This window comes from Gymnodraco acuticeps, unplaced genomic scaffold, assembly GCF_902827175.1.
Source record: "Gymnodraco acuticeps unplaced genomic scaffold, fGymAcu1.1, whole genome shotgun sequence".
NCBI lineage: Eukaryota > Metazoa > Chordata > Actinopteri > Perciformes > Bathydraconidae > Gymnodraco > Gymnodraco acuticeps.
Window position 1 is genome coordinate 204923 of NW_022991419.1, and position 72089 is coordinate 277011.

At 42.0% G+C, this 72089-nt stretch overlaps 2 protein-coding genes across 3 annotated transcripts; both read right to left on the bottom strand.

Annotated features, from left to right (window-relative positions):
- Positions 1-2592: 2592 nt before the first annotated feature.
- Positions 2593-22815, bottom strand: nt5c1aa (5'-nucleotidase, cytosolic IAa). 2 transcript variants are annotated; one of them, XM_034195814.1, is made up of 7 exons: positions 22270-22815; positions 17939-17983; positions 11807-11974; positions 11595-11724; positions 7542-7664; positions 4788-4972; positions 2593-3867 (listed from the first exon to the last, which is right to left on the bottom strand). In XM_034195814.1, exons 1-7 carry the CDS (start codon positions 22414-22416, stop codon positions 3511-3513), a joined length of 1155 nt encoding a protein of 384 aa, XP_034051705.1. In that variant the 5' UTR covers positions 22417-22815; the 3' UTR covers positions 2593-3510. The 2 variants fall into 2 exon arrangements, with proteins under 2 accessions (XP_034051705.1, XP_034051706.1); XM_034195815.1 differs by lacking the exon at positions 17939-17983.
- A 9524-nt stretch (positions 22816-32339) lies between these two features.
- On the bottom strand, positions 32340-54424 carry LOC117532466 (visinin-like protein 1). The gene is made up of 4 exons (XM_034195821.1): positions 54261-54424; positions 36652-36827; positions 34318-34533; positions 32340-33679 (listed from the first exon to the last, which is right to left on the bottom strand). Exons 2-4 carry the CDS (start codon positions 36811-36813, stop codon positions 33482-33484), a joined length of 576 nt encoding a protein of 191 aa, XP_034051712.1. The 5' UTR covers positions 36814-36827; positions 54261-54424; the 3' UTR covers positions 32340-33481.
- Between the last annotated feature and the right edge of the window lie 17665 nt (positions 54425-72089).

Sequence of the window (72089 nt, forward strand, 5' to 3'; positions counted from 1 at the left end):
GCATTTATCTACACCTTAGAGTCACAGTAAAGTCTAAACTGTCTCACTGATCTTTCTGAATCTTCAACCTTCAAAAACCCAGCCATTCTTCGTGCGAATGTCTGCCAAAAGACACATGATGTACACGATCTGCTTGTGGAATAAAAGTGTTGTGTTGTAACTTTCCCAAGCTTTGAGTTACTCAGAAAGCTCATGATGTGTAGTTAATCATTTCTAAATATAAACAATTGTTTTTTTCAGGAATTGCCAGCAGTGAAGTGGATTGACATTTCCAAAAGGTCACTGCTGCCATTTTGTCAATAAAAAACACATTATTGTTTGTCAATCAAGAATTAAAATTAAAGCTGTATATAAAACCAGCTTATGATTACAAGTTGGTTATTGATCGTCAGATAAGTTAAACAAGTTGAATTTAACAACATCAATCAATGCCACCTTAGCAGTGGCAAAGCCTGTACAGGAGAGGACAGTCAAATCAAGATGGCTGCTTTTGAAACATGTTATTGGTGATACTTCAGATGGTGAGTAAACACATCTATCTTCCTGCACACATCCTGTTATCCGTTTACACCAAATTAAAGGACAAATTGAACACTTTCTTACTCTTCTTTTTTACGTCTAGTGGAGAAATATGAGTGAGCAAAGCCATATTATTATACTGAATACTACATATCAAGCAGAGATATTAGGTATATTTAATACCAGAACTGTCATATTTCAGTCAACCTTAATCCGTGTACAATGGGCTTAGTCATCCTCAAGTGTTACTAGGCCAGTGGTTCTCAAACTTCTTTCAAAAGTCGGGCCCCCCCAACACAAATAGTCAGGCTCAGTGGCGGCGCCAGAGATTTATTTTGGGGGTTCTGTGGGGTAGTTTGACGTTTCATAGAGGGTGCTCAAACATTTAGGGTTTCCCATTTATGTACCGGGCGCTACAGAGGAACTTTCTACTGCAACACTCCCCACACACACACAGTGTACCCGTGACTGTTACAATGAAGGCTCGATAATCAGCTCACGGCATATAGGTGTAAGCAGGGGTCAAGTGCTATTTTTATAGGTGGTATGTGGACCTCACATAGGGGGGTCCGGGGGCAAGCTCCCCCGGGAAGATTTATTTCTAAATATTGAAGTTAAAAGCATCAATCTGGTGCACTTTGAGAGCAAAATGACGAGATCTATGGATACCTCTCTCAACACCCATTTGAAACAGAACTGGAAACAGATTTACTTTTTCTTTATGGATATTTTACAAATCACTCCCCTTTTAAACTTTATTATTTTTTTACTGTCATATAGTATTTCATAGCTGTTTTTCATTTATTCTCTTATTTTTAACTATAATGATCATATAAACATGTGCCTCGGAAATAATTGTTTACATCAAAACGTTTGAGACCCACTGATATAACTTAGACTAAAGTTAACTATCTAAACACTGAGAGAGTCCTTTAGTTCACTGAGTCTCTCAGTCTGACAGGAGAGGGCTCTCCTCCACTTTGTTGTTGAAAAAACTCCTTATATCCGTTAGCGTAGCTCGCTAGCACCAGACGCTAACAACAACGATCTCCGGTACCGGTGCGCTCTCTCTCTCGCTCACGCACGCACACAAAATGGCTCGTTCCACACGCACACAGAGCCGAGCTTTAATGAAACACAGAGACCCAGACGTAATAGTACTGTACTGTATCATATTATTTTCGAATCAATAATTCAAATTATGATTTTTTTGTTTTGTTTTTTTTAATGACCATTTTTCCTCCTGGTCTCTCGCGCCCCCCTGTCATGTCTCTGCGCCCCCCAGGGGGGCGTGCCCCCCACTTTGAGAACCACTGTACTAGGCTAAGATCAGCTTCAAAACCATTAACATTAGCATGCTAGCATAGTCAACTTTAGCATGCTAATTTAGTGCACAACTGCAGTTAAAGGGAATTCAGAGCTGGTGTGTCTGTTTGAAGGCACCCACTGAAACGTATGGCTGTCTAAATGTATAGACTGAGTAATAAAATACTACAATGCCTTCTGTAATTAAATACTTTTAACATGCTTAGAAGATAAACGTTAGCATGATGATGGTATTATGTACAACTGAGGCCTATGGGGAATTAGCCATTAGCTTAAAGGTGTTTTAGCATGAACTGACACTTTTGTGACCAATTCATGTGACCATGAAAATGTAGGGAATCACCACTAAATCATTGTCTTCGGATCCTCAATGCTTTTACTTCCATGTTATTGCAAACCATGTAACAGTTGTTGAGAATTTTCTAGAAAAAGTATTAGCTTACCACTCTGCCATTGGCTGAAAATAGTGTCTTCCTTGAAACTAAGGCATCAACTGAAACGTATGGCTTTCTATATGTATTTTTGGACCAACACGACATAGATAATATTGATTTCTTCAGTAATATACAAACAGACAATTTTACATTATTGTGAAGAAAAACCCAGTAACTACATATTATGACTCTTGTGCTATAGTACATTATCATCTGTACATTAAAATATCTCTGCATTGTGCTTCTGGTTCATGTGTTGCCAACATACACTGTAATCTAAAATGCTATACTTATGTAAATATGAAACCATTCCTTCTGTATTCACTGAGGAACCTTCTTTATAAAGAATATGACAGAAAATAACAGGTCAACACAGCATTTTGAAAGCACCTTCAAATGTACCATAATGCAAGATTTGACAAAACACTTCAATTTTGGGTAGATTGAGGCTTGAAATGTAAAGCTTAGGAACGCTAAGCAACTCTGGATCAAGACCTCTACTTGACCTGTCAACATATGTAAATACTATCAGCCTATTAAATATCTGTTATCAGTTATTATCAAATACTGTTATAATGTTCAGACAGGGCAAACTGCACCATCTTGTCTGAAAGTGATACATTTGCAGTTTTAAACGTGTTTTTAAAGTTGATAATTGAAACAACCCTCCTTGTAAGGTTAAGGAAAATGTAATATTACCATTAAAATAATTATGTTTTTTACTTGTGTGCATAAGTTACGTATGCGACGTAAGTGACACATACTTTTTTGCTTATCCTACTTAATATTTGACTTCCTTTCTTGCTTCAGTCAAAATTATTATGGCCACTAGAGGTCTCCGTCCAACAATTAAAATCTACCTGCAGTGATCCAGCTTACCAGTATATTATAACAGCCTACAGAGCCAACTAATAGGTAGAGTTGGGCCATACCACTTCAAATCAATACTTTAGGATTACAACTGATAATGGTCTATTAAATGACTGATATTATTTAAAGCAGTAGCATACAACCTGTATTTAATGTGATAGCATTTAGCTGAGACAGTTTACATTTTGATTAACCAAACTTACAATACAATGGCTACTATATGGAAATGATGCATTTCCACAAACAAGTTAATCTTTCCAAACTCTCTGGAAATCCTCATCTTCACTTTTATTCTTCAATAAGACATTTCTTCATTCTCTTGTTCTGTTTTTCTGGCTGGATGACGGTGAAGCCCTGCCGTCTATTTCCTCACACTGATGTTCTGTTTGGCGTTATGTTTCTGTGCAATGCCGTAGGGAACATGTGCAGCGACCGTGCCCATCTCAGCAGCTCCCTCCACGTGAAACATCTGATCGTCAAAGTAGATGTGAGGCCTGATCTTCTCCAGCATGGGGCCCTTCGGTGCTCCTGCCAGGAACAAGGCCTCGTCGATCTCCAACCCCCAGGCCCTGAGGGTCTTTAGCGCCCGGATCCCAGAACTGGCGGCGCTGCGTGCTGTGACCAAGTACGTTCGGATGGGACAGTCCAGGCGCTGGCCTTTAGCGTAAAACTTTTTCTGGAGCTTCCCAAGTGCTTCCAGGAAGCCTTTAAGGGGACCCTGCAACACAGAGGAAGGAAAGGAAAGGAACGATTATTTCACCCAACACTAACTAAAGGATAAGTTAAAAAAGAAAGTAGAAAGAAAGTGAGGTCAAAGAAAACTATTTCTGCTAAAAAGTTAGCAATGACTGAGAGTCAGAGCTAAGCATTTCAGATGTGTGTATCTCACACTGCACTGTAACTTTAATTAATGTAACATTGTTATTCATGTTTTATTATCTTAGCTTTTAAATGAGTGTTTTTAAATGCCATTTTATAATATGTTTGAATTGCCTTGTGTTGAAAGGTGCTATATAAATACACTTGTCTTGCCTTGCCTTACATACACTTCAATATCCTAGCTAAAAGTACATTTCCACAGGTTGACTGCAGTTGGTTGGATCAAACAGCTGACGCTCTGATTGGAGGACACTTATAAAAACCCCCTGTGCCAAAGTCACACTTAACATGTTGCACACTCATTGTTATTGAATTAGCACCAAGTACGCACCATTTGTTTTCAAGCCTGCACAGCTTAAAGCAATTGTAATAATTGCTGGCTGTTTGACTGAAGAGAGATGCACAAACTAACAGTCTGAATACCAATGACTTTTGAATGCATTTATCATATAATTTTGCATAATTTATTCATAGAATAACCAGGTGATAAAACTGGATTGTTAATTGAAAACATGATCTGCATAATCATTTACAGTTGAGTGGGTCTGCAAGGAAATAGCAATGTGAGGCTTCGATGGAGATAATTGTTTAAAGCTTTCTTTTTAATTACAAATGACAAAACAACATTCTTGGATAGAGTGAAATGCATCTGTACTGATTCTATCTATAATTAGTGTTATTTCATATTATTTATGAATGGTGTCTGCAGAGTATACTGTTCAAGAGGAAGTGTCCAAATAGACGTCCTGGGATACTTACATGATCCAGCAGCGTGTCCTCGTTGTCCCTCTCATGCTCGAAGAACTTGTCCAGCCCGTGAGCCTTGAAGATGCGTTCGGACTCATCGGAAAAGAGGACGGCGTCACCATCGAATGCCACCCTGAGCTGGGACTCTGACACCTCTGTGACCTTCTCCGACGTGAACATGGTGGCTGCTGCGATGCCTGAGCGAAAACACAGGAAGAGACGTTAATAAGAAAAGGATTACAAATATATTTTTGGAAAGAGTCCAAAAATGTTTACGTTGCAGCAGCATAAAAAGACAAGGCAATGTACAATAAGAGAATAATAAGAGAAATGAAAACACTAGAAATAAACAATCCAAAATATTTCTGAAATGGAAGTAAAATAAAGTAAAAAAATATACATGTGGAAATACAAATTTACAGTAACAAAATATAAGGATATTAGGCAAGGCAAGTTTATTTATATAGCACTTTTCAACACAAGGCAATTCAAAGTGCTTTACAAAAAATGAAAGACATTAAGAAAATGGCATCATTAAAAAGAAAAGCTAATAAAATAAACATTAAAAGAAAAAATACATGGATCAAAGTTACAGTGCAGTCTAAGATATGAATAGTTCAGGATATTATATATACAATAATTGGGCAAGGAATGGATTATACAATATTAAATTGAATATATATGTCAACTGTACAGTGGGAGTTTAAGTCAAGTTATCAAGAGACTTTATTTTTCTCAATTCATTAATTTCACTTCCATGCACTTTAATGCACTTTACCGTCCCGAATACTAGCCTGATTCACATTTAAATCTCAGTATAACATTTGCAGTGATGGTCAAATTAGGAAAAACATATTTCATTAGGGAATATAGGGAAGCTGAATGTCAGATTTGACATTGATTTTCTTGGTTTCTCCTCATAAATCACGACAAACAGCCTATTGTGTTATACATTTCAGTCTTATACTTAACATATATAATTGAAAGGAAACTTCAGTTTGTACTGTTTGAAATAAATATTATGTAGCACACCCAAATGTTAGCTAAATGAACTTTAAATAGATGAATAGATGCCTTGATTATGCTGTCTGGGTCATATTAAAAATAAGCATTTTTTGTGCTTTGTGTTCATCTCCTTGTTTCCTGCTAGCATTAGAACAAATCAAGTTACATCTGCAGTGTTACATAACAACACTCAGAACAAATATGACCTCAAGCGTACAGAGAGTATTAACAAATGTCTTTGTAGCTAATTAAGACCTTTCAAGTAGAATGTCAAGGACTCTTACTTTGCTTGAATTGTTAGTGTGTGTGTGTGTGTGTGTGTGTGTGTGTGTGTGCGTGCGTGCATGTGTGTGTGCGCGTGCGTGTGTGTGTGTGTGTGTGTGCTTCCCACAATTAGTGACATGAAGTGTGTAAGTCACATGCAGAATGTCCCTGAAGTAACCTTTGGAGGCACTCCAGTTAATTTCCCCTCAGCCCTCGACACACAGACACCAGAGTGAAAACAGTATGTTGTTTTTTATAGAAAATTAAATAAAAACACATATGTGGCAACGAGCTAAAACACATCCTGTCTTTTATTTGGTTTGCAACAGGTTTCCTCTTTCATTTGGAATTTGCGTCACAGTTTTTCCCCTTTTTCAACCATATCTGACTCTCCTCTGCATTTGCTCTTCACTTTTGACACTAATAATGTAGCATGAAATGTGCCGCACCGAACAAAATTAAACCCTCAGAAGCAGTTGTCACCCCAATCCGACAAATCACACATCAATGTATTCTGTTTCCAGCTCCTTGTCAGCAGAGAAAATTAACATTTTGTATTTCTTTGGCAGAGAGTGCTACGTGTTTTCAAAGATTGATTCAGAGCTACAGCCGGAGCAAATGATGTTTTACATCCTGTTGGTGTTCGCTTCAGTGTAAGTCATGATGTGCCATGACATGGAGGAAACCATCAAGGAAACACAAAGAGGGGAAGAAATCAATATTCTGGTTTATGGTGATGTGACTGCAGCACCGGAGCAGACGTCAGTCACTGCCACTTATAATGCAAATAGGAACTAAATGATTCAGAACATTTACTTCCAGCTTGCTGTGTGTGTATTATAAACACACCTATTCCTTCCATTTCAATTGAAGTTTAAAGGGGTCCAATTATGCTTTTTTGAAATGTCCCTTTCCTAGTGTATTATATAGATTTGTGTGCATGTAAATGGTCTGCAAAGGCTAAAATATTCTTCTCCCAAACACTTACGCTGTCCATAGACCACCTCCATTGGACTCCTTTGTATACTTCAGTAACAGAGTGACTTCAGTATGTAACACTAGCGCACTAACACATTGTACGTTCTTCAGGGACTGGTCAGCTTTCTGTCCCCAGAGTCAGAACTAAACATGGAGAAGCAGCGTTCAGTTATTATGCTCCAAATATCTGGAGCAAACTCCCAGAAACCTGCAGGTCCGCTGCAACTCTGACTACTTTTAAATCCAGACTAAAGACTTTTCTTTTTGCCGCTGCTTTTAATTGAACTATTCATATCTTAAACTGCACTGTAACTTTTATCCATGTACTTTTTTCTTTTAATGTTTATTTGATTATCTTTTCTTTTTAATGACTGATTTTAAATGCCATTTTCTTAATGTCTTTCATTTTTTGTAAAGCACTTTGAATTGCCTTGTGTTGAAAGGTGCTATATAAATAAACTTGCCTTGCCTTACGTGTACAAATGTGTGTTTTTATTCTATGATTTTTACGTTTCTCACCTTCAGACAGCGCCTCCCTGACCTTGTCGGCGTCTGCAGACAGGTAGAGGTTGGTTTGCCAGGCCTTCAGGTAGCCGATGGGACTGCTTCCCCCCGTCATACAAAACCTCTCGATAAACAAGTCTGGGAACAAGAGACGCAAACAACAACAAGGTTTTTCATTTCAGTGCATCGTCAAATGTCTACATACAGTACAATGTGTTACATCGGCAGCAGTACAGACCCATTACAACATTGATACGTGTATTTATGTGTGTCTTTACACCTTAAGACACAGAAGAAAGTCACAAAAACAGAACAGAGAACTGTAGCTTTTTAATCTGACGTGAATTCTTGGAATCATGGCGGTCGAGTAGAGAGGTTTTTCTGGTTCAGGGTGAAAGGAAAAACGTATAAGTGCTTGGAGAGGATCCAAAGAGGGGTCAAATAAGGGGAAAGAGAGGTCTGCTGGGGAATGACTACCGGTGGTGTCTGTTTGCATTTTGGCTGATGCAGAGGCTTAATTCAGCTGCTGAAAACTGATCCAAAGAGCAGTGGAGCGATGGTACGCGGAGAACGAGCGAAGAATGATATTAGGTAATAAGATCCATGATTACAAAGCTGTTCAGGTGAAATGAGCTGGTATTTATGAGGTAAAGTACTGTAGGGTCGGTGATGTGAAAGAATGAGTTTGAGAGGAGAAGATTGAGGGTTATAATAAAGTGTGAATGAATAGGTGACATCTAAGATTGATGGAAATATAGTAAGAGAGAAGGTTAATGTGGAACGGAGAGTGGTGTCAAGATGGCAAGGTAAAGGCATTTATTTAAAACTGCAGCAGGCAAGAAACGTGTCTTAGACTTATTTCACTTTATACTGCATGGCCTTAAGGATAAGGAACTAAAGAGATATGCATTTTAAAAAATATAGAGTCATGGTCAAAATCGGTGCAGAAGAAGATATACAGGCTTTTCCATCCTACGTGCTGCAACCAATAACTAAATTATAAAATAAAAAAAATCTGCTGCCCCAGATTGAACGAACCTGTCCTCATGCCTAAAAGAGTGAATATTTAGTTCGCCAATGACTCCCTAATTTACATATTGGCGAGTACCAGCGAAAGATGCTCTTTGAAATGCGAGCAGTTTAAACACCTTAAGGTTTAGGAAGAGATTATGTTTTGAGTTCAAATAATCACGCATTTAATGTAATTTAGAAGGTGTGAGATATGTTAAGTTATTTGCCTTCGTTACTGAGTAAAACTACCTCAACATTGACTCCTTGATGAAAGTCCTGTGTTTATTCGATCCATCATTGACATTGACAATTGTCTCTGTGAAAAACTGTATGATTCATCGAATTAAAGAAACATCTGAGATATTTTCATCTAAACAAATGTCTGGTTTGCATTAAGTATTGAACCTAGCTTTTACATGTGGAAGTTCTGGACAATAGGGTATTGCCGTTGTATTGCTATTGGGTACCTTTTTCTAACTTTTAACTCATTCTACCCACATCAGGGTGGTAAAGGGTAGCTTTGGTTATATTTGTACGTATGCAATAGAGCAGTGGTTCCCAACCTGGGACTTTTTTTTAATTTTTTTTTTACATATAATTGTAACGCAATACATGATTGTCACTAAAAGCGTTGTCTCTTCATTACAATAAAATATAAAAAATAATTGATTAATTCATTTGAATAAAAATTCAAGTTAGTATTAAAGACACAAAAAGACAGAAATGTATAATTCTTTCTTTGATAGAAATGTTTCTTCCGCCCGTAAAGTGTCCAAACCAGGCTTTTCTGGATAAGCGCATTTTTAAAACATAGTCATTGTCCATGCCGGTTTCAGTTGGATTATTTGTCACAGTTGCTCCGATCAGATCGGTCTCCTCCATTTTGTAGATTATTTACGACTTTTGAATCCACATAAACACATAGGCAAAATCCAGCTTACTTTGAGCATGTGTTTTAAACCGTTTAATCCCTTTGTGAATTGTTTCCACTTCCGCCGTCCTTTAATTTCTTCATTCAGCGGGAATCCAAATGAATTAATCCTGAGTCCAATAACCATCAAAATCACTCCAACAGTGCTCCTTGATTACGCTTTCATCCTCCTTTAACAAAATACTTCACATTCATCCAGTTTGTGACAGTAGTTGTAGCATTTTGAGACTTTAATTACCGCTGTTGCGCCCCCCCCCCCTTGTGTGTGTGTGGGGCAGGGAGGGGCGCAACTTCCAACAGGAGTCATTTGGGGGGGCTCTTGGGAGAAAAGGTTGGGAACCACTGCACTAGAGCACATTTTTTGCAATATATTTCAAAGTTGTCGAAACAAAGACACCGGATGGAGACAGAGGAAAATAGACACTAAGCAATTGAAATAAACAGAGTTCAAAGAACCCTCTGTCTTCTACAGATTTCCTTAAAAGTTTATTTAGCTTTGTAGTCAGGCCCTGGTGATGTTGGCCCCTGTGCTACCCATCATTTCAACCTTCCCAAGCGTCCGCTGCCTTTCAAACGGGTGCGTGGGAGTCACTTTGTGGGAAATGTCCCGAAAGTCGATGTCTTTGTATGTTTTTTTCTCCCCTTTCAAAAATATTTTCTTATCACTTATCCTCTTATGATTTATTTGCTTGTTCAGAAGATCTAAAACATGGTAATAGGACGGCCGGAAACCAGCAGGAATGCAGAGAGACTTCAGACACATCAAAGAATGATTTGCTTCATTGTGCCGTTTAGATGTGGGATGTCATGTTGTGCTCCAATTTTTGATTTCCACGGAGAACCCTAATGTCATCTCATAACATTTTAATTCGCCGCACACGGAGCACCTTATAGGACCTGCCAGTCATTGTGGCTCTTGGGTCCTCCTACGGTGTGTTGTATAAATGCAAAGTAGAGGCATGTAAATGTTGGCGAGCATATATGCTTTCATCGCCAACAGTTAAGTTCCCCCCAAGTGGAAGAGAGAAATGTTAAACCTCATTACCAAAATATCAAATGTAAACCGGTGATGATAAATCAATTAGTATCCTAATGTTTCCTTAAGAGCCCAGATTCAGCTTTAAACAGCTAAGGAGCAGGGTAAGTGTTTCTTTCTCAATCATTGTTTATGACTATGTCAACTGTGGATACCCTTTGCAACAAACCTTTAACTCTGTGACATCAGAGCAGCCATGTTTTCCTTAAGTTATGCCGTAAAGGTCAGAGGTTGAACGCATTGGGCCGTTCACGCAGAGAACCATCAGAGAGATCTAACGTGGAAGCATCTGGGAGGCCAAGCCTCGCTTTTGTGGCTCCGTCCGGACCTGTTTTTGTTTTGGGCCTCTTGAATTATTCTTACATCCCAGTGGACGTAAACTTGAACTCAGTCTGAAGCTCCAAGCGCATGAAAAACATTTGAGAAGCTGAACAGGAAGATGTCACCACAGGGTCTGAGATGTCCCTGGGAAGCATCAGCTGTTCATACACTTTGATGTTTGTCTCAGCGCAGCTTGTGTCAGCTTCAGTATCTCGTTAAAGCAAAGTCTTCCTTCTTAAAGTCTTCATTTGCTTTCCTTAAGTCGAAATGATTCAATTCAACACTATAGAAATCATAACATACATTAATGGCCATTTATGTAATGTTGGGATGTGCATTACTGGGAAACAGTTTGTGCAATTTGTAACCATTATGTGCCAATTTTGACTTTTAACTTGACTTCTTATAGTCTTAAAATAGATGTCATCCACCAAATTAGATAGAATTTGACCGTCCTGGTTATATATTTAGTTTGGTTACATGGAGATTAAGATAATGGTCTTGTCAAACTGAACTTTAAGTGTCTGTGTGGGTGTCTGAAATGTGATACTTTACTAACCTATCAACAGGATGTCACCTGATGATAGGAATCTATGTTAAAGCCAATATTCTTGTTCCCACATTGTATACTTTTATAGTGCTCCAAAGTTGCTAAATTCACCTGATGTGTTACCGCCATTGCTGTCTAACTCTGAAGAAGATGTTGGCTGTAAAGCACCTGTTTTCTCAGCTTGGAGCCACTTTATAATCTGATCTCTGCACGACTTACTGTGATGGTTGATGGTGTTGATGAGCCGGATTCCAACGTGGGCATGGTTGTACGTCACCAAAACAATATCGAACAGCTCTTCACTTTGTGGGTACAGCTCCCGAAGACGACAGTTCACCGCCTCCAGAGCCTTTAAGGACACAGAAGCAGTCAGTAAGGAAGCTTGGGACAGAACAAAGCCTCTGTTAAGTGTGTGTTTGGGCGACTTTAACCTTGACGAAGGGGAAAGCAGGTCCAGGGGTGAAGGGCTCGTTCTCATGTTCGATTTGGAACCTCAGATACTCCTCTACGCCGTCCTGCTCAAACACCTTCTGCTCCCTCTCGGTCCGAAACAAGACTCGAGAAGAGACGGCAACGGTCACTGCGTTTTCTGGTTTTGGCTGCAGAAAAAAAGACAAGAGAGAAAAAGGTTTGAGAAGAAGGTAACAGAGAAAGAGATTAAAGATGAGCGAGCATTAATTAATCATTGCGACGATGCTTGTAAACACAGGGGGAGGAGAGGTGGAAGGACTGAATGAGCCTATTTTTACCTATGGGACAAAAGTGACCCTCAAACTCTGCTAATAATACTTTAAAGGTCCCATGACATGCTTTTCTGGTTGTTACCCGTCCCCTTGTGAGTTATGAAGGTTTTTCTGCATGTAAACGGTCTGCAGAGTCACAAACCTTCAAAGTACACCCTGTAGCGAGTAAAACTCTAATACAGAAAGACCTGTCTATGCTGCCCCAGAACGCCTCGTTGGAGATTTCTCTTTTTCCATTGTTTACTTCTTGGGTATAGTGACGTATTTCGGGTATAGTGACGTAACGTAACGGCTGACCAATCCACGGAGCCGTTACGTTACGTCTGCGGAGCCGTTACGTTTGGACCAATCCACGGACTTCCTCACACACACACACACGGCGGGACTTTGCGAGGCTCGCTGCTGCGAGGAGCGGGACACTGTGAGCTGGCTCACTGGGGTCAGCGAGACACCGTGGAACCCAGCCTGGCTGCGGGTGTGTGTGTGTTTCGGGCTGGGTTTCGCTGTGTCTCAGACGGCCACTGGGCTCACAGGGAGGGAGGGGGGGGGGGGCAGGAGCTCCAACAAGCCATTTAGGACAGAGTGAATACACATACTATACAGAGATGCTGTAGAACCCTCCCCTAACCCTAACCCATGTGAGTTTGGAAAATTGCACAATATGCATTTATTCTAGTAGACCTCAGCGATGGAATTATGATCAGTAGAAATGGCCATGACATGGGACCTTAAATGTTTACAAGCACATGCGTTTACAAGGGTGACTTTTACTATTTTACAAGAGGCTTAAACTGACGGTAACTGCAGAAGGTGATATGTCGACAGGAGATTATGATATGTATGTCAACTGGTGAGTGTGCTTCGACCAAAGCAACATGCAATAACAGAACCCTGTGTGATACTTTTGGAGCTGTCTGCTGTGTTGGTGTGTCAGTGTGTATGTGTGTACGTGATTCTTATTGAATACTATGCTGCCCCAATAAACAGATGGCACAGTGGCCCCATGTTTCCTAACGTGTGTGTTTACATTTGGGTGCTAGTGTTTGAAAGGGGAGCTTTGCATACTTATGGGGGCAGCCGGTATTAGTGCCTGAAGTGGGCAGCTGACCTCAGGTGATGCCGGACTGATGGGAAGACAGTTGAGACTAACCAAAAACAAATAATTTAAGTACAATTATGTGCATGTTAAAGTCCTTATGTGTGAGCATTGTAGCAACTTTGCCTAAATGTGTGGTTGAGTTACACATACATTTAGGTGCAAGCCTATTTTTGTTGGGTCTAAATAATGCATTCTGCCAGTAATGATATCATGAACTATTGCATAGTAGCACAACATGGTTATCGAAAAAAACATTGTGTGTACATCCACTCTGTGTGTTTGTTGTGGGAGAAGGAATATGTGTTATGAACCACATGCATGTTAGGGTCCATTCCCCTATGCTGGTTAATACGCTCACAAGGGCACTGATTCACTGTCCCTCTATTTATTCCAACGCAGCAGCACTGCCTGCTGACTTGTCACCTACTTACCTAAAGCACGTTCTTACACACACGTATACAAACACACAAATATGTATACACACACACGCACAAACACACGTCACTTCAAGACTAATCCTGCCCCACATCTTAATCAGATTAAAGTCAGATGAAAGCACTGTCAGCAAAAAGTATTTATATGCTTATGAAAGTCATTGTAATGAATGTTCTTACACATATACACAATACTTTTGAATGATATGAGTGGTATCTTATGTCGGTACAATGCACATATGTTTTGAATGTAACAGTTAGACTCAATCAATTTGACTCGACACTTGGCTAAAGACACACGTCGTCTGCCTGAAGTCTGTGAATACACATCGCAATGTGTCCAAATACAAGCGTTTGTAAAGGTAATGTTTTTACCACACTGATAAGAATAGCTTTATGTTGTCACCAGAGAGAAAGAGAGAGAGAGCGATCCTCCTCAGCAGGGGTTCCCAACCTTTTTTCCCAAGAGCCCCCCCAAATGACTCCTGTTGGAAAGGCCGCCCCCCCCCCAAATGACTCCTGTTGGAAGGGCCGCCCCCCCCAAATGACTCCTGTTGGAAGGGCCACCCCCCCCCCCCCACACACACACACACACTCAACTACTGTCACAAACTGGATGAATGTGAAGTATTTTGTTAAAGGAGGATGAAAGCGTAATTAAGGAGCACTATTGGAGTGATTTTGATGGTTATTGGACTCAGGATTAATTCATTTGGATTCCCGCTGTATGAAGAAATGAAAGGACGGCGCAAGTGGAACCAATTCACAAAGGGATTAAACGGTTTAAAACACATGCTCAAAGTAAGCCGGATTTAGCCGATGTGTTTATGTGGATTCAAAAGTCGTAAATAATCAAAATGGAGGAGACCGATCTGAACTGTGACAAATAATCCAACTGAAACCGGCATGGACAATGACTATGTTTTAAAAATGCGCTTATCCAGCAAAGCCTGGTTTGGACACTTTACGGGCAGAAGAAACATTTCTATCAAAGAAAGAATTATACATTTCTGTCTTTTTATGCCTTTAATAATAACTTGAATTTGTATTCAAATTAATTAATCAATTATTTTTTATATTGTATTGTAATGTAGAGACAAGTCTTTTAGCGACAATCATGTATTGCGTTACAATTATATGTAAAAAAATAAATAAAAAAAAAGTCTAAATATGATATTTGGCCTCAAATCATCTGAGGCCCCCCCCCCCCCCCCCCCCCAGCCGCCCCCCCCCCCTGCGATCGTTGGCGCCCCCCAGGTTGGGAACCACTGCTCCTCAGGGTGCATGTGAAGGCTGCAATTGGTCAGGAAATAATTAGATGAATACTCAGGATGTTTAAAAACACACACATATGGAGCTTTGCCTTCTTTTACTCATTTAATAATAACTTTTTCAGTTTGATCAAACTTCCGGAAGTCAGGAAAACTGCTTTTTAACTGGAAATGAGTGGTTACCATAGCGAACTAGGTCAGCTTGCTGTTGCTTTCTGAAAAGAGGCTAGATTGCATCGATTTTTGGCTTACATTTTAGTAACTGTAATGAAATGTGTACAATTGGTTAAAAGCACAATTGGCCCAATGCTATAAAGCACATGTGGCAAACTCGAGGCCCGGGGGCCAAATCAGGCCCTTGGTGGATTTAATTTCGGCCCGCAGGATAATTTCTAATCACTATTAGATCTGGCCCGCCGGTATATTGCACGCACACCTTCACTCCATCCTGAGGGTCTCCTCCGCTCAGAGCCTGAGCCCAAACATTGATGAACTTGCACCCAAGATGAGATGCCAAGTATCTGCTTGAACTAGCATCACAGAGCAGCAACCTGAGTTTAATGGATGTTTCCTTCTGCACTTTCTTTCTTGAGACAACAGGGCATGTTTATTTTTTCCTTTGAGGGAAATTGTTTTTTGAAGCTGTTGTTGGCCTGTGGGAAATCATAAGAAATGAGTCTGGAAAAGCTGCAGATAGAGCCATAAGAAATGAATGCAGCTGATTATTTAATGTTTAATGTTGTTTTTATAGGCAATCATTGAAACGTTGTTAGTTCCAGGTTTAATATGTGCAATAAGTTCATTTCAATAAGTTCTGCAATAAACATTGAACCAGTCCGGCCCTCGACTAGCACCCATTTTTTAATCTTGGCCCACTGTGTATTTGAGTTTGACACCCCTGAAGGAACTGAAGTCTAAAACGCTAACGGTGCATAACCATTGCTTTGCCTCTCGTTTTTACAGGGTTTGTATTTGCGTATTGTTGCCAAAATTCCTGCCTCCTACTCGGTTATCTACTGGTCCGAACCAGTACCCAATCTTCAATTTCTAGATCCTGTTTGCGACTTCAAGTTCTTTGTTGTCCTCAAGAGAGGTCCCTTCTCCATAGCCATTTTCCAGTGGGGTCCCATCTCTGAGTCCATCCTCTAGGAGGGTCCCATCACCATCTGTGTCCTAGAGAGCGGTCCTGTCCCAGTTGTAGAACTCTAGGCTGCCTTTCAGATTGGACCCATCTCTGTCTTCAACTTCCTGAGGGGACTCCGCCATTGTTGTCAATCTCCTGAGCTGCCCTTCCCATGTCCTTATCTCTCTGGTCGTCTTCTAGAGGTCCTCAAGACAACTGGTCATCTTGCTTGTCCTCCAGAGGGCTCCCGTCACACTGGTTTCCATCCAGACCTGCTTCTTCCATTGGCCCTATCATCTCGTTCCTTTACAGATCCCCTATTATACTGTTCTTCAACAATACATCACAGGTCTCAGATATATACAAAACATGTCTCTGAAGTGTTTGGCAAACAGATCATTGCAGCATTACCCATAATCCCCTCTGTTTCAGCCCTGTTTCCAAAGTGCTGATTCTCTGTCTGTTACTTTAGATGAAAATAAGGAGCCCCTCCCCACGCCCCTCTGAGAGAGATTTGGTTACAAAGAACTCAATGGTGCTCTAGGAGGAGATTCAGGTGATAAGGGGGGGGGGGGGGGGGTCAAAAACATCGTTATGACATCATAAAGTGGCCAAAATCTGATCAGCTCATTTTCAGACAAGTTTTTATATAAATGGATCAGGACAAAAAGAGAGAGAATCTTTTTTCCTGAAACTTTCAGAATCTCTTTACACAGAGGGGACACATGTTGATGTAGAAGAGACATGAAGAAGAGGGGACACATGTTGCTGTAGAAGAGACATGAAGAAGAGGGGACACATGTTGATGTAGAAGAGACATGAAGAAGAGGGGACACATGTTGATGTAGAAGAGACATGAAGAAGAGGGGACACTTGTTGATGTAGAAGAGACTGAAGAAGAGGGGACACATGGTGATGTGAAGAGACATGAAGAAGAGGGGACACATGTTGATGTAGAAGAGACATGAAGAAGAGGGGACACATGTTTGATGTAGAAAGACATGAAGAAGAGGGGACACATGTTGATGTAGAAGAGACATGAAGAAGAGGGGACACATGTTATGTAGAAGAGACATGAAGAAGAGGGGACACATGTTGATGTAGAAGAGACATCAAGAAGAGGGACACATGCTGATGTAGAAGAGACATGAAGAAGAGGGGACACATGTTGATGTAGAAGAGACATGAAGAAGAGGGGACACATGTTGATGTAGAAGAGACATGAAGAAGAGGGGACACATGTTGATGTAGAAGAGACATGAAGAAGAGGGGACACAAGATGAGCATGTTGATTAGACATAGAAGTGATTTTGCATAATAGGTAACCTTTAAGTCTTGTGCTTTGTTCCCTTACGCTTTTGTTGTTGCTTATCAAAAGCCTTTACAAGGCTTTGGTTTTATTGCTGTCCCTCAAATAGCAGTCAACTATTGCCATGGGAATCACTCAAGCAGAGGATTTCAACTTATAGGATCCACAAATATGACCAAAAGCATATTTTTTTTACATTTGAAACATTTAACCAATATCCAGTTGATGTTCTCTGAAAACAACAATTGGAAACATTTTCATTTTCTTATAATATGTCAACTAATAATGAGCATGCGTTCCATGAGTCGTAGCACCCTGTGGCCATAGTAATTAGTCCAAAGCATGCTGGTCTATTAGCTCAGTCCAGCCAGTGACTATCTGGTAAAGGATGAATCAACATGAGAGCACACGTGACGATGCATCAGGGCAGGTTGTTGGTTAGTAGAGTGGGTGTGTCCATGATCATGCGGCACAACGACAGCCATCACAGAGGAGGTCAAAACAAAGTGAAAGGGTGGTGGTGATGGTCATTCAGTAGCCAAGGACACAACTTTTGACCTCACATGATGATTGGACATACTTACAAAAAACACGCCTCCCTCCACCTTCCGGGTGCGCCTCCCTGTCACCTTAGCAAAATGACAGTTTGTTTTTGATTATCGGGTATTCAGAGAAAATCCATTTACCATTATCATTGACAAAACATCCCATCCCAAAATCCACCCAAAATGACATGATTGGAATTGACTTTGGATTGAATCTTTCCATTTTACGTAGTTAAAATTGATATTTTGTAAACAATACTTAATACTGAAATCAGGTTTTTCAACACAGATAGTTGCATTAAACAGGTCTGTATTGTTTGCAGTGGTTACACATGGGTTTCTCTATTTGTGCCTCTCAGTCAGAGACCTTTGGTGCAGCTTATCCAGTAGAGTCGGTTTACTCTATGAATAACATGTCACACTGTCTGGGAGTGATCCCAGAGGCTGGTTCTTTGCTGCGATTCGATACTGGAAGTGTTAACTGCCTGCCCTCTCTCAGCAGGCCTCTTACCCACTGAGAATGCATCATTAAAAAAGATTCCTCTGCATGGGAACCCACCATAATCACCTCATACTCATTGATTTGAGTGATGGTAAACGAAAGTGGATAAGATTAAACCTACTGGGAATGAAGACTCAACCTATAGGTGTATATTTCATGTTGCACCTATGGATTACAGCACGATTTATGGTCCAATAAAGCATAAAAAAGGAAATTATGTTGGACCTTCCCCCTCCTTCTCCCTCCAATCCTCTGTATTAATCTTATCAGAGCTCTGCCAGATCAGCAGGTCTGGTACAAGTGTATAGCAGAGATCTGCGAGTCATCTGTCTGGCATTACATATCTGAGGTGGTGAGACATCCCTTCCATTCAAGTGAGAATGAAAAGAGAAGTGAGAGGGATTTCCAGACAGCAGACGGAGACAGAACAGTAGCAGTAGCAGTGGGAAAAACCAAGAGGTGAAAGTGTGAGCAGAGAGTGAGGGTGGAGGGTGAGCAGCAGAGGCAGGGGGCCTGATATTTATAGATAGGTAAAAGGCCAGAGATGATGCAGTCTGTTGAGGCCTTGGCAGATATAGTATTACTGGAGTGACTGCCCACTCTTCCAGAAACAGCTACGTACTTGCTTGTCTGAAATTACGTAAATATTTTAATCAGAAATGAGTCAGGGAATGACGGAGACCCTGGAAGTGAACTTGTTTGTTTACATGTTTAGTGTATACAGTTTTTGGTCGGTGTTTTGTTTGTCTTATTGAGAAAATATGAAGTGTCCAAGGTGTTGTTTCATATGTATTCACATATTTTTGAAAGATTGCTTTAAATTATTCAAAAACATTGGTACTTTACAAGCATTCAAAGGACAATAATCTAAACCTCACCTAATACTAAGAAAGATGACAGAACTGTTGTCTTATTACTAACTGAATTACACACTAAATGAATGTGATTTACATCAAGGCCATTTGTAACACTCAAAAGTCTAGTTCAAAGAATGAGAACAGCCTATCCTGAAATGACACTGTTGCAGCTGGAGCTTTAGCTAGATAGTTATATAAGCTAACAGTGATCTATTTAGGAAACATAGGACTAAAGAATAATCCTTTTTTGTACAACAGAGTAGGATAAAGTATGAATAAGTATAATGTAAAATCAGACTACTGCTTCACGTTAGCTTAAGGCTACATACTTTGCCTACACAATAGAATAGAATGGGAGGGATGAACCCCTCTTTAATGGTCACACATGCAGAGCACACAGCACACACAGTGACATGTGTTCTCTGCATTTAACCCATCCTAGCACCAGGAAACTAGTACTAAGAGCCAGCTACTGTACAGCGCCCGGGGAGCAATGTGAGTGGCAGGAGGTGAACTGGGACCACACTTGCCAACCTTGAGACCTCAGAAATCGGGAGCATTTCAAAACCACCGCGGGTGGGGGGGGGGTGCTAGTGGATCAACGGAGCTGTTAGATTAACATTAATGTGCTTATTGTAGTTCTGAGTGCAATGCCTTGCGGCCTGTAGCACCATCCTCTTGATGGGCTGGACCAGGAAAGGAGTGAACAGAGGGTCGAGTTGTCTATCCTTGTTCTGTTTTTCTGTGACTATCTAGTTGCGCACGCTACTAAAGAGACGCGCTGCCATGGAAACCAAACAATGGTGTAGCTGTAATAAAGTCCGAGTGGAAACAGTCGTGTGTAAATCTGATTTTGTCGGAAACCGGGAGAGGGCTATGAAATCGGGAGTATCCCGCGAAAATCGGGAGGGTTGGCAAGTATGACTGGGACCTCTCCAAGTAGCAGTCCACACTCCATATTTTAGGTCTGGTCGGGGACTTGATCCGGCAACCCTACGGCTCACAGTCCAAGCCCCTACTGACTGAGCCACTGCCGGAAAGAGGATATCATTGTTTCATATTTTTTAACATTTAACTTACGGTTTAAACAAATCAGAACAAGCTTTCAGGAGACTAACGGAGAAGTTGTAGAGATGTTGATCTCAAATAACACTTGGCTGGGGCTGCAGGAGTGTAAACTTCCCCATGTGTAGCCGCTACATTTTAATAGCTTGCCATCTCGGTTTACGCACAGTGGAGAAATACAGCTGACTTGCCATTTATGAAAACAACATTTTAAACATAACCTGCAACCATACTCAAAGTTGTTTTTAGTTATTGGTCAGGTTACCACTGTAGGAAGTAAAGAGTTAGCTGGCATGCTAACATGTGCGCCATATAAACACAACAAGGCTATTCCTTGCACAGTTGCTATTGTGTTTTTTCAGACAAAAAAGCAAGATTTCGTTTTTTCTTTGAACCACTTCATCATCGTCGTTAAGGATCGTAGATTTAAGCCCACATTTTTGTCTCACCTAGAGCTACTAAAACAATTTCCTCTCTCGGTTCTCACGCTCGGATTTAATGGCTACATTAAATTATAACGCTACTTAGAACTGGCCATTTAATATTAATTAAATGGCCATTGTCATTCTCCTTCTTAGCCAATTATGCATAAGGATGTTTCCAACCATGGAAAAGTATAACTAGGGTAACATTATTACTTGAATTTTGAGACAGCTTGAAATCAAATTATTCTAAAATCAATGTAGAAATTAAAAAAATGTTGAGTTCAATATGTGTCTTTTTGTGAAGTGTAACAATAGAAATATAAAGCCTACCAAATGTTCAAATAGTTTAATAAAATAAACTATACATGTTAAGATAGATACATAACTTTTAGGACACATTTAGCATTTACAGAGATATCTGAACATCAACAACATGGTACAAATCTAATGTTTATTTCAATGTTAAAAATACTATTTTTACCATGTTAAGAAACATCCAGTTTCATGTGGTGATATGTTTTGTACTCAACAACAACAACAACAACAACAACAACAACATATAATGATCAGTTATAACCGTCATATTGCTTTCTAATAATCTAACAAATGACATGTAATGTAATAATCTGTTTCCCAGAAATTAATAATCGGATTGCATTAAACACTAATGCTTTTGACAGTCGGAAAATACACCACTGCACTAATCCTCAACGAGCGGATATTACTCAGATTTTAGCTTCTTTTAGCTCGTCTGCCCTCTGTTCTGCTCTCCAACAGTAATTGCTGTTTCAGAGTCACTTAAAGCAGGTTCACTGTCTGCACACTCTGACCTGTACAGTATGTTGAGCTCCTGTGATGCAATACACAACACCGAGTGAGTCTAATGTCGGCACGGTTTCAAGTAGAGACGTTTCTCAGAAGCAGAGCCGGGGCATGCAGTCATATTTCATGCATTCCTCATTTACGTAGTTTTATTTATCTGCTATAAATTAAGTTGCATACTTATATTTTAGAGTACTGTCATCCTATTCTAACCCTTATTGCAAATGGTGTAATTCATTGGACAAAATCTGATGTGACTGAGCCTTTAGCCCAAAGTCCTTTGAACAATTATTATGTAGGTAAGCGTATGAGCATCGCCTTATTACTTATGAGGCTTATAACTTATGATTACTTTGACATTAATGAGGTTTGAAGAGTGTTCACTGCTGATAATTCATCTCTTGCTAGAATGGTAGAAGTTTGATACCAAACTCTGTGACCTTAACTCAAGCCCCCCATTCATGATTTAAACTTGAATCTGCACGTGCGCAACGTAAACATCTGACTCTAAGGCTAAGCCGGGGTAGCAGCAGCAGGATAGAGGAAAAGACAGGACAGAGACAGAGTGGTCTTTTATGGAGACATTTTTGGGGACATTTGTTGACCTTTGCACCAAAAGGCTCCAGGCATTGGCCTCGAATAAACCCAGATCACTAACAAAGACAGTCAGAGATTAAGTTGTAATTGAATCAAACTTACTGGTTTTGGCTTTGTGGTGAGGCCCACGTTATCCTGGTCAATTTCTTCTTTCTCTTCCCATGATCCTCTGCTGTCCCCGTTGGACGAAGGGCCAACTTTGAGTTCCTTGACCTGTCCGCTCATCACCTGCACAGGGTCCAGACTCATCTTCACCAGAGAGAACCCCCCGTCCCTGTGCTCCCAAAGGTTCCCTTTCTCACCTATCCTGACTCCTCTAGCTTACACAATGATCTTGTTCTGCAAAATCAAGAAAGGCAGTGTCCCTCTACAGTCCGAAGCATTTATGGAGCCCCTCCTGTCCTGTGCATTGATGACAGGGTGGGAAGAGTTTGCTGGGCTTGTGAAGTGTGAAGAGCAAGTGTTCACTCTGCCTCCTTTTCGCTTGTCTGTATCCCTTTCCTCCCTCCAGAGGATTATTACTCACTGCGTGCAAATCCAGAGGACATGAAAGAAGATTGCTGCTACTCATTCACAACCACTCTCTCACACACACTGTCACACACACAGTATATCCGTTGTTAGGCTACAGTCCATCTGCTGCTATCTCACTATTTCTTTCTCTCTCCCCACTCTGTGACCCCCCCTCCCTCTCTGTCCCATTCAATCACCCTCTCAGCTCTGTCCTCCTGCTGACCAATCACAGCCCTGCTTCCTTATGCAGCAAGGCCCCGCCTCCACCCTCTTGCTGTCCCTTGTTGACAGTGCAATTTACCCAGGACTCTCATGGGACATTCAGGCGCACTGTGAGTACACAGCAAAAATACAAACCAATGTGATGAGCCATTTATTCTGGAGGTATATTCAAATACTTATTTTAATCAAACAAGTGAGATGAAGTGGACACACGTAGTGAATAGGGTCACATTTTTAATTAATGTATATCATCATGAAACTTCCCCAACTTAAGAAAGCTATCTTTTATATTGCAAATACTCTTTAAGTTCCTGTTTGAATATGCAAATGATGCATTATCTTACACCCACTCGTGCATTTTGGAGAAATTGGCACAATAGACAGTAGAAGAAACACCTATATAATTTTTTAAGTATTTCTTACAACTTTGAGCACATGAACACAGAAAAATAGGAAGAACCATTTCCCAACTCTGGACCCTTCGAGAAGCTCTCGCATTTCACGTGAGGTATAAGTCATCTATAGTGGTTGGGATGTAACGTGAACAGTGATGGAAGGAAGGTAAAACGAGTGTGAGTTGGAGATATATCAGAGAGGAAGAGAGTGAGTAGGCAGTCGGGAGTTAAACTAGCCTAAAGGTAGCCGATAATGGATGTAACCTTCATTTTAAAGGTCGAGTTTCCCACAGAGCCATTAGCTGTCCTCACTGATGTTCCCTGAATGCAGCACGGTGCAGGGCTCACAGCAGCCGAATGTCTTTGTGGTTTGTTGTCATGTGAAGGTTTACAAATGAATGTATCCGTCAAACACAAGGACGTGTTCATGGTTAGTTTAACTCCCTAATTATCTACAGTTTGTCTGAACAGCCGGGACCAGATGTTCACTGTTACTGAATATTAGCTTCACTGAACCGCCTGTCAGTGCTGTTAAAGATTGATTTCAAACTTTTACTAAATATCCTCACAACTAAAAAAAGGATCATCTGAATCTGTCAAATGAATGCAATGTCATTTTGGAGATTTGGACATAACTTTAAATCTGACAGAATAATATTTGTTATATAACTGGATTATAATTAGTGATGCATATACAGTATGTGTGTATTACTTCAATGCTCTGGTTAAAGTTAGGCTAATTTTCATTTAATTGTATAGGCTACTGCGAGGTTAATCTATGAGTATATATAATACTTTTTTACTTGATTTTGTATTGGATATCTGCAAAGAGCAGTAAAATAAAAGTGGTGTAGTAAAAAGTATACTCTGAAATACCTCTGAAATGTAGAGGATTAGAAGAATAAAGAAGCATAACATTAAAATACGTTAGTGAAGTAAAAGTCATGCACATAACACGACTTTATAGTGCTTAAGTTACTGTTCTTGGTTACAGTCCATTTAAAGGGGACCTATCATGGAAAATGCCCCTTGTGATGTCTTCTCTACATAACCATGTGTCCCCGGTGTGTCGGGGAACTCACGCAGCGTCAGAAAATAAAACCCTCTCTCTTTTCCTCCGTACCCAAATCTCTAAAAACGGGGAACAACGGAGCTGATCCAGATTTGCGTCCGATATGACGTAACATCTGAAATGTGGACCCACGGCCCAATCAGAAACGTTGCTATCAGAAACAATGCCCGACTGTTCTGGACGTAATATGGTCGGTGTTTACATTAGCATCGCTAACACTCAGAGCTAACCTGTACTGGAGAGCATGTGTGTGAAGAAGCAGGAAGTAAAAAGAAACTCACCTTGTGGTATAACCAGCAAGAGAGAAAGCCTTTGAGCTCCATACTGTTTCAGAAACAATCCTTGATGATCCATGATATGGCGTTTCATCACGGCAGCATTTAGTTTAGACAGTAGCTGCTGGGTCCCGCATGAGCTCAGACCCCTCCTTTTTTAAAGCTTTATACCCGAATCAGCACTTTTGAAACAGGAAGTGAAATAGAGGGATATGAGGCATGGCTAGAATGGGTGATCTGTTTGGTATTTTGAGCACAAAACTTCATAGACATGTTTTTTATATATTTGTATATCTGAGGCCTATGCTATTGCCTAAAAATAGCATGATGAGTGACCTTTAAGGTTTTTCCATGTATGTCTTTCTTTTCCTCTTTCTCTGTTGTGTTTCATTGGACTCAAAAATGTTGTAGGGAAGGGAACCAAACGTGTGTCGTTGCCCTGATGTTGGGACATGATTAGAAATACTTATGGCTATTTTACTATTATATATTTAGACTGTAAGTGTAAATATGCACATTGACCTTGAAATGTTATCTCGTTGCACTGTCATCACTACTACTTCTGCTTTTATCACTCTTATTTATTTATTTAGTCTATTTTTTACTGCAGTGAGAGTTGTTGTACTTTGTATTAAGATATATTCTATTCTATCAGAAGTTTGTTGTGTCTGATCGAACAGATGTTTGTTGTGTCTGATCGAACAGATGTTTGTTGTGTCTGATCGAACAGATGTTTGTTGTGTCTGATGGTACAGAGGTTTACTGTCTCTGATCGAACAGCGCCACCCTGTGTCCGTTCTCCAGACTGCATCTCCTCAGAGTGATTCCTGTGTTTCTCTGTTGCACGGCGCCTCTCTCTTTGTGTGTGTGTGTGTGTGTGTGTGTGTGTGTGTGTGTGTGTGTGTGTGTGTGTATGTGTGTGTGTGTGTGTGTGTGTGTGTGTGTGTGTGTGTGTTTGTGTGTTTGTATGTGTGTGTGTTTGTGATGTTTGGTTTTCCACCGAGCTGAAGCCGGGCTCAGAATAGAATTGTATCGATTGCTGATGGATGGCTGGAAAAGAGACAGTGGAAAACAAGGGTGTGTAGCCAATACAATTTAAAGAGGAATAAGCAAGACGAGAAGAGAAGGAGAAGACCCAAATTCGTGTAAACTGCAGTGAAATATAAAATATTGATTCATCAATATAAGCTTTAATCTTTTTACCAAATTATGTCGTGTTTGTCTAGTGCTTTTTCCTTTATCACACAACAAAAACAAGCAAGAGCTTCACTGGAGCACTACAGAGTGCAGGAATGAGTCCAATAACCGGGGAATGAGTCTGGAGTTTTCAGAACTAACATCTATTTTTATTTACCGACGGAAATGAGCAGGGGCGGTTCTAGTGCCCCCCTAACACTGACCCCTGTGGCCCCCCCTAACAATGAAACGTTTTTTATTTATTTGTTTTTAAATGTATATTTTCTGGTACTCGGTTTGCCAAAAACCGCAGGATTTTGTTGCTGTAATGTGAGATTATGCAGACACTATTATGTAAAGTAGAGATGTAACTGTTCATTGCCTTCATTTTCATATAAATATGGTGTTAGTGCAAATATTGCACTATAACTTAAGCTGAAGCTAACAGTAATAACTATAAGATCTATCTGAAATAAATAAGTGTACTGAAACAAATACCAATAACTGTATTGCATTGTTTTCTTATGCGCAATTACTTCATACTGTCTAGTTCTCTTTTTCGTCCTGCATTTATTGTGCCCCCCTCAGAAAATATCTGGCCCCCCCAGTGGCCCCCCAGTCAAATTGGTCTAGAACCGCCACTGGAAATGAGTCAGCATTTCACCACTTACCACCTCGTCTCCAATTCAACAAGTTTGTTTTTGGTTCAAAAGCTTTTTCACTTTTTCACCAATTTGTTCACGTTTTGTTCTACGACATTAAAATACCTCAGTGAATGCTGCATGTGTGAATGTCCACATGAAAAAGGTGGCTAAAAAAACGACCAAACGTCATCAATCTAAACATTAGCCACCTTTAGCTTAGCATAGGTGATGCGCAGCCATGTGGTTCATTTCGAGCCTATAAAGTTAGCTTTTTACTTCAAAATCATAAGGTGCTGTTAATATGTGGAGATTATCCTGCTGCATAAAACATGTAAGTATCATAAATGTTTGTCACCAATGTTATTTTGTGTTTTTTGTCGTGGGAGATCTTGTGATAACTAACTGGCTGTCAGCCTAAAAAAATACGCCATCACTGCACCACTCTTCTGTCCTTTAACAAGGCATTACAAAAAAAGCAAAGCAAATGTGTTGGAAGTTTCCAATACACACAGTCTCTGTTATTGATCCCGTCTCTCATTCGTAGTAAAGTCCATATCGATTCATGATGTCAGAGCTTAATCTCCATGAGTCACTTTGTTGTGTTACAATTATTCATCCATTCCCACCCAGCTGCGAGAGTCCGCAGAGGAAAAACTAATTTACACAGCCATTGTAAATGATGACAGTGTGTGTGTAGGTGTGTGGTGTGTGTGTGTGTGTGGTGTGTGTGTGTGTGTGTGTGTGTGTGTGTGTGTGTGTGTGTGTGTGCGTGTGTGTGTGTGTGTGTGTGTGGTAATGCAGGTGTGAGTGTGTGAGTCTCCCTGCATTGTGCGATTGAATTGTTCCCATGACAACCGCTTTAAAGGTGACATAACTGCAGCAGTGTGACATCGTTGTTAGATGGTGACTCATACTCTGTGTGTGTGTGTGTGTGTGTTGTGTGTGTGTGTGTGTGTGTGTGTGTGTGGTGTGTGTGTGTGTGTGTGTGTGTGTGTGTGTGTGTGTGTGTGTGTGTGTGTGTGTGTGTGTGTGTGTGTGTGTGTGTGTGTGTGTGTGTGTGTGTGTGTGTGTGTGTGTGGATGAGATCGGAGGGAAACACATGCCACAGCAAGACGGCAACAACTCTGGACATTCATGTGTTTTTATTCTATGTAACAAAAATAATTACATGGTCTTTGTTCTAGGAGCTTAACAATATTGAAAACAAAAGCAAAAAAAGGCAAAATCATCAGACAGGACGAAATAGACATTTATACATGAACATCATAGAGAAATGTTGAAGAATAGAATGTATATTGTACAACCGAGCACAAATGAACCAAAATAATAATGTTCATATTCTTCTCACACAGCTCAGTGTTCCTTCACACAATCTCTTTTTTGGCACATTAAAAACAACCAAATGTTGATTTTCGTCAAAGTATTATTGAATTTGACACTGCAGGATAAACGACAGATGAGAAAGCAATACAATAGTTACCAAAGAAGAAATTCCTTTGTGCGTTCTTGGGGAGAAAATAGTTTTCTCGCTTTGAACTGAAGCTAATTAGGATGGACAGGATCTAATCAGTGGAGGAGAGCAAGGATACGTTGTGAAGCCACTTTGCGAGCCAATCTGTTCTAATCAAAGTGTTTTACTGCACACCTCTCAACCGTAAATGGGATGATTATCAAATCATGGGTGAAAATATTGTTATTCAAAACAAGAGGCGACAAAACAGATGGGGTTGTTTTGGGCGAATTTGCTGTTGAACTTCTGTGTTTAAACGTTCTCTCTTAAAACAGGTGCAAAATATCTGCCAGTGGAGCGAAATAATCTTGAACAAAACTCATATTACATTTCATCAAAGACTCTCTGAGAAATGTTTATATAGCATATTTCAAATTGTTTTTAGGCTATAGCTTTGCTGTCTTTTCTGTTGTCTAATAATACACTTTCAGATTCCGTAAAACACTTGTTTGGGAATTTTGCAACACAGGTTCGTGGGAAAAAGTCAAAAGATTTTAATCAATTTTAATTGTTTCGCTCTGCAATAATATAATCATTTATTTCCTACTGGAGAATTGGTGCCACCTATTGCTTATCTTCCTCTCCTAACTCCTAACAAACACATTGGCCGTTTCTCAATCTCGAGGATACTGGCTTGGTAGTCGCGTACTTCCAAGTGACTTCCTTCAGAAACGAAGCAAGTATACTTCCAAGCCACGGCTTCGGAAAACGAAGAAGAATGGAACAGGCTAACAAGTGTGCCACTCTCTCTAACGGCTTCAACATAAACTGTACCGAAAATAAATACCTCACGATGTCTATCTAATTATGAACTTGCTTTACTTTCACGGAACACATTTTTGGTGATAACAAATGTAACATATTTACCAACACATGTTCTACGCCACTACATACTTACATTTAAATGTGTGCTGCGTCGGTTCAGCAATTCTCCGCAAGGGTTTTTGAAATTGGTCCGTGTGCAAAGCATTGTGGGGATTCTAAGGACGCGAAGTCTACCCATATGCAGCCTCGAAATTTCCCCCAAACCAAGGACGCGGCCTCGGTGGAATTCCAAGTATGCTGGAGATCGGAACAGTCCTTCGGCGGCACTCGATGACGTAGCATCCTTGAAATATTGGCTTGGAAGCCAGTATCCTCGAGATTGAGAAACGGCCATTGCCTTTTGCTGATTTTTCGCGAAATTCAGTTAAATTGTGAGCTATATTTGGTTCAAAACTGTCTACTGGTTACTCTTTGTTTATTTCACTGTCAAATTAAAGGTCTTTATTTCATCAAAGAAATTCAAATCTGATCGAGACAAATTCTGATTCGGAAAATAGTGAAATTATCTCACTCCACTTTCAGATGAATGTGCACTATGGAGAAACACAAGACTCAACAAGGGCTACTAAAGCAGTTTGCATCAATTGAAATTGTTAGTTTTTATCTGGAGGCGTGACATTATGGAGGAACTGTAATGTTTTTGGGTTGTTTTGAGACATAAAACCTCCTTCCACTTTGTCATTTATGTGTGAATTACTTGTAGAACTGCAACAGTAGACTACAGCAAACACAAGGAGATTTCCTCTAGTGAAGACAGAACAAACGGTACACCAGCGGACCACAAAAGCAAGTTTAAGTGTGGGTTATAATACTTTAGTGCTTCGGGGTAAAGGATTACACTCAACTCTTTACAAAGTGGAACTAGACTGAGGCCTCTCTTGTAACACAAATGATACAAATACAAAACACATGTGAGCACTTGCAAAAATGTCCCAGCACACTTAGCTTTTCACAATCACTCGCAGTTATGAATCAGACTCACACACACACACACACACACACACACACAGTAGCTGTGTCATCATATGAAAGTAGTTCTAAGCTAGAAGTACATTTACATTTACATATCATACTTGTTTATATTCATAAATACGATTACAGTCGTATTATAATGTACATGTAATTTTATCATTACATTATCGCACAAAGGAGGCTCGTTCTTTAGATCTATGGAGGGAGCGTGTTCATTGGCTGGCTGAGAAGGAGGAGATTCATCTGATTGGCTCACAGGAGGGAAGTCAAATGTTTTGCTGCAATGCAGAGATTTAGGACACTTTTGACTGATTCACAAAGAGAAATGAATGGTCTGCCCTAATGACTGAACACAGGGACCAGGTGTATTCTTTACAAAGGGAAGGTCATGTTGCCTCCATACGATCCCATACTCTTAACTGTTAGAACTTCACCAATGACAGTGCATGCAATCTGTTTTACTGTTACATCAGTCCAGTTATTTTCCTAATTTCTCCTACAAATCTTTCTATGACCTTATAATGGTTACCATAATTATTTCTGGGAAAGTCACAAGAACAAATCTCAGCTATTTCCTACTACTTAGTCAAAATATGAGTGCAATCAGAAACATTTTCAGCCATCACTGGGTGTATTGGATGTCTTTTTTTCTGTAGATATACAGTAAACCTTCCGGATTGACATTACATCTACAATAACTGAAATTTAATTGAACGCTAAACAAATGTTTGCCTCTGGCGCTCACACAAATGACTTGACTGGAGTGTTTTTTTCCAGTGCACAGTCTGAATAGTCAACCTCAACAGCTCAAGGGATTCAAATGCTTTATTTGTACTTTATTTGTATTTATACAAACTAGCTACAGCTTAGTTTTGTCAGACTACTCACGTGTTTCTTAATATGTTTATTATAAGCAGCATATAGTTTGAGTTTGTTGGGGCGGTGGTGGCGAAGTCGATAGGGACTTGGCTTGGCAACTGGAAGGTCACCAGTTTAAGTCCCAGCAAGACCAAGTGCTACCGAGGTGTCCCTGAGCAAGGCACCGTTCCCCACACTGCTCCCCGGGCGCCGTTCAAAATGGCAGCTGCTCCTAACACTAGGATGGGTCAAATGCAGAGAAACAATTTCCCCACGAGGATTAATAAAAGTCCATCTCCTTATCCCTTTGGCGTCTCATCACTCCACAGATTTACAAAGAACATTGAGTGATGATTAGATAACTATCCCCCCCGAGCCTACAGGTGGAGCTGGGGTGGTGGTGGGGCAGGCAAGCAGCAGCAACAGGAAACACATCAGCAGGAACATGAACGCAGCAATATCAAGTGAACACAGCAGTGGCAGCAGCAGCATAGCGAAGCAGGAAGACACGTTCCGATATAGTTCCGAAATGTTGCGTTCACACCAAAAAGAGCCGGAACTAAAATTAGTTCATCAGAACCTTTTTACCCCCTTTTCAGTCCCTGCTAGAGAGCAGGGACTTTCGTGGGAGAAAAGGGTTCCTATGTCTGATTGGCTGGGCGGATTGCAAACCACGCCCCGTAAAACTCCCAAAAAGTTTTGTGAAGCCGCCATTTTATTATCCTCGCATTAGCATTATTAGCATTAGCATTAGCCCAGCGCAGAAACGCAGAGAGACTAACTTATGGCAATACAAAATAAAACATGGGAGCGGTGGAGATGAGGAGGTGTCGGCGTTCTGGCGATTTACTCGGAAGGCTTCAGTAGAAGCTGCTGGGAGTCCCAGCAGCTTCTACTGAAGCCAGTCCCCAACTCCGGGGACTTCCGACCGGGGACTTCGGGTGGCAGTATACGCCGTGAAGTTGTTTGCGGCCTGCCAGTAAACCCAAAGCAGAAGAAGAACAAGTGACGTCAGTGGCTTCATTTGCCTAATTCTCCCCCAGAAGACCGTTCTGGCCGTTACTAACAGCTTCAAACTGTTCAGCTATCTGCCATCATTCACGTTCACAAACAGGTGAGCACTTGTAAACAAACATTAACCACCAAGGCTTCCTCTTCAACCTTTTGCAAATTGATTTTAGAGTGCAGCAAGTTCCTCGCCCTCCACCGACTATCAAAGCGTTTCCTCTCTGACATTTAGGGAGGAAGAAGAAAAAGGGTGGATAGCAGGACATTGGGAGAGAAAAGAGGACAGAAGGCTAGTGTAGCTTTTCATGTGAAACAAGAATGAATAATGGAGGCAGGTTTGCCCTTTCAGAGAAATACCGTTGCTGTCCTTTGGCCATAATTACTGTCCTGATTATCCACACTCAACGCTGTACTAGTGGCCCCTTCTGTTTCAACAATTTCTTGATTATATGTTTCTGTTTTTCTGCATTTATGTGTGTCCGACTGTTGAGAACATTTCCAGTTTTATGCAGAGACACAGTTGAACGTATCCAATGTACGTATACCAACTGTAATAATGTGGAAATGTAATAACTTCAAGTAAAACTTAATACAACATTAATTAAAACTAAGATAAAACCTCAATTTAGCCCGTTAATTAAATACTAAAAATAGCTTTTTTCTGAATAATTTAGCTTTGATTTATTACAGACAGCTGGTTTGATTATGACGTGCTTAATTTATGTCATTTTTCACAAGAAATAGTCATTACAAATGTGAAGTTGAATGTCAAATGATTATTTCCTGTTGCCCAATGAAACTTTAGCATTGATGTAAAGCTAAGCTAATCCCGAAGAGAGCCATGTAGACGTCATATTCAATGCAAGATAAGGCTTTATTCTAACCTAATTAAGTGTCCTTTTAAGAAAAGACATATAATCATTCTGATAAGATATGGATTTAGTTAGCACGTGTTGGAATGCTTCAGGCACTGAGCAGCACATCAGTATTCTCAGCATGCTGGAGGCCGTCTGAAACATTCATCACCTGCCTGACTCATGCTTATGATAGAGAATAAAGCGAGTGGACAGTGTGCTGTAATCTTTCTTTAAAAGCTACACAACTGGTTCTGCATTTGGCTTTTGAGGAACTACTGCACACACACTAACACATGCAGAGGGTTTGATCTGGGTTTGTAAAGTGTATTTTGCTTTTGCTAGAAATCCACATTCTAGCATATGGACAGAATAACATCTGTGCATATTGTTTATTAATTGAATTCTCTCTGTGTCAGCATAACATTTGCTTCTGTCTTGTCCCTCTAGCTGGACCATGTGGATCCAACAACAAACCCTTTGTTGGTTTAATGCCATTGCTGCTTTTTCAAACAGTCCCATTGTCGTTTAAGTGGTATCAATCTATTAATCCAACTCTCAAGAGGAAAGCAAATGAGCATATTTCCCCCCTAAAAAAGTCTAATACCTGTGAAATCCATGTTTATTTGAGTAAATTGGAAGCTAATTGCTTTGGAAATATATAATTAAGAATGATGGTCTGACAAACTGATTAGTCATTTGGGGAAATTAGGACAAATGAGCAATGTCTGGGGAAATTTGGTAGTAAAAGTGCGTCAGTGTGCACAGCTCACCTGGACAACGTGAAATAAAAGAATGGCATCAATCCGATGTCCAATGTTATTCAAACACAGCTTTTTGCCAGTCATCACTGCCTCAAATAAGGAATAAGCGTGACCTCCTCTTCCTCCGCCTCCTCCCTCCTCTCACCCTCCTTCCTTCCCTCATTTCAGTTCAACTCCACCCCCATCCTTCCCCTCCATCCCTTCCTTTCTCCCCCCATGCCTCTCTCTACTTCTGCATGTCACACTGCAGCAGTAGGACGATGGACGGGTCAGACTTGGCGGCTTCTTTGAACTCGTCCAGGCTGATCTCATCGTTGTGGTCCTTGTCCATCTTGGAGAAGATCTTGTCCACACGCTGCTGAGGGGTCAGCCCGTCCTCGTTCATCCGCATCATGATCACAGTACCGACCATCTTGTAAATGGCCTGAGGAGAAGGAGAGAAACAATAAATGTGAGATTTTGTCGTTAAATGTATGACTAAAAGAAAGGATTTCACCTAAAGGAGCAGTCATGGATGGATTACTGAACCGGTCTCCCTGTCAGGTGCCCTCCTGGCCTTTACTTATAAAATGTACCAAGCACGAATAGACTCAAAAAGAGACACAAAAACACACAAACTCTACTAAAACACCAAAACAGCTACAACAAAACGAAAAAAGCAGCTGTAATCAAACACAAAGATACCCATAGCAACATTTTGGATACACCAAATGACCACAAGAAGACACACAATTATCACAACAATTCACAAAATGACTACAAAGGCATGCAAAACGACTACAAGAAGAGACGAAATGACGACAAAATTAGCACAACGAGACACAAAATGACCACAAGTAGACAGGAAATGACTACAAAGAGACGCGGAATTACCATAAAATGACAAAAAATGACCACAACGAGGCACAAAACCACCCCAAAAAGTCTGTCATTTTGGCCATTTTGCATATCCGTGCACGGGATAACTCATATTCTGCTTATAGAACCAGTAAAACCTCACAAACGAGTTCCTACATTGAATATTCTGCGGCACACACTGATTCCCCCCAGGCAAACACAAACCTCGATGATCTCCAGCATCTCCTGTCGAGTGATCTTCCCATCTCCGTCCAGATCGTACATGTTGAAGGCCCAGTTGAGTTTCTGCTCGAAGCTTCCCCTGGAGGTGATGGACAGAGCGCAGATGAACTCTCTGAAGTCGATGGTCCCATCGCCGTTCTTGTCAAACGTCCGAAATGCATGCTGGGCGAACTTTGAAGCGTCACCATACGGGAAAAACTGAGTGAGAAAAGAGAAAAAAGAGGTGGCGGATAAAGCATCAGTTGTATTGGGCTTGATTGCTCTGAAAGACCCTTTTGAGTTGGACCCTCAGCTGTGAACATGATTACATGGTTTAGGTTTTCGGGCCGGTCTGAATACATGTGGCTTGTGTGGAAAATCAATGCTTGCATGCTGGTGTATTCTTCCCACTCTCACTACCAATCATCCTCAAGTACAACAAAGCCGACAGCAATCTTGTGGTCCTTGTGGTCGAATGGTTCACAAAACCCAATAAGAATTCCTCTTTAACTTGAGCGTTAATAACAACGCTTATGCTGTGTCCAACTGCACAGGAAATGTTGTTAGTTGAAGGACACATTTTAAAGATTAAGTGCTGCAATTTGGGGACTTTCAAATGAAACTTTACTGTAATTCACAAAAACAGAAACAAAAAATTGCCTTCTGCAATAACACTTTTCAACACCTCACCTCTTGCTGGCAGATAACTCTTCTTATAAAATACCTGTAGTATTTTTGACTATCCAGAATATTTTATATTGTTTTGTTGATATTGCTTATTCATTTTTTTTGTAATTGTTAATTCTCTTTTCCACTTTTTTAAGTATTGTATTATAAAGTCTGAACACACTTCTGTGACGAAATAATTTCCCATATTGGGATCAATAAAGTATCTCTCTCTCTCTCTCTCTCTCTCTCTCTCTCTCTCTCTCTCTCTCTCTCGACTCTCTCTCTCTCTCAGTCATCTCTCTCTTCTCTCTCTCTATATACTTATCTATCCATCCTCTCCATCCGATCTCTCTAGCCATATATCTCTCTCTCCCTCTCTCTCCATCTATCTCTCTATCCATCTATCGCCTCTCGCTCCCCTCTCGTCTCATATCGCTCGTCGTCTCCATCTCTCGTCTCTCCATCTAGTCTCTCTATCCATTCTATCGCTCGTATGCCTCCTCTCAGTCTCTCTATTCTATCTCTCTCCATCTCCTCTCTCTCCATCTATCTCTCATTATCCCTTCTATCCATTATATTCTCTCTCTCATCCACCTCTCTCTCCATCTATCCATCTATCTCTCTATCCATATATCCCTCTCTCTCTCTATCTCTCTATCCATCTATCTCTCTCTATCTATCCATCTCTCTCTCTATCCATATATCCCTCTCTCTCTCCATCTATCTCTCTATCCATCTATCTCTCTCTATCTATCCATCTCTCCATCTATCCATCTCTCTCTATCCATATATCCCTCTCTCTCTCCATCTATCTCTCTCCATCTATCTATCTCCTCTCTCTATCTATCTTTCTCCATCCATCTATCTCTCTATCTCTCTCTCTATCTCTATCTCTCTCTTTCTCCATCTCTCTCTCTCCATCTATCCATCTCTCTCTCTCCATCTATCTCTCTATCCCTCTCTCTCTCTCCATCTATCTCTCTATCCATCTATCCCTCTCTCTCTCTCTCCATCTATCTCTATCTCTATCTATCCATCTATCCATCTCTCTCTCTATCCATCTATCCCTCTCTCTCTCTCCATCTATCTCTCTATCCATCTATCTATCTCTCTCTCTATCTATCCATCTCTCCATCTATCCATCTATCTCTCTCCATCTATCTTTCTCCATCCCTCTCTATCTCTCTCTATCTATCTCTCTCTCTATCTATCTCTCTCTCTCTATATATATATCTATCTATCTAATTACTGTTGAAATTCAATCCATACACACACTATCAATATCACGCCAATTACATGTAGATTTGCAGCCTGATGTAAAGAAGCACCATTTTTAAAATTGCATGATCAAAGCGGACATATATTGCAAATGTTCCGGTTTGTATTTGTATGATATACTATATATATATATATATTGTCCGAAGGAGTTACAGGCATAAATAGAGGTTTATTCCCCAACCCCAAAACCCAACAATGCTGTGAGTCATCTACGAGGTAACTTGTGATATAACTATGTGGAAAAGACAACTTCCATTGCAGGCCATTGCTATGAAAAACACTGTTACCACACAATGTGTACATTCCCTAGCCCTGCTTATTACTGCATATTAAACCCCCGTGATTTCTCTTCCTCAGCTTCATGCCACTTTCTTTCCTCCCCCCACCTACCTTAACATAGAGCTGCTGAAACTCCTCCAGGTTGAGGATGCCGGTGGGACAGTCTTTGAGGAAACCTTTGTACCACTGCTTCAGCTCAGCCTCGTTGAATTCGGTGTTCTTGGTCAGGTCGTCCAGAACCTCCGGGGCCAGCTTACTGTTGTGTTTCCCCATGATGCTTCACCTCTCTGGGGGGAGGAGGGCAGAGAGAGAGAGAGAGAGGGTGAGGAGGTGCTAGACAAACCACAGCAACAGCAGTAAAGCCTTGTGTTGTTGAAACAGCACAGGGCTCAGGTGGGACACATGCAAACAACAAATTACCTGCGCAGATGCACTCAGAGAAGAGAGGCGTTGTGTTTATGTGGCTTTGTCTGACAAAATATACCTCTGATTTGGTTGGACATGTAATCCTACCGTCTAACATGTCTTCTTCTCATATATGCCTTGTTTTTTCTGCTGCTGCAATGCAAACACTTACTTATCTATCTATCTATATATGCTTTTTTCGATGAAAACCTTGAAAAGTGAACCTATTTGACTATTAAAGGCTCAATAACTAGAGTTTTCCCAAAAAACACCACCGACAGGTCCAAATTAATTACATTCATTTTGCTTTTTTTTCGCAAGTTAAACCACAAATGTATGCAGATGATAAACGTTATGAAACTAGGAAAGCAGAAGTAACTGAGAAATGAATGGCATTGCTAGATAATATATATATCGCTGCCATGTCTTTCGAAGACACACTGTGCTCATTATGGAGGGTTTCAAGCCGTTTTTAGACTGGGGTCTTATATCTAGGAATCTTTAAGATATGGCACTCATCAAGACACTTTGGCAAACTCATGCAAAGAACATCCAGAAACTCTACGAAGCCATTCAGGTGCTGTACAATTGTACAATTAGCATTTTGTTGTGAAAGCAGCACCCCTTTCAGTTTCCTATTTCCACATAAAGAAATACAAATAATCCAGCCTAGATATTTGAACTAAATCAACAACTATACAGCTTCCCTTTGTCGATATCAGTTGCCTGCTTTCAGTTGTTTTCGGTGTACAAGTTCCAATTAGCTGTAACGCTAATCCTGGTAAATGTACATAGAAATGTGCATTATAATATATAAAAAAGAAAATCTGCATTTGACAAGTGTAATTATCTGTTTGAATGATGTGTTAACATGTTGAGTTAAAGCAGTTCACATACAAATTGTTATGCTGCAAAAGCTCTATCAATTTTTATAATGACTCATATAATTCCTGTGTGAGCTAAGATCGTAATAGCATCATTGTTTTATCGGCCAATAAAATGGCCCATTAGCCTGCCTGGCTCCACACCACACACACGCACACACACACACACACACACACACACACACACACACACACACACACACACACGGCTGAGCAACACTGCAGTGCCTTCATGATGCCACCTCTGTCTGACACACACACACACGCACACACACACACACACACACACACACACACACACACACACAGCTGAGCAACACTGCAGTGCCTTCATGATGCCACCTCTGTCTGACACACCACCCACCCACACACACACACACACACACACACACACACACACACACACACACACACACACACACACACACAGCTGAGCAACACTGCAGTGCCTTCATTACGACACCAGGTCAAGTCGACCCTAGCCACCACAAATCCTCCTAAATAGCAGAGGGCGTGTAGGGGCAGTTTAGAGGCGGAAATATCACCTAGTGAGTCATCCACAGGGAAGAAACTCAAATCCAAGTCACCGCAAAGTGCACACATTGTATTCCCATGAGAGAACAGGAGGTGCTGTACAAGAACTGAGCTTAGAGGAAAAGCAATAAAGCAGAGACAATACGTTCTAGCTTTATCTTGCTTTGGAAAAGATCTTTCCAAGTTAAAATACAAAATTGAATGTTTTTCTTTGTCAGAGATGAATCCTGCTGTTGTGCGTGCCTGGATGACGAATATAAAAGCAGGTGCGTCCAGCTGGGCGTCATCACTGCAGTCCTGAACAATACAAACATCTTCCAACATCGTCATAGCTGGAAATAGCTTCAGCTCTTATCGTGTTTATAACAGAACTCAGCGTCATCCATCAAAAAGCAATTGAAAGTGTTTAATTTCCACAAAGGACCGGTTCCCTTCAGAGGAACGACTCACTGTTTTTCCGACGTAAAGTTATTCTAACAAGCCATTTATCTAACAGGCAAGCATTTTCAGACAAATAATCTAAAATATCCAAAGGACAACGTGTTAAAGTGAAAACACTTATTTCCAATATGGTGCCAAGCAAGAAAATGAAGCGAAGACAGTTATTATAAAAAATAAAATAAACAAAAAGTGCTGACTTTATATTCATGTCACCAAAATAATGGAAAAAACCATTTGATGTCATGTACATTTCACAAGTTACCCCGTTGCAGAGAAAGGTCTTGTTCTGACTTTAATGAGCTACTCTCGCACTTAACGAGGACAAATCATGCCTGCACCTCTTTTCACCCTCTGTCTGAAACCAGAGCCCAGTCTGCTCTGATTGGTTAGCTGGCCGGCTCTGTTGTGAACCGCCAGAAGATCAAGTACGTTGGAGCGCTAGCCAATAGAAGTGTAAGTGTTGTGGAGGTAAACAAAGGAGTCCAATGGATGGGAATTTAGCCTTTACAGACCATTTACATGCACACAATCCTGTATAACACACTACAGGAAAGGGAGAACCCCAGAAAGCATATTAGGGCCTCTTTAAAGACGTGATGTGTAGGGAAATGCTGTTCAACGACATGGCATCGATGTAAAAAGACAAGACAAAAGATTCCAAAAACATACACACAAATATGTGCTTAGAAAAATGTACACACACAGTTTCCTATTAACTAATGCAGCATGGAGGTAGACGTTGTTGCACTATAAGGTGTTCATGTTGTGATCACCTACCATTTTCCCCTGAGAGGAAGGAGGCCACTGAGGTGGGATCAATACACTGAAGGTGTTTAACTCCCCTCGCTGTCATGTGTATAAGTCTTTGCCTCGAGCCGCAGACATTGAAAATGAAAGTTGAACTATCTCTGAATCATTGATGGTGTCCATTCAGGCGGCTCTGTAAATCACTGGCTGCATCAACAAAGACTAACACAAGCGTCCCAACTCATGCCACAAGCGCTGGGTTTGTTTAGTACACACACACAAACACACAAAACTCCACAGAGTTCATGTCACGCTTCTTTCTGCAGCAGATGAGATTGTATCCCTCTGTCGGGAAGCAAATGTAGCAGATAATAGAGTTTCCTGTGACTAGCCAGGCGAGAAAGCTCACTGGAAAATAAATCTAAATCAACACTGCTCACGTCAGAAAACAGGCAACCCATTAGTTTATTTCGAATTGTTCCCAGATCTAACGCCAGTCAGGTGCTAAAGTCTGCATCAGCTCATCTTACTGAGGCAGAAACCTGTTGTTGTAGACTGTTCAGGAATTGGAAGCTACCATTCTTTTTCTTGGATTAGCAAATAAATACAATCTCTGTGGCTCAAAGGGTGCCTGCTCTGAAGATGATAATGCTTAACTAATTGCTTTAACAAATGCTTGTCATATCGTAGACAATGTGAATGCATTAAATATGGACTCTTTGAGTACCTGTTAATGTAGAATGGATCCAGGCATCTGAGTTCCTGTTAACGACTTAAGCTTTAGAAAAAAGGAGGGGTCTGAGCTCATGCGGGAGATTCTACCGACAGATTCTGCCGTGATGAAACGCCATATCATGGATTATCAAGGATTCTCTCTGAAACAGTTTGGAGCTCAAAGGCTTTCTCTCTTGCCGGTTATACCACAAGGTGAGTTCCTTTTTACTTCCTGCTTCTTCACACACATGCTCTCCAGTACAGGTTAGCTCTGAGTGTTAGCGATGCTAATGGAAACACCGACCATATTACGTCCAAAACAGTCAGGCGTTGTTTCTGATAGCAAAGCTTCTGATTGGGTCGTGGGTCTGCATTGCCGATATGACGTCAAATCGCCGCAAATCTGGATCAGCTCCGTTGTTCCCCGTTTTTAGAGATTTGGGTACGGAGGAAAAGAGAGAGGGTTTTATTTTCTGACGCTGCGGGAGTTCCCTGACACACCGGGGACACATGTTTATGTATAAAAGACATCACAAAGTGCATTTTGCATGATAGGTCCCCTTTAAGGTCTGTTGTTGTGCTAATGGGGATGTTACATTTTTTAACCTGCCATAAAAAGAGCCACATCCACGGAAAAAGGCTACAGGAAACATGTCAGAGAATTGGGATAATATCTACGCAGCGTTACAGGTTTATTCTAAGTTGACTTAAAAATGATAGTAGAGCTACAGTAATCTACATTTTCATAAGAACAATGGATCAAATGACTAGATCTAAAATGTGAAAGAACCCACCACAGAGATCTATTACCCATCTCTGCAGTTCTCCTCAGGTTTATTGAGCGTTTTCAGCGCGTTGTTTTGGTTCTGGTATTCCCAATTGTAATAATTGTTGGAATAAACAGAAGCATTTTGATGTTTAGCATGTGCAGCAATAGCCTGGTATCTTTTACCTATCATCAGCTTTAGGACAACAACACCCAACCGAGTTTGAAATGTAAACCCATAGCAACCTTTCAAAGCATTTCATCCCAGAGGAAACCATATGGGCTCCTACATGTGCATTCATAGCCACTGCCTCAAGTGCTGAAATTAAATAGCTTTATTCCCAAAACACTTCATTTTCTGCACCCCACACCCATCCAAATGGATCAATCGGCCTGGTAACATGCTTTTGTTGTGCACGTCTTTCACAGTCTGTCCACGTCACTACATGGACAACAGGACATCACACACTCTAAAACTCTACACACACTCATACATTGACAGGACTATTAAATGATATAAGAGTAGAAAGTGGGAAAACATCAAGAGGATGTGTGTGAAAAGGAGAAATACGGTAGGGAGGATAACTCCCTCTGGATTCACACCTCCGAGCGAGGAGACAGATGGACGGAGAGGGATGAGGAGGGGAAAGGGAAAGGGGATGAAGATGGGAGGCAGCAGGCAGATAAGCAGAGCTTGTAGAAAATTGTTTCAACAGGCGTTCAATAGAGAAGGACGTCTCTTATGGAGGGCCTTCTACGCATGTTCATTCCAGCCATCAGACTGAGAGTAAACACAGAGTGAAATCTGAGTTGTAAATGCGTGGGAGGCTGTGTGTCACTGCGTTTCCTAGCACAGCACGATGGCAATCTAGGTGAATGGATAAGAGAGTCAAACATGGTTGTGTGTCAGAAGAAATGAAGCTTACATTCAATGGCAGTTTGCTCAAAGCACTTGGCCATGAGTGACATACATTAAAGAGAGTGGTTTTTCTCACATCGGACATCTGAGGATTCACAATTCCCATAATAGGAAGCGACATAGTTTCAATATACCTGTTTTGCATCACTCAAAAAAAGCAAGATATGAATTCTGGAAAATGACATTGCAGTATTTTTTGAGGGATTTCAGGTCTTGCTGAAATCAAAAATCTCTCATGTTCCGATTAACCCAGCTTCCCCAAATGTCTTTCTTTTCGGTGTCTATATACGCCGGGATCCGGAGTCATGGATGATCCTGCGGTCCTGTGTCCTGGATCGCGAGCCCTGGATCTTGAGTCGTGGCTGTGGTCCTGGATCATAGGTCCTGGATGGATATCCTCGTGGATTCATCTTCCTATTATACACACATGCATTTCCAAACATTTGGACTACCTATGTTGCAAATGTATTATCTTTTCAATTTACACACGGCATCTATTGCACGTCTGTCCGTCCTGGGAGAGGGATCCCTCCTCTGTTGCTCTCCCTGAGGTTTCTCCCATTTTTCCCTTTAAGCTGTGGGTTTTCTCCGGAAGTTTTTCCTTGTACGATGTGAGGGTCTAAGGACAGAGGGTCTAAGGACAGAGGGTCTAAGGACAGAGGGTCTAAGGACAGAGGGTGTCGTATTGTCATACTGATATTCTGTGCAAACTGTGAAGTCCACTCAGACAAATGTAACATTTGTGATATTGGGCTATAAATAAACATTGATTGATTGATTGATTGAAAAATCGTATTGCATCACAACAACAATTCAGTCCCGGGCATAAGTCATCCGTCACAAAGCAAAAAAACTAACAATCAGTAAGATTATAAATATTGCAAATAACTAAACCCCTTGCGAATGGTTTGTGGTTTACTTTTTCATCACTGTCACGTGGGGCTGTACAACATGTCATTTCTTTAGATTAAAGGTGGGGTAGGTAAGTTTGAGAAACCGGCTCGAGATACACTTGTTGTTATATTCCATGGAATGCTCTTAACATCCGATAGCAATGAATATCTGAAGTGCTTTGACAATAAATCCATAAAAACATTTCATCTGTGAAGCCGTGGCGCTGTAAAAAGCACGACCAATCATCTGAGCCGGCCCGGCTAAAGTAACTGGATGGCCTACCTGCCTGTCAGCCTTCCATCGGGGCACAAACTTATCTCGTGCCCTCATTGGTCATGTGCGCGTTCGTGTGTGTTGGAGGAGGGGCTCTGTGAGGAAGTGGCAGATTTTTTCCGTTTGTGTATTTTCAAATTCTAGCGCACTCGAGCTGGTTTCTCCAAACGTACCTACCCCACCTTTAACTAATCAGGTTAGCTATTTAGGTTTGTGGATGAACGTTCATATATCCGTCGTCATATTTTATGAAGGGTTATATTAATGATCTCGTACATTTTTGTGACGACACAAACAATTCCTAGTTCCTGCTTGTGAAGATTCGGTTAATTTCTCTATAAATGTAATATAATTAACTTCATTTTGGCCTGTTGGACAAAACAAGACATAAAACAATACCAGGAGGTTCTGATGGTCTTTATTTACGATTTGGTGATACTTGACCAGCGCCTGTTCGAGGCAACAGATAGACGGAGATTCGTTGTTTTTATGTTTAATGAAAGATAAAGAAAAATACCTTTATTTGAAGCCCAGAAATGAAAAGACAATAAATAAAGTCGCCTTATGTGAAAAACAAATGGTCTGACGGTAAGGGGTTTTATCTTAAAACCTTATATTAGGAAACATTATATTTTTCCTTTCCGCACCCTCTCAGCAAGAGGTAACACGAGAAAGCAGAAGCAGGTTGGAAAGCAGCGGGCGTACCCTATCATTAACATGAGGCTCAGATACTCTTAACTGAACGAGCCCCGAGGGGGAGTGTGTTGGTGTGAAAATGATTAGCTGACAAAAGCTGTAATTGAGTTGGAAAGAGAGCAAAAAAATTGAAGATGGGCCTACCATACAATAGTCATTTCCTGTGTGTGTGTGTGTGTGTGTGTGTGTGACAATAACCTTTGTGTGAGTGGAAAAAGTACAATGGACTGCAGCAGCAATAGGAGGACAATCAATAGGCTATAATTGAACAGTGTGTGTGTGTGTGTGTGTGTGTGTGTGGGTGTGTGTGTGTGTGTGTGTGTGTGTGTGTGTGTGTGTGTGTGTGTGTGTGTGTGTGTGTGTGTGGTGTGTGTGTGTGTGTGTGTGTGTGTGTGTGTGTGTGTGTGTGTGTGTGTGTTGTGTGTGTGTGTGTGTGTGTGTGTGTGTGTGTGTGTGTGTGTGTGTGTGTGTGTGTGTGTGTGTGTGTGTGTGTGTGTGTGGCTTCGCATTACTATACTTGTGGGGACCTAAATCTGTTTACACAGTCACGTGTGGGGACTCGCCTCCCTTATGGGGACAAAATGGAGCTCCCCATAAGGGGAATCATTAATTTTAGGGTGAAGACTTGGTTAGGTTTAGGATTAGGGTAAGGGTAAGGTTAAGGGTAAGGGTTAGGCATGTGTTGGTTATGGTTAAGGTTGGAATAAGTCTCCAGGAAATGCATGAAAGTCAATTTAATGTCCCCTGAAGTGATGTATACATGGTGTGTGTGTGTGTGCGTGTGCGTGTGTGTGTGGTGTGTGTGTGTGTGTGTGCGTGTGTGTGTGTGTGTGTGTGTATAAGTCAGAGGAATCATTTAAAAGGATGAGGAGAGGTGCCAGCGTATTGATGAGAAACCACACCCTGAACAGTCTTCGTTCACCAAAACATCAAAAGTGAAAAGGCCCGGCTCACAGCGGATGAGGCTTTCGGCCAATCAAAACAATCCAGCTGCCAACTGTAACGGTGCAACTGGTTGGCTGATTTATTGGCTTAAAGAAGGGGTTTAATTTAAAATCTGAATATTGGCAAGAGTCTCACACATCTCCCATGATGCTCTCTGGTTACTCAGATATTGAGGAACCTTATTTGTTTCTATCACGACTACACGTCAATCAAAATGTGTCGCAGTAGTGCAAACGAGGAGGGGCCATATTTGTTTCTGCATGGATGTCCTAGTAATTGTATTAGACTCTATAAAATATCTTACAATACAAATATATTTTTCCACAAGGTCATTTCTATGTTTGTTTATGACCTGCTATATACTGAAGATCAGATTCTCCTTTGTAATGGGAAAAGTGTGTAATTGCTGATCACTAGTGTGATGCCCCTGTGGGTTCATCTGGAGAGGGTGTGGCTGTGCTGTGTCCAGCCTTGATTGCAGTAACTCAGGGCACCTGGGTCCGGTGCCCTGCAGCTACTTAAAGCCTCTCTCTGCTTCTTCCTACAGGCACCCGGTTCTGTTGCGTATGCTGTATTTACTTGCTTTACTTTGTGCACCTCAACACCCTCACACATACACGTCCATGCAACCCTCACCCTGCATTTACACTACTGATACCACTGACGTCCACATCTCATGCTTTACTCATTTTGCACTTCTTTCATTTGAATTACTTACTTAAAAACACATTTTGTTAACCATTGATATGGTGTGTCTCCCCTTTGTTGTGGCCTTTTGAGCCAGGTCATAACAAATGGGGGCTCGTCCTACGGGTTATTTTGTAGAAAGTTTGGTTAAAAGTTTGTGTAGTGCCTCAGAGCACATGGGGTGTTTCTCAATCGTGAGTAAAGCTGCTCCGGAGCCACTATTTCAAGCATACTACGTCAGTGCCGCCGAAGGACTGTTCCAATGTCCAGCATACTTGGAATTCTACCGAGCCCGGCGTACTTCCTAGCGAGAAATGTCGAGGCTGCACATGTGTAGACTCTGCGGTTTTAAAATCCCCACAATGCTTTGCGCAGGGACCAATTTCCCCAAATCGGTGGCGGAAAATATAAGGCGGGGCCTCTCATATGACGCACACCTGCACACTTGCTCGCCTATTCCACTCTTCCGAATGCCAGGATGTATTCTTGCCTCGCTTCTGAAGCAAGTGACTCGGAAGACGTGTGCTACCAAGCAAGCGTACTCGACATTGAGAAACACCCATGGTGTCGTTGAGCAGCTGATTAGTTGATGTGGTCCAGCTGTGTGCTGGCTTGGCGCTGCTATTGGGGGACACATCATGTCTTTTGTGTTTCAGGAAGCCTTAGTGTTTGACATGGTGTCAGGTTTTGTGTGCCAGTCAGAAGGCAAGTGTTGCTGTTTGATACGCTTCCACGTTATTTCTTAAATATTTGGTTACAGAGCTGCAGACTTGAGATTTTAATTTGAGTCAGACCTAAGTCACAGAAATGCTTGCTATAGCAGATAATTTGTAACCCTAAACAAGATATGTTTGACCTAATAAACAAATGAAACAAAAGAGTTTTGAGCAGCCACATAGATCGGGTCTAAACTCGATATCAACTCTTTGAACACTGCCTTGAGAAGGCCACTTCCAAATGGTTCGCCACTGAACCTAAAAGACCTGCAATATACTTCCAGTTTGCCCAAAGACTTGTAACTTGACTAGGGCTTGCCTTAATATAAATTACTTAAACTACTTTAGCTGAAGCCAGTGGGCTAAGTTGATTAAATGAATGAGCACCCTCACAGCCATTTTGGATAGTTGCATCAACATGAGCAAGTATTTGATTCACTGAATTGACCAAAAACTGTCAACAACATCGGGATTACATATAAAACAGTAATTTAATTACATTTTCAGGATGTATAATCACAACATATTTTAATATGAATCTCACATCTAAAAATACATGAAAGCTACTGTCATAGAAGGTTTTATCCATATCTCCCACTCCCATCTTTCTTTTGTTAAGACAATTGGAAAATATTCTTAATATCGTGACGTTGATTTAAACTATGGTACAATGCCCTAATCCTAAACTGTTCTAATAAAGCCAAGTAGAAGTATTAGCAAGTAGTTATAATGTCAAATAAACAGTTTGTCTAACATCCAAAAATCGAATTGGCTTTCATTAATAGAGAAAGCCTTTTAATATATCGTACAAATTATGATTATTTAAGTATTTAGAGAGTTTTGAAAGACCATGAGGTGTTGCTTTGAATCCCATTGTTTCCGTGTCGATATATACTGTATTTCTCTGGTGACTGGAGTTGGGAGGATGCATCGCTATAGAAACGCAGCTCACCTCGGTGCAGCTCTAATTTAAGACCCTGAAGAGCCTGGGGAGACGAAACGACGCTGTGCACTTATGAATCAGTCTCTGGTCTACCCTTTATCTCCCAAAGCATAATTCATTCACTTCAGTTTGTATTCATTGCAATTCAGTTCAATTGTTACACATTCTCTGAAGTCTGGGTGACTCACGTCTGAAAGCTGCTCCTCTCGTCGCCTGTTGCTTCTGTTCTGCTCTATCGATCCCGCACAGTCTCCTAAAATGTGGCTAATTATATTCCAGCGACACCTTTAGACTCAGGCAGAAGTGGAAAGATACCAGCACACGGACACAAACCCACACACATGCTGATAGGCACACAAATGCACTTTCCTATATCAAACAAGCACTGGAGAAGAGTTGTTCGCTTGTAAGGATCATCAGTTACAGCGCAAAATGCAAATTAAATCTAAAATAATGCTGCACAATTATTCCAAATTGCGGCAATATCTAAATGAAGCCTACAAATGCTATTCTTCAGAAATAAAGAGTACATAGTATGCATTTGTTGGTTCATATTTGTATTTTGTGTTTGTATCACAACAAAGCCGGCCAGCTAACCAATCAGAGCAGAGACACGAAAAACAAATATGAACCTGAAAATGAGCATAATAGGACCCATTTAACTATAGTAGTATATGTTGTATGCCCGTTGAATATTGAGTGCACACAGCAGTTTGTTCTTTTCATTGCAAACCAATTATTTTCACGTTTGAAGACATGTTCATTCAGAGTCTACAAGCTTTGGACTTTTTTGCCGGCATCTCTAATTGTTTTGGCACTAACTCAATAGCACATTGACGTGAAAATGAATAGAACATCACCTCCCATCTTCAGAGCAATCTGACTATTATAACTATTATACTATTAGGCTATGTTAAGAAAGCTTAATTAAATATCTGCCACAACATAAGTAACCGGATCAAAGTAACATTACGTAGCCTACAGTCCGCGGCACTGTGAGTGCAGACGTCGATGTGTCCCATTATCATTCATATCATATCGCATCATAATGTATCATATATTTCCATATCTGAGTCAGATGAGCCGTATCTGGCTGTGCAACACTCACAGTGTCACATACTGTATGCAGAAGTATTATTTTAAGCAACACATTAAGTTGACGAAACACTAGAGTCAAATGTAATTAAAGTCAGATCCACTCGTGTCTTAGACGGGGCAGTGATATCATAAACCTGTTAATGTACGCATTCAAACACTTGTTCTGTTACCAGCTGTATTCACCTTGCAGGCTTTTATCCTGGATAACGTGTTTAAGTCATGGATGTTTAAAGTTTAACTTCTTTATATGTCTAATATTATAGACTAGTTGACTTTTCATTCAGGAAGTATGACGCTGCGCTGTCAGTACGCTTCTCCATGTTTGTGATTGGTCGAATGCTCCAGATACCCTTTTCATGTGAACGCGCACCTAACTAGATAGGACACGGCTGGCTTGAGTTAACGAGTTGATAGCCAGCGTCGTAGGACAGTTTCGCGAGAGCGCGGTTGTTTTGGATTAGGTAAACCGGGCAACTCAAACATATCCAGGTTAGGTTGAACCGGCTTTGTAGTACAGGCTTCTGGTGTCTTGACCTCGACAAATGCAACACAAAAAGCAGCTCCCACGGCAGACAAAAAATAATTGGCTCCCAAAAGGCCGACAGGTGAGCGGGATCGAAAGCAGCTCAAAACATGTATGGATGTTTAAGTAGGCAATTGTTTGTGCAACTTAAATGTGCTTTTGTAGCTGTTGTCCCCTATCAAGGGCTCCTTAATACATTATTGTTAAGGGAAAGTCCTTGTAAGTAAGAATATCAAAAAGAAATATACATTATATAAAATATACAAATTAATTTGCATTTAATTGTGGGAAATAGGTATTTGTATTATTTTTGATATGTTCACTCTCACTGTTAAAATAAAAAAAAATTAAAAAACCTACCATTAAAAGTATACACTGTTAATTTCTTTGTAAGTGGGTGAACTTACAAAATCGGCAGGGGATCAAAGACTTATTTCCTCCACTCTGAGTCATGGAGTAAAACGCTGCACTCAAAATAGCAAAAATCCATCAATCATTGACATGTTCTACCATTGTAATCATATATCCAGTGAAAGCATTCAACTTAAAATGTGTAATTGACTGCATGACCGTCCAATTATCTACCAGTTGTTCTCAAGATGCATGTGACTCAGAGTAGTCTTTCCCAGCATGCATTGGGCTTAAGGCAGGGTATCACCTGACAGGGGCTGCAGTCGAATAGTCCATTTAGCTTAGGAACCTTCCTAACGGAGTGAAATGACCCGGAAGTCCCTCAGTGGCAGCCATGATAAGTGCCGTTAGAATTCTCTAAATGAAAGGAAAGGAGGTATCAAACTTCCTTTATAACCTCCTTTAGCTTAGGAACCACTGGACCTCCCTCACCGAAAGGAGAGGAGAAAATGCTGCCCCACAATGCCTTGCAGCCGCAGCATTTGCCGTCACTCAACAGTCGGCCGTTCACGGAAACAACCGATTATGACCGAGAAATGATATCATGAACGTTACGGTGCTTATTAAGCATTTTAAAACGTAGGTGGTAAGTTGCCAAAGTGCTTTGTTTTGAACGTTCATCAGTATTATAATCAAAAAGAGAAATACGAACGTTAGTTGTTACTGAAATGATCAAATAAAGTCAACATTTCACTGAGCTGTGTGGGGTTGTTCAACTTTTAAAAGATGTTTGAATGGTGATATACACAGTGATAGATGTTAAGGACTAACGTTTATACTAAATACATTTATGATTTTAAGATCTTTTCATACAATCATACGTATTGGGATCATTTGTATTAATGTGGACCGGAGGGAGAGGGTGACGAGCAGAAGTTTCACTTTCCTTTTTTATTTCAATTCCAACTTTGGTCCTGAAGAATATGTTTCTCTGTTGTCCCCGTTCATAAAGCATAAAGCAACAGCATCAGAGCACGGTGCAGAGTCTCTAGATGAGTTTACAGTAGTCCCTCGTTCTTATTGAACATCCATGTTGTAGTCCGCTGTATAGAAAACTGTAGTTTCCATAGTTTCCCCACAGCAGCAGACGCACATTCATGACGTCCGCTGGCGCATCATAAACACGTCGGATATTGAAAGTGCATTCGGATTCTCTAAAGTACCGCAGTCTCTTCTAAGTCCTTTTGAATTCTCCTATCCACTATCCCTTAACCCCGTGACGTTTCACTCGATAGGGTTAGACGTTAGGAGCTGATTTGTTGGACTATTCGACTGCAGCCAGGTTGTCAGTCTCTCATAAGGCTGACTCATTCAGTACAGACAAACCAAAGCATTCACACCCACTTTCACACCTATGGAACATTTCAGTATCGTCATTTCCCTTTACACTGTGAGAGGAAACCATTTCAATTCAGCTGTGTCCTAAAAACAAAAAGATGTATGCATATTTACAAGTATTGCATTCAAAAAACTGCATGAGATCGACACAGCTCTAAGTGGTTGACCAATCACAACAGAGCCTGCCAGCTAACCAATCAGAACAGATTGGCCTCTGGTTTCAGACAGAGGGTGAAAAGGCAGTATGAGACAAATAAAGAGCTTTTTGAACATTAAAGCATGGAGACATGTCCCAGTGGAGACACATACTAATATATCCCTTTTTAAAAAGCAGTCTTCTTTAACATGTTTCTCCATCCAATCATTCTTGGAAATGTGTTTTAAAGCCAAAATATGACTAATAGATGAAACAATTTACAAATATTAGTCCCTCTCCACAGTTTCTGGTGTACGTTACCTTCCCATTTAACTGTACTGTGTTGTCATTCCACTGGAGGACTCTCTATCAACGGCGTCCGATGATAATGCCAAACTCCTTCACTCAACATTGCTTTGTTGATCAACCCATATCAGCTGGTCCATGGGTTCACACACACACACACAATCTATCCTCATATTCCAACATCTGTCTCCCTGGGTAATAAAGCATGTGATGGGAATAGCTGAATCAATCAGTCAAGACACACACACACACACACACACACACACACAGGCACACGATGGGCTACTGTTGCATGAAACAGATGCATAGTACACCTGGCTTACCACAGAATGGAGGTGCTACAAAGGGAGGGAAAGAGATACAAAAAGTGTGTGTGTGTGTGTGTGTGTGTGTGTGTGTGTGTGTGTGTGTGTGTGTGTGTGTGTGTGTGTGTGTGTGTGTGTGTGTGTGTGTGTGTGTGTGTGTGTGTGTGTGTGTGTGTGTGTGTGTGTCAGCATCTTTCATCTAAAAACGAAAAAGTAAGGGACTCAAAAAAACAACACACACACATGCAAAGACAGACAGGAATTGTAGTGTAACTTGTTTCTCATAGGTGATGTTATTGTACTCAAAATATGGATGAATAGGTCTTTCCAGGGTAGAGGAAGTAGCTGTTTTCCCATCTAGTGATCTGCCAGTCTGCTGTTAGGTGTAACCGTAATATCTTTCAACCTCCTATTGTAAATAACACGGTGCTGTGTCTGTCGAGCATCACTGCAAAGACACAGTGGTAGAAGTGTTTTTGTGGTGAGTTGTAACAGGCGTTAGAGCTACAAGCCACTCTACTTCTGCCACCATAAATCCTGTTGAGATTCATTAGGAATATACAATATAATGAACTGTTTTGGGAGGAAATACAATGGAAATAGCAATGGGAGTGTTGACATAAAATAATAAAAATAGTGAAACCTCAGTCTTTATTTGGATTATCACTTAATGTCGGGTATAGTGCATCTATCTATCCATCCACCCACCTACCTACCTATCTCTCTATCTATCTATCCATATACCTAACTATGTATTTACCCACCTACCTACCTACCTACCTACTTATCTCTCTTCTATCTATCTATCTATCTATCCATATACCTACCTATCTATTTACCCATCCACCTACCTATCTCTCTATCTATCTATCCATATACCTAACTATCTATTTACCCACCCACCTACCTATCTCTCTATCTATCTATCCATATACCTAACTATGTATTTACCCACCTACCTATCTCTCTTCTATCTCTCTATCTATCTATCCATATACCTAACTATGTATTTACCCACCTACCCACCTACCTACCTACCTACCTACCTACCTACCTACCTACCTACCTACCTACCTACCTACCTACCTACCTACCTACCTACCTACCTACCTACCTACCTACCTACCTACCTACCTACCTACCTACCTACCTACCTACCTACCTACCTACCTACCTACCTACCAAAAGCCAAGACTTCAAACCATCACATTAACACGGTTTTATATCTGCATTTAGGCTGCTAATGTTCAAGCATGAACATTACAATGTGCTACTCACATTGCCTGATGTGTGATGTCACGTTGTCAAATTAACTCCAACACATTAAGCCCAGTGGGCCTAAAGTGACTCTCTGCCACGCTCCTTGGGAAACGCCTTGGGAAGAACTAAGTCTGGAGCAACTAAGTAAAACAAACTATCTGTCCATTCTTGGGACACGTATCAGAGACAGAATATACATTGTGGAAAATAAATAAATATGCAATTTGTTCTAGTATCATGCAGCCGTATTCTGTATTGATAGTCTATCACCTATGGACTCAGTTTTAAACAACAATACTTGCATCCTGCCACCCATCGTTTACCAAAGCGTCATGGATGCCCAACTATCATGGAGCGATGCTCATTTGTTTTGCATATGAACACAATCAATGCACTATATGTATAGACCCAGCAAGGTGCCCACACACACACACACACACACACACACACACGGTCAGTTTCTATGATGCAATAACTCATCTGCTCTGACCCTTTGATGCACAGCCGCCTGAAGGCAACCAGTGATGTGGACGCGCTCACACACAGTGAAGCTGGTGCTATTGATTGTGCCGACGTGGTGTCAGTCACAGAAGACTGGATTATGCAGATGCAAACAGACCACTTGTGCAGCCTGATGTTTTCCTCTCAACATTTCCTTTCAGGCTAAATGCAGCCACAAGCTTCTTTTCCACAAATCCTCACTGACCCTAGATCTTTGTGCAAAGGATGATTTTGGCGCAGTTAGTTGGTTTGTTTGTCTGCAGGATTACGAGAAAACGACTTGCTCAATTGTCATTAAACTTAGTGGAGGGCTGTAGCATGGACCAAGAAGGAACGCATTACATTTGAGAGTATATCTGAGTCACATGGGGGGATAAACGCATTATGTTTCACCTATGGGAACGGCCTTGGCAGAGGACTGCACTCTCCACTTGTCCTTTAGACCCTCAAGCACAGACATGCACACATAAACACACATTTCATTCATTTCAAATGCTTTTTATGTCCAGAACAGAAAGCTTGAGTCCACTTCAATGGTGCGACACACAGGTAGCCTTTTTTTTTTTTTCTTCATCCATTGATTTCTCCAAGAGCATGAAGGACATGATGGCACTGACTTCCCCTGGCTGCATTTTTTCAGGTCCATGCTGAAAACACAGTTAATGCATCCATCTGGGATGTATAGCGCTCTACAAATGACTCACCACATGCTTCACATACCAGCACAACCCAAGCATGATCACGGTGACTCCATCATGGCATTGAGGGTCAAAAAAGTGCCGCTTTCTTCATGTTTTTTAACCATTGTTGTGTACTTATTTTCATTTGTGTTGTATTTATACATGCCTATCTCTTTATCTAATATGTTATATTCTTCTAACTTTATTTCCCCTTTATATCTGCACTGTCCCCTTGCTGTCACACTGCTTATTCTCCCTCTGTGGGACTATAAAAGGATTTCTGGTCCTGACAACAGCAGACTATGACCCCAGGTTTAATGGCTGTATAGCCCTGAGTGTCCTTGTACAAGACATGAAATCCCTTTACTGCTAAATAAGACAATATAATTACATGATAAGTGTAACACTGAGAGGGTTAAATGATCCCCCCTTCCTGGAGAGACACCTCTGATAACAGACCAGTAAAATAATATCCATGACTTCCTGTCTCATCACTTATTGTTTCTCTTAGTTAGGAATTAAAGGCAGGTAATATATGACACATTGTTTTAACATGTACACATTAACAGATAAGAGCAGACAAATGATTTCCACTTACCCTGTGATGATTGGAAATTGAATAAGCTGCTACAAATAAAAGCCTCTCGGTTGTTTTGCAGCTGTGCTTTGGTCCAGATCTTCCTCCCTCATGTAGAATAACCTTCGTGTTAACTCACCTCTCTCTCTGGATAAGATGAATGAACCGCTGCGTCTCCCCTGCCAACACATTTGCATACAAGCCGCCTCCCCTCGCGTCCCCATTGGCTAGGCAGCTGTATGAAGGTGAGTCCTCCTTCTCTGATTGGACGGAGCGCTTTGTCAATAACAATGGACGCGCTGTGGCCGTGTGCGCGTGCATGTGTGCCCTCGCGTCCTTTATATGGCACCGCGCGAGACATAGGGAGAGGGAGAGAGAGATTTGAGTGTATGCAGTGTTTCAAGAAGTACTCAGATGTTATACTTGAGTAAAAGTAAAATACCACACTGTAGGAATACAATTAAAAGCATTCAAAATGATACTATAGTAAATGTACAAAAGTATAAGCATCAAAATATACTCATTATCCAAAGTGGCCATTTTTGGAATAATACATATGATATACTGGATTATAATTAGTGATGCATTAATGTGTTCATCATTTTACTTCTGCCGTTGGTTAAGGATGAAATATCGTTCATTAATTGTAATATTGCCAATCATAATGTTTTAGTTTATTTCATTTTTGTATTAATAATATGAACCTGAAAACAAGTAGCCAGTAATTATTAGCATACAATGAGAATACTCATTACTCCAGTACAAGTTCCTGATAAATGTACTTCAGAAAAGTACTTGAGTAAATGTTCTTAGTTATTTATTTATGTTACAGATTTGCATTTAGGGGTATTTGAGCTTCATTGGAAATGATGTCAGTCGCAAGATTGAACGTACATAGGAGCAGAGGTGGGAGAAATACTCAGATCTTCTACTTGAATAAAAGTAGAAATACTCAGATCTTGTACTTGAGTAAAAGTAGAAATACTCAGATCTTGTACTTGAATAAAAGTAGAAATACTCAGATCTTCTACTTGAGTAAAAGTAGAAGTACTCAGGTCTTGTACTTGAGTAAAAGTAAAGTACTCAGGTCTTGTACTTGAGTAAAAGTATAAATACTCAGATGTTGTACTTGAGTAAAAGTAGAAGTACTCAGGTCTTGTACTAAAGTAAAAGTAGAAGTACTCAGATATTGTACTTGAGTAAAAGTAGAAGTACTCAGGTCTTGTACTTTAGTAAAAGTAGAAGTACTCAGATCTTGTACTTGAGTAAAAGTAGAAGTACTCAGATCTTGTACTTGAGTAAAAGTAGAAGTACTCAGGTCTTGTACTTGAGTAAAAGTAGAAGTACTCAGGTCTTGTACTTAGTAAAAGTAGAAGTACTCAGATCTTGTACTTAGTAAAAGTAGAAGTACTCAGATCTTGTACTTGAGTAAAAGTAGAAGTACTCAGGTCTTGTACTTGAGTAAAAGTAGAAGTACTCAGATCTTGTACTTGAGTAAAAGTAGAAGTACTCAGGTCTTGTACTTGAGTAAAAGTAGAAGTACTCAGGTCTTGTACTTAGTAAAAGTAGAAGTACTCAGATCTTGTACTTTAGTAAAAGTAGAAGTACTCAGATCTTGTACTTGAGTAAAAGTAGAAGTACTCAGGTCTTGTACTTGAGTAAAAGTAGAAGTACTCAGATCTTGTACTTAGTAAAAGTAGAAGTACTCAGATCTTGTACTTGAGTAAAAGTAGAAGTACTCAGATCTTGTACTTGAGTAGAAGTAGTAGTACCAGAGTGTAGGAATACTCTGTTACAGTAAAAGTCCTGCATTCAAAATGTTCCTCAAGTGAAAAGTAGAAAAGTATTCTCATCAAAATATAGTGAAAGTAGCGACAGTAAAAGTAGTCGTTGTGCAGATTGGTTCATTTCAGAATAATATATATGATATGATATGTATATATGATATTTGAATATATAATGATTGATCATGAAAGTGTTCTCAAAGCTGGTGAAGGTGCAGCTAGTTTGAATGACTTTGTATACTGCAGGGTAGCTGGTGGATTTACTCCAGGTGGAACTAAAGTCTGATTCAACACTTGATTAGATTTCACATCAGTCGTCCACATCTGTAAAGTAACTAAAGGTATTAAATACATGTAGTGGAGTAAAAGTACACCATGTACCTCTGAACTGTAGTGGATTAGAAGTACTAAGTAGTATACAAAATAAATACCCAATTAAAGTACAAGTATCTCAAAATGTACTTAAGTACAGTACTTGAGTAAATCTACTTAGTTACTTTTCACCTCTGCATAGGAGCAGGGATTTGTCACATCACAAGAAGTTAGAAAGTGGAACATCTCGACCTCCGTTGGGACAACTACGAGACATGTGTCAGGTAACTTTATAAATGATTGAACAGGAAAAGACACTGGATGATCTTTTAACGAGGGTAAAGGAGAATATGTAATGCGCAAAATACATTTGGAATCTGAATGTTATCCTCATTTGAACAGCCATTACTGAGGTTAAAGCAGATCAATATAACAGGTAATCACACGTAAATGGTGCTCTATGACTTTACCTTGGAGTCAGACTGACACTGATGTCAGGTATTTCTGACATCGACTAAAATGGCCACATCTCATCCATTAAGTGAAGGAGAAGGGCTCTAAATGTCCCTGGGATGCAAAGACCTCTCAAATGTCTTTTTCAGAGAATAATTGTGATTACAGATAATTATTTTGTTCTCATCAAATGAGAGCAGAGCAAAAATGCCCTACATACTGTAGTTATGTAATCATTTCAACTGTGGTTATGTAATGATTTCAACTGTGGTTATGTAATCATTTCAACTGTGGTGCATGTATTGATTGCGCCAACATGGTTTTTACACTATGTTGTTATTTGCAAAAATGCATTGATTATAGCATCCATTATCATTCTATCTGAGTTCATATGACAACAATAAAGCAGATTGTTTTTGAGTACAACATGTGCAGGCTAACAGGACTCAGATAAACCAGTTACCCAGTTGTTTGTTTACATTTGTTCAAATTTCATATGTATTTGGACATTTCCTCTCCCTTTATGAGCTGCCAATCTACTCTTTGCTCCCGTAAACAACACTCAGTATAGTTTCTGCCTGGTGATAGTGTCTGTCAGTTAGCGTGTGTGTACTACATCTTATAGAGCAGGGGTGTGAAACTCAAATACACAGTGGGCCAACATTTTAAAAATGGGTACTAGTCGAGGGGCGGACTGGTTCAATGTTTATTGCAGAACTTATTGAAATGAACTTATTGCACATATTAAACCTGGAACTAACAAAGCTTCAATTATTGCCTATAAAAACAACATTAAACATTCAATAATCAGCTGCATTCATTTCTTATGGCTCTATCTGCAGCTTTTCCAGAGTCATTTCTTATGAGTACATTTTCCCACAGGCCAACAACAGCTTCAACAAAACTATTTCCCTCAAAGAGAAAACCAAACATGCCCTGTTGCCGTGAGAGAGAAAGTGCAGAAGGAAACATCCATTAAACTCAGTGTGCTGCTCTGTGATGCTAGTTCAGACACTTGGCATCTCATCTTGGGTGCAAGGTCATCAATGTTTGGGCTCAGGCTCTGAGCGGAGGAGACCCTCAGGATGGAGTGAACGTGTGCGTGCAATATACCGGCGGGCCAGATCTAATAGTAATTAGAAATTATCCTGCGGGCCGAAATGAAATCCACCACGGGCCTGATTTGGCCCCCGGGCCTTGAGTTTGACACATGGGCTGTAGAGTAGCAAGCAACAAACTACAAGTAGCACAACATAAGGCAGCACGATGTGCACTGCAGTGCTCCTACAGAACCAGAGTAACTGAACTGCTGGAGAGTGTCAGACAGAGGTCAACTTATATTTTGTTACATTTTGTCAGAAATATTACAGTGACTCACTTACCACATATATACAGTATTATCACAAAGGTTTATAGTATACTCAACATAACTATTAAAAACGACACACAATAGAAGGAAGGTTCGTATTACCCAAATCTAAATAAAATATGAGACAGAAAACAGTCATGGTCAGCTGGAACTCTTTACCCATCCATATCATTCAGGAAAATTCTCAAATACATTTCTAAAGGTTGCTAAAAAATGATCTTTGTATTATAAAGTAACATGTAACTGTGCCTGTGGGTATGTATGTATTATTATGTACAGTTATTTGTATTTTTTGTTTGGCCTTATGATGGCTACAATTAAATGAGCATTTTAGTTTTCACTTCAGTGTAAATTGCATGAAATTATGTGCTGTTTTGTTTAGTTTTATGTATGTTCTGTGTGTGTGAGGACCCCAAGAAGAATAGCCAATGCTCATGCTAGTGCTAATGGGGATCCTAATAAAGAATAAGAGTCTTAGGTATAACAGAAATAAGGAAACGATATGTTGAAGTGTGATTAGCCTGGGTGAGCCAGAGCAACATCATCTCTGCACACAAGGTAAAGGTCCATCACTCTGCAGGATCTCTTCACACACACTGACTGTTTGCCACGTCCTTCAATCCAAGGTAAGCATCAGTCACTCTGAGAGACATTCGGATAACAACATAAACAACACATTGCAGGCAGTGGCGTAGCCAGGAATTATTGTGTGGGTGGGCCTGGAGAAATGTAGGTGAGCCAGGGGGAGACATATTAAGCATTGGGGTCTGAGCTGAAACTTCATTAATGATTTTAATGATTTTTTAATGCACTAATAGAACATAAGCATAAATTAGCAGTGAAAACAAAAAACATAGGCACGGCGGCCTCAGAATGTGTGTAAAACTGACATCCACATAGGGATGGGTATCGTTAAGGCTTTAACGGTACTACTACTTTTATCAATAGCGCTTATGCTTATGCTCCAGGTTCAGTACCAACCACATCATAAAGTACGCGGATGATACAACAGTGGTGGGACTCATCAGGGACAACAACGAACAGGCCTAAAGGGAGGAGGTGAAACATCTGACAGACTGGTGTAACACCAACAACCTGATCCTGAATGTCGATAAAACTAAATAGATCATTGTCGACTTCAGGAACAAAAAGCACTGTCACCCACCACTCCACATCAACGGCACAGCAGTGAAGACTACAGACAGCACCAAGTTCCTAGGGGTGCATATCACAAGCAGTCTGACCTGGTCCACTCACACGACATCACTATTTAAGAAGGCACAGCAGCGCCTACACTTCCTGCGCAGCTCCCTCCTCCCATCCTCACCACGTTCTACAGAGGAACCATAGAGAGCATGCTGACCAGCGGCATCTCCATCTGGTCGAGAGACTGCAACGCCAAAGACTGGAAGTCTCTGCAGAGAGTGGTCAGGACAGCAGAGAAGATCATCTGAGTGTCTCTCCCTCCCATCAGAGACACCGCTCAGAAACGCTGCCTGACAAAAGCCCAGAACATTTTGAAAGACCCCCCTCATCCTCACCATGCTCTGTTCTCCCTGCTGCCCTCCAGCAAGAGGTTCCGCAGCATTAAGAGCAGAACAGCCAGATTCTGCAATAGCTTTTTCCCCCAAGCCATCAGACTGCTGAACAGCAAGTAGACCAGTAACATAAAGATTACATTACGCTGTGTAAAGAGCACATATTTGTTATATAGTATGTCTATTTTATTTATATGTATAGTAAGTCTTTATATTTTAAACGCACACTTTATCTTTAATTTTATCAGCACCACGTCACTATTATTTATTCATATGTACAATTTTAGCACGTTTTTATATTGTCCTGTTCCTGTAAGCCAGTACAACGACATTTCGTTTTAATAGTACACTCTGTGTCTTGTTGAAATGACAATAAAGTATTTATATGTCTTATCGATCCGGTCCTTTAACATTACTTTTATCGGTTCTTTTGGAGAAAAAAATAAGGTAAACTAACTAAACAAATTGTGAACAAAACTAACATTGCTTTTTATTTAAATTAAATACATAATATTTCACATCAAAAGAAACAACAACGTTTTAACAAATCGTATTAAATAATGTGATGACAGAACTGTAAACAGAATAGCTGAAACTTTAACTAAATAAATAACTCAGTTACCTCTAATCATTAACCCATGTTTGTATAATGGAGTTAACTCGTGTGTTGCTGCTAGCATACATAACACCTGACGTGGAAACGTTACTCGTGGACGGGGCTACAGAGCTACTAGAAAGACAGTCGAACCCGGTGCATTCCTCCGTCTGGATGTGGAGCACTTTTGCTAAATGTTTAGACAAATTGCTCGTGTTACCGCCCTTACATGCTAAACGCTTATTGCACTTTTGGTAACGAGTATTGTCCACATCGACACGGCTATAGTTTAACCACACCTCTTAGCGCGTTCTCTCCGCCATCTCCTCCGTGTGTGTGTGTTGCTGGATGTTGCAGCTGCGTGTGTGTAAACTGCCCCGCCCCCTCGCACACAGACGGGGGAGAGAGATCTCTTAAACGGAGTTGGCGACACTTAAACTGCAATGTAATGTTTGTGTAGCAATAATACATACAACATATATCGGGGGCACAGGTTGTTTATCCTTGACAGTCGCACAGTGGGCACACACTGAGTGTTTTCATATTCAGCAAATGTGTACACGCTAAACTGCAGACCTCAAGAAGAAATAATACTTTCATTCACTCACGGCAAAAGTTACTTTACTTACTATAAAAACTCACGGTAAAAAAATGCACTCCCTATTCCATTGTCATGAAGGTGGAATCTAACTATATCCAGAATAAGTTTTATTGGATCCAGGCTAGAAACATGTTTATTTCTGCTGTAAAGTTGGGCATTTTAACATGGGGGTCTATGGGAATTGCTCCTTTTTGCATCCATCCCCTGTCGGCCACTAGATGAACTGCAGTTTGTGGCACTTCCTTCTGGGCTTCCCGGCTCTGCGCTATGAAGCGCTGATTGGCTGTGGGTGCGCCAGACGGGCCCACCCACAGCTACGCCGCTGATTGCAGGCTGAATACAACTACATGGCAATATAGGAGGCTGTAGTGCCGTGAAAAGAGAGTCGGAGGCGGTGTATTAAGAATGGAGTTCCAATCTTTATTATCCATTACTTTCAGAGAGGTTAACACATGCACTGCTCTGCCTGATGAGCTAGCAGGAATGGCAGCTAAAGCTACAGGTGTTCCCCACTAAAGGGTCCGTGTGGCAACACAATAAGCAAGGTGAATTATGTCCAATAACGTGTCACCACACAAGCCCCCCCAGAATTCACACATAAACAAAATCAGCATGGCGGGGAGGAACGACACGCCGACCCCCACGACTCCTGAGCACGGGAGTCGGAAAAGTGACTCCCGCCTGTGCGGCCCCCGGAAGGGGAGGGACCGGAACAACAGGTCTTAAATCCGTGACAGGGGACGAGGCCGGGGGGCGGCCCCGTCGCGGAGGTCGAGCCAGCACCACAGGCTGGTCCAAGTCCAGGTGAGCAGCCTTCACCCGGTCCACCGAGACGTGCTCGGCCTTGCCACCCAGGTCGACCACCAGGTGCTTGTCCCCGTGCTCCAAGACCCGGAAAGGCCCATCATAAGGGGGCTGCAGGGGGCCTCTGTGCGCATCGTGCCGGATGAACACGTGCTCCGCCGAGCGGAGCTCTGCGGGAACCTGGGACACCTGAGTACCGTGCTGAGTAGTAGGGATCGGAACAAAGGCCTCAGCGGCGTCACGCAGGAAAGCCCGCTGGGCCGACGCCGACCAGGGAGCCGATGCATTTGGGAGGAAATCCCCCGGAACTCTCAGCGGCTGACCGTAGACCATCTCCGCTGTAGAACACTGCAGATCTTCCTTAGGTGCGTTCCTCAGGCCCAGCATCACCCAGGGCAGCTTGTCGACCCAGTTACCGTCCGTAAGGCCGGCCTTGAGGGCCGCCTTCATGGAGCGATGAAAACGCTCGCAGAGACCGTTAGCCTGAGGGTGGTAAGCGGTAGTCCTGTGCAGCTTAACCCCCAAACCGCCTGCCACAGCGTTCCAGAGCTCGGACGTGAACTGAGAGCCCCTGTCTGAGGAAATGTCTGACGGGGTGCCAAAACGACACACCCACGTTGCAATGAAGGCCCGGGCAACGTCTGCGGCTGATGTCGAAACGAGCGGAACCGCCTCCGGCCAACGGGTCGTCCTGTCCACCATGGTGAGGAGGTAGGAAAACCCCTGAGAGGAAGGCAACGGACCAACCAGGTCAATGTTGACGTGATCAAACCTCCTCTCAGGCACCAGGAAACGCTCCAACGGGGCCTTCGTGTGGCGGTGCACCTTAGCGCGTTGACAAGCCACGCACTCCCTGGCCCAAGTCCTCACGTCCCTTTTCAGTCCTTGCCAAACGAACTTCGCCGCTACCAAACGGACCGAAGGTTTAACGCCGGGGTGTGACAGGCCGTGCACAGCCTCGAACACAGGACGCCTCCAGCTGGCAGGGACGACAGGCCGCGCCAGGCCCGTAGAGACGTCACACAGGAGAGTAATGCCCGCGTCGCCGAACACCACGTCCTCCAAGCGCAGCCCCGCGCTCTCCACCTTCAGGGCCTGGACGCCGGGATCTGTGACCTGGTCTGCCGCCATGCGAGTATAGTCCAGGCCCAACTGGACGGCACCGATGACGACCCTGGAGAGGCAATCAGCAACCAGGTTCGACTTGCCAGCCACGTGCTTAATGTCCGTAGTGAACTCCGATATGTAGGACAGCTGCCGCTGCTGACGTGCCGACCAAGGCTCCGCCACTTTTGACATGGCAAAGGTGAGCGGCTTGTGGTCGACAAACGCCGTAAATTCACGGCCTTCCAGCATGAAACGGAAGTGCCGCACGGCCAAATAAAGTCCGAGGAGCTCCCGGTCAAAGGCGTTGTATTTGCGTTCTCTAGGCGTCAGCTGGCGGCTGAAAAAGGCGAGCGGCTGCCAAGCGCCCTCCACCCACTGCTCGTGCACTGCGCCGACCGCGTAGTCTGACGCGTCCGTGGTGATGGAGATGGGAGCCGTAGATGATGGGTGTGCCAGCAAAGCCGCCTGAGCCAACGCGGTCTTGACCTCAGCAAAAGCGCCGTCCGCCTCTGCTGTCCAGTCGATCTCCTGGACGGGGGTCTTGCCTTTCAACGCTTCATACAGCGGCCGCATGATGTGTGCGGCCCGGGCGATGAAACGGTGGTAGAAAGTCACCAACCCCAGAAACTCACGGAGCGACCGGGCTGTGAGCGGGCGAGGAAACGCCGCAACAGCCTCCACCTTCTTTGGCAGAGGTGTCGCACCGCCCTTGGTGACGCGGTGCCCCAGGAAATCGATGTCCGACACCCCGAACTGGCACTTTGCAGGATTGATGATTAATCCGTGTTCGTTGAGCCGTGTGAAAAGGGCTCGGAGGTGGGACAGGTGCTCCTGCACTGAAGCGCTGGCGACGAGTATGTCGTCGAGGTAAACAAACACAAACGGCAGGTCCCGCAGCACCGAATCCATCAGGCGCTGGAACGTCTGAGCGGCATTCTTGAGTCCAAAAGGCATCCGCAGGAACTCAAAAAGTCCAAAAGGCGTTATCACTGCTGTCTTGGGAATGTCCAGGGGGTGCATGGGCACCTGGTGGTATCCACGCACCAGGTCCACCTTGGAAAACACCCCCGTACCGGCCAGATGCGCCGAAAAGTCCTGAATGTGCGGCACCGGATAGCGGTCAGGCGTAGTGGCGTCGTTGAGTCGGCGGTAATCCCCGCACGGGCGGAACCCGCCGTTCGATTTGGGAACGACGTGCAGGGGGGAAGCCCAAGGACTATCGGAGCGGCGGACAATGCCCAGGCGCTCCATGGTTGCGAACTCCGCCCTCGCTACAGCCAGCTTAGAAGGGTTCAACCGCCGGGCCCTGGCGTAGACAGGAGGCCCCCCGGTAGTGACGTGGTGTTCCACGCCATGCTTAGTGGTAAGCGCAGAGAAGGTGGGTAGCGACAGGTCTGGAAACTCGGCCAACAGTCTGAGAAACGTGTCTGCACCTGACAGCGAGCCTGACAGCCCGTCGTACGCTGCGCTTCCAAGTGTGCACACGAGGGAAGAAAACGTTAAGGCATCAACCAAACGCCTATTCTTAACGTCCACTAAGAGTCCATGAGCACACAAAAAATCCGCTCCGAGGAGGGGAAAAGAAATGTCCGCTGTCACAAAATCCCAGCTGAAACGCTGTCCTCCGATGCACAAACACATAGGCCTCACGCCGTACGTGCGAATGGGACTGCCGTTAGCCGTCGTCAATCGCGGTCCGTGCCCCCCACGGGCGACGTCTTCACTCGACGCTGGAACTACGCTCTGTTGAGCGCCCGTGTCACACAGAAACAGGCTCCCCGAAACGCTGTCGCTGACGAAGAGGAGCCTGCACGTGCCGCCGACGCTCAGAGCCACTACTGAGCGCCGGCCCCTCCGTTTCCCGGGGGTTTGTAGCTGCACGGAGCGATGCATCTCTTCGCCCTTGTCCCGAAACGTGCGTGGTAAACGCACTCTCCGGCGTCTCCACGCCGGCTAGCCACAGCCGTGTCCGGCCTCCGCCACGCTTTCTTGACTGCCGGTGGGCCGCTGAGCGTCGCGGCTAACGTCTCTGCCCCGGGCTGTTGCGTAGCCAGGAAAAAAACGATCCGCTTTCCTCAGCCAAAGCACGGGGCTCCGTGACAGGCGTGTTGGCCAGCGCCGTCTGTACCCGGGGAGGCAAGTGACGCAGGAAAATCTCCGTGAATAAAATACGGGGATCTTCCCCCCCTAGCAGATTTAGCATTTTCTCCATTAGCTGGGATGGCTTGCTGTCTCCTAGGCCTTGAATGTCAAGTATCTGGTGGGCCCTCTCCTTAGCAGATAAGCTAAATGTCTTAAGGAGAAGGGCCTTAATCGCCTCATATTTGCCATGATGTGGGGGGGCTGCGATGAATCCCACCAACCTGGACGACGTGGAGCTCCCCAGCGCTGCTACCACATGGTAGTATTTTAGGTCCCCGTCACGGACCTGTCGGCAGACGAAATGTGCCTCCACGTGTGCGAACCATGCCTCCGCGGTGTGCTCCCAGAATTCCGGCAGCTTTATGAAAACATCGCGCTCAGCCATGTTCGTTAATTTTCCGGAAACTTTCTCGGAAAAGTCAGGGTCACCAGTGTAGTGCCGTGAAAAGAGAGTCGGAGGCGGTGTATTAAGAATGGAGTTCCAATCTTTATTATCCATTACTTAAGAGAGAGGTTAACACATGCACTGCTCTGCCTGATGAGCTAGCAGGAATGGCAGCTAAAGCTACAGGTGTTCCCCACTAAAGGGTCCGTGTGGCAACACAATAAGCAAGGTGAATTATGTCCAATAACGTGTCACCACAAGGCAAACAAATGCATAAAGGAAACCAGAAGCAGGATGTTCTGTCATTTTAAAGCCAGGGTTTTCAATGTTGTTCAGGCGTGTTGTTAGAAATTAAAATCAATGTTGATATGGCGTAATTTGAATTAAATACACTGTATTTAATTCAAATCTCTTTTATTCTAAAAACCGAAGATTCACACATGACTTCCGGTTTTCCGCTGGTGAATTTCGTCATTTCCGGTTATTAGCATGTGGCGAAAGTTACGTTTTCAAAACCGTGAATGTGATGTTGTACAGTACTAAACACACTGTTTTTAACACTCATGTATTGATGCTGAAATAACGTTTATTAGGGAATGTTTAAATAACCACAGACATCAGAATGATGTAATTTAGCAACAGAAAAAGGCAGGAATTGCATTGAACCCGCCCCCCGTCGACGCCGGCCAATAGAAGAAGACTACAGTGGACTACCCGTGAGACACAGAAAGGATCAACCTCTTTTTCCTGACCTTGGCGGACCGGAAGCATGGGGAGAGAGCCTCCAGCTTGCAGTTTCATTGTACACCACCGCATCTTTTGTGTAATTAAATGCTGTTAACTTTTATAAGTTTCCCTTGACTCTTTTCAGCCTGTCCTGCTCTCAGGGTTCAATAATTACTAACAAGGGTCTCGCTCGGCTTAGTACGGTATGGCTAGGCCTCGTTAGGCCTTGTTAGACCAGGCTCACTTTATACTGCGTCTCCATTACGGCCCGTACACACAGCAGCTTTTGGCGATTTGTCCACCGCTTCCAGCGCGTGCATGCCCATTGACTTTGAATGGGGATGACGTCACTTTCCCTCGCTTGTCGCCGAACTGCATTGTGGGGGGGCGAGGCGAAGATTTCCAGGATTTCCAGGATGTTCAGGATTCCAAAGTTGAACAATGTTCAACTTTTGAGGCTGAGCTGGAAGCGACAGCCAATCAGATCCGTTTATGCAAATCTGACAGTTCAAGCGCTAGCTAATCAAACCGCGTGCAAGCTGGGAGAACCAGACCCGCAGTTCATTTCTATATTCCACAAAAATGGAGGAGAACTTAGTTATTGCGGTAGCAAATCACCCGGTTCTTTATGACCAGTCCCTATTTACTTATCCGGGATACAAACCGGAGGAACCAGGCATGGAGGGAGGTGGCAGAGACAGTGGGTGAAACTGGTAGGTTTTCGCTTGTTTGGGGATTTTATATCCAGTTTACTTCCTTGCTAGTTTACTTTGTTGCTAGCAAGCATAGACAGTATCATTAGCCAGCATGGAATGTAGCATAAAATAGCACCATAGACATTAATCTCATAAATGTTCAAAATGTTAAAAAAAGAAATAGTGGAGAAGAACCGGGGTTTTTTGCTTTGTATGTCGGGGGCGGGAGATTCATGTGATTGGTTGTTGGTCGCGAAATCCCCAAGCTTTCAGACACGCCCAGCTCCAAGATTTTCAAGATTTTTGAAAAGCTGCTGTGTGGACGTACCGTTACAGTTTAGTAGCTGGAGCAGTAACTATAGTAACGCAGTGTAGGCGGAGCAGTGACGTCATCTTCAATGCAAAACACAAAACCAACATCAGCCGTTAGCTGTTAGCACTCAGAGCTCACAGCTCCTCATATCTGTTCAGAAACTAGACAAAAGTTAAACAAGTACAAACCACAGACTGCCTGTGTCATGGCGAATACAGTCGCTGGTTTATTTATGTCTGTATAGGCCGTTGTTGTGAGTGTGGACGAGCATATACAACGTTAGCTTAACCAATCTCCATTCAGAAAACACGCATTTTAAAAGGTGTTTCGCCTGCCGTCTGTCTGCAGACTAGTCAAAGCATTAATTCATGGTTTTTACTAACCGGTATCAGTATGTTGTTACTTCGGCATCATTTTGAAACGTGTATTACAATTAAATCACGGACAAATATGTTCATCTTGTTGTAGTTGCCAGCGATTCTCTCACTAGTTTAGCATACTCAGCCCGGGTGTTGGCCCGGAAAGAACCTCGATTTTGGAGAGCCAGAAAAACTGTGAAAAAGTACCCGTTAGCCGGAACTACGCCTAGTGGAAACGCAACCAAAAACGGGCCGGGCACGGCACGCTTAAACCGCGCTCCTCGCTGTAGTGGAAATGCGCCATTAGAGAACTACTACCGCATGTTTTTGTAAATTAAGAGACTGGGAATACAATAACCTGTTGGCTGGCCTAATAAAGAGTATTTTCTTTTTTATGGTGAATACTATGCTAAGCTATTACATCAATAATACGTAGCACTTAGTTGCAGTTCTCTGATCTTTGGCTGGCTCATGTTGAATTGGGTTTCATTGGTTTTATGTTGGGTTCATTTACATTTAATGTGTATTTTCAGATATATCAACATTTATCAAACTGAACGGTGACAAAATCTCTCTCTACAAGAAGGTTTATAGAGGACACGGATTACGAAGTTACAATAAAATAGCAATTAAGATAGAATAAGTAAGCTAAAAGTTTTAAATACTGGCAGGTGCAGTTATTACGACGGATGTAAAGAAGGTTTAAATAGCGTCAAAGTCCGGGTATTGGGAGGGCGTCAGCTTTTCTTCTTGAAATACAACAACAATACGAGGATATGTATTTCAATTAAAATCTTTTACTAAGTAGTTTTGTTGCTGTATCATAGCCAAATGCTTTTGTATAACTTCACAATGTCACCATGTGTTTTTTAATGTGACCACACCTGTTGCTCGTACCCTCATATATTTAGTTTAGTCATCCCCTGTCGTTAAGGGATGACCGCATTTTAGATCAACCCCAACTCTTAACGATAAGCACTAGTCCTACTTTAATATATATTCATTAAAGCAAAATCTCCTCCTTTCTCCACTTCTAGCCTCGCTCAGACTCAGATATGTATAATTGAAAGCACATTACTTAATGTATAAAATGAATCTCTCCGTCTAATTGAAATATGCTTTATTGAAAATGGCATGAATATATTATGAAGCTCTTTCCCTCTTACTCCTGTTAATATTCATGAATGTCTGTCTGTGTGTGTGTGTGTGTGTGTGTGTGTGTGTGTGTGTGTGTGTGTGTGTGTGTGTGTGTGTGTGTGTGTGTGTGTGTGTGTGTGTGTGTGTGTGTGTGTGTGTGTGTGTGTGTGTGTGTGTGTGTGTGTGTGCGTGTGTGTGTGCGTGTCCATCGGCAACAGAGGGGTTGCCACGGGAGACAACCCGTCCTCATCCGTCTCTTCTCTCTTTCATCTCCCCTGTCCTCCGTCACTAACCTGACATTAATCTCCACTCTTTACTCCTCTCCTCTTTTAACTTGTTTTTTTTAATGACACTGTTGTTCTTTTTTCTTTACTGTTGTTATGTTGCTTTGTATCATTATATAAAAAGTAATTCTCGAATTTGACCTCAAATGCCTCCCTTAATTCCAGCACAGATTGTGTACCTGTGTGTTTAAAGGCCCTTACACACCAAGCCCATTTCGGTCGTCGATGAGCGTCCTGTCGCTCTACTCAGATTGGTGTGTCCCGCACCGTCGACACCTTCCGCCCCCGATTCAACATGTCGAATTGGGAGGTTGTCGGTAAAAGGCCGTCGGCTAAATAAATCACTCTGATTGGCTGTTCATCTAGCGAATCAGTGCATGAGAAGTGAAACGGAAGTGAGGGACCCAAACAAACTATTAAGAAGGCAAATCTGAGCTTTCATTGAACTCCAGCTCTCGACTCAGGTTCGGGAAAGCCCCGTGAGCTTCTCGCTGTAGAATGAACATGGAACGCAAACGCTATTTGTTGTTTGTTTATATCACGCAGTCTGTTCTTCTTCACTCGGTTATCACGCAGTCTGTCTTCCGGTTGTTGCGTCTTTTGAATGACGAATACACACTACCGCCGCCTGCTGGTCAGGAGAGTTATTGCCACTCACGCATGAGCAGTTCGTACGTGCTACTTGGCCGTCGGCTGAAGTCTTTGCGGTGTGTTCCAGTGCGACTATTGGCGAAGACGCAGGAGACGTGAGGCGACATAACAGTCGGGTCCGTCGGGACGTGTTCTTTGGTGTCAGCTTGGTGTGAGGACACATTTTACACAAGTTAAAGAGGACACATTCTGCTCATTTCTATACACATATCAGTATGTAGTGTCTCTCCTGTGACATGTCTCCAGGCTTTAATGTTCAATAAGCTCTTTATTGTTCTCATACTGTCTGTGCTGCAGCACCTCTTTTCAACCTCTGTCTGAAACCAGAGCCCAGTCTGCTCTGATTGGTTTGCTGGCCGGCTCTGTTGTGATTGGTCAACAGCATAGAGATGTCCCGCCCCTTAGCCAATCACGTACAATGTGTTAACTTAGAAGCTTGGGTGTTAAATAGTGAGGTCATTATGTTGCTGAAGTAAACAAAGGAGTCCTATGGAGGCGTTTAAGGCAGGGGGGGGGAGTGTCTGGAGGCTTTGCAGACCATTTACATGCACACAAACCTATTACACAGTACAGAAAAGGGAAAACCCAGAAAATACTACAATAGGTTCGCTTTAACTGATTGAAATCCCGAGTCATTAAAATGTACTGTGCTGATTTTCTGATGAAAAATATCGCATTGATTTAATATAAGTGGCACACCAGGAAAAATAGTATTGATGATCCCTTGCCTGTTCCCTCAGTGAGAGCTGATGCTATCTTATTCCTGCTAATTGATGGGCGAGTTGGCTTGATAATGAAATTCAATCCACTTTTCATGTGTGTGTGTGTGTGTGTGTGTGTGTGTGTGTGTGTGTGTGTGTGTGTGTGTGTGTGTGTGTGTGTGTGTGTGGTGTGTGTGTCTGAGGCTGTGTGTGTGAGGTGTGTGTGTGTGTGTGTGTCTGAGGCTGTGTGTGTAAGAGGTGTGTGTGTGTGTGTGTGTGTGTGTGTGTGTGTGTGTGTGTGGTGTGTGTGTGTGTGTGTGTGTGTGTGTGTGTGTGATTCTGTGCGATTCTGTGCGATGGTGGCCTGTAAACTGTCTAATTGACCTTTCTCCACCGCACAAAGGACGTCTCCTCCGCCCGCCTCCTTCTCCCTTCTCCTCTTTCTATCATCCTCCTTTTCCATTCACCCTTGACACCTTGTCTCCTCCTGTCCTCTAGTTTGTCCTCTCCACTTTTACCCTCCTTAAGCATTCATTAATTCCGTTGCTTAAACATTATGCTTTTATCCAAAGTGACTTACATTTAGTGCAATAAGATTCATACTCAGTCACAATAGGGTGTGTGTGTGTGTGTGTGTGTGTGTGTGTGTGTGTGTGTGTGTGTGTGTGTGTGTGTGTGTGTGTGTGTGTGTGTGTGTGTGTGTGTGTGTGTGTGTGTGTGTGTGTGTGCACGTGCGTGTGTAGATTTTGTTGATCAATCTTTCCAAAAATCCCGTCACCTTTTCAGGTTTCAAACCGATCCAAAGACTTTTCAAGATGACCACCTCTCCTTCTAATGACCCCTTCTTTCCTTTCCTTGGCCCTTTCTCCTCTTCACTTCTCCTCCTCTCTCCTGGCGGTGTAATGATGTTAGTGTAAATGTCTCGAGACGACTTCCCCCATCAGAGGTCAACATCTACTACTTCAGTAGCACACTGTAGCATCAAACCAGCAGAGGTTGAAGAAGGTGTTTAGGATCATCTTATTATTCTGATTGAGTTCAGCCTCCTCCTTCGAGATAAGCAAGAGTGTATTCATGTATTCTCGATATCTGCAGTGGAACTCGCTTTTTACGAGTGTACTGAAGATTTTTGTTTGGCACCATTAACAGTTGCTTGGAGAAGTAGAGGAGTCAATTTAAATTAGCTGACATCTTAAATCTGCTAAAAAACATATTCATATGCTTTTCAATCTATCTGCAGTGCACTTTTACGAGTGTACTGAAGCCTTGAGGATTTCTGTATATTGTTCGGCACCATTAACAGTTGTTGAAGATGAGTACTTTAATCGCTGTATGGTCAGGGTCAGAGAGTGTTTTTCTGATGAAACCCTGGGAGGCTTTCTGTCAAACATGGGCAGTGGACACAGGCCCGAACTTGTTGCATTTCTTCATTTTGGTAACTTTCTTTTCCCGGTTGAATGTTGAATGTGAAAACGATATGCCTTTACTACATTCCCTTACATTTCCCACAAAGGTGACATCCAAGAAACAATCCAGAAAGTTGCTGTCTTATCCTGATGTTTCAAAGTCAACTTTATTGTCAATCTCAAAATATGTTTGTACACACAGAAAGATCGAAATACTGTTTCCCACAGTCCCGATGTATAACAAAAACCACACATTAAAATACAAGAACACTCAATATTTACAAAAAACACAAAATAACCGTTTATGTTTGAAAGAAAACATGTTTTTAACCCTTTAAATATGACCTCAGGTGTTCTACATCCGTAATTCATATTACAATTTGAACTTTTCCTCCAGACAGATAACGACTCTCACCTCTCTTCGGATGCAGTATGCCGGTGTTAATGACCCTGTCTCTACGCAGACCAATGGATGAACCCCCCTGGGC

What these genes read in the sequence shown, in the direction of transcription:
- LOC117532466 (XM_034195821.1), bottom strand. Translation starts at nt 36,813, where the DNA reads ATGGGGAAACACAACAGTAAGCTGGCCCCGGAGGTTCTGGACGACCTG. An exon ending in TTCAGCAGCTCTATGTTAAG is followed by an intron (nt 34,534 to 36,651) that starts GTAGGTGGGGGG and finishes TTTCTCACTCAG; the next exon opens with TTTTTCCCGTATGGTGACGC. An exon ending in AGATGCTGGAGATCATCGAG is followed by an intron (nt 33,680 to 34,317) that starts GTTTGTGTTTGC and finishes CCTTCTCCTCAG; the next exon opens with GCCATTTACAAGATGGTCGG.
- nt5c1aa (XM_034195814.1), bottom strand. Translation starts at nt 22,416, where the DNA reads ATGAGTCTGGACCCTGTGCAGGTGATGAGCGGACAGGTCAAGGAACTC. An exon ending in CAACACCATCAACCATCACA is followed by an intron (nt 7,665 to 11,594) that starts GTAAGTCGTGCA and finishes TCTTGTTCCCAG; the next exon opens with ACTTGTTTATCGAGAGGTTT. An exon ending in AGGACACGCTGCTGGATCAT is followed by an intron (nt 3,868 to 4,787) that starts GTAAGTATCCCA and finishes TCTGTGTTGCAG; the next exon opens with GGTCCCCTTAAAGGCTTCCT.